The sequence below is a fragment of the Vigna unguiculata genome, chromosome 2 (genome assembly GCF_004118075.2).
Source record: "Vigna unguiculata cultivar IT97K-499-35 chromosome 2, ASM411807v1, whole genome shotgun sequence".
Taxonomy (NCBI): Eukaryota; Viridiplantae; Streptophyta; class Magnoliopsida; order Fabales; family Fabaceae; genus Vigna; species Vigna unguiculata.
In genome coordinates, this window is record NC_040280.1 from 20,194,675 (window position 1) to 20,255,622 (window position 60,948).

At 32.3% G+C, this 60,948-nt stretch overlaps 3 protein-coding genes across 4 annotated transcripts; 1 reads left to right on the plus strand and 2 right to left on the minus strand.

The window, feature by feature from the left end:
• The first annotated feature begins 22,679 nt into the window (after window positions 1–22,679).
• On the plus strand, window positions 22,680–23,819 carry LOC114174564 (transcription factor MYB106-like). The gene is made up of 3 exons (XM_028059399.1): window positions 22,680–22,812; window positions 22,936–23,065; window positions 23,171–23,819. Exons 1-3 carry the CDS (start codon window positions 22,680–22,682, stop codon window positions 23,817–23,819), a joined length of 912 nt encoding a protein of 303 aa, XP_027915200.1.
• A 9,455-nt stretch (window positions 23,820–33,274) lies between these two features.
• On the minus strand, window positions 33,275–34,747 carry LOC114174565 (transcription factor MYB106-like). Its single transcript, XM_028059400.1, has 4 exons — window positions 34,731–34,747; window positions 34,283–34,428; window positions 34,029–34,158; window positions 33,275–33,923 (listed from the first exon to the last, which is right to left on the minus strand). The coding sequence occupies exons 1-4, from the start codon at window positions 34,745–34,747 to the stop codon at window positions 33,275–33,277; spliced, it is 942 nt and encodes a 313-aa protein (XP_027915201.1).
• An 11,938-nt stretch (window positions 34,748–46,685) lies between these two features.
• LOC114173976 (protein SHORT ROOT IN SALT MEDIUM 1) lies at window positions 46,686–56,315 on the minus strand. Of its 2 annotated transcripts, none has more exons than XM_028058689.1 (21): window positions 56,072–56,315; window positions 55,879–55,972; window positions 55,400–55,600; window positions 54,729–55,022; window positions 54,480–54,580; window positions 53,563–54,237; window positions 53,403–53,448; window positions 52,640–52,732; window positions 52,378–52,433; window positions 51,849–51,966; window positions 50,483–50,694; window positions 50,341–50,404; window positions 49,876–50,049; window positions 49,730–49,760; window positions 48,348–49,612; window positions 48,183–48,257; window positions 47,983–48,057; window positions 47,352–47,891; window positions 47,197–47,238; window positions 47,058–47,120; window positions 46,686–46,954 (listed from the first exon to the last, which is right to left on the minus strand). In XM_028058689.1, exons 2-21 carry the CDS (start codon window positions 55,945–55,947, stop codon window positions 46,865–46,867), a joined length of 4,284 nt encoding a protein of 1,427 aa, XP_027914490.1. In that variant the 5' UTR covers window positions 55,948–55,972; window positions 56,072–56,315; the 3' UTR covers window positions 46,686–46,864. The 2 variants fall into 2 exon arrangements, with proteins under 2 accessions (XP_027914490.1, XP_027914489.1); XM_028058688.1 differs by having other exon boundaries at window positions 54,480–54,583.
• Between the last annotated feature and the right edge of the window lie 4,633 nt (window positions 56,316–60,948).

Genomic DNA, 60,948 nt, shown 5'->3' on the forward strand with positions numbered 1-60,948 from the left:
TATTATAATTATTATTTTGTACGGGATTTGTAAGACACAATATATCTACATTATCCTATTATTCAGTGTTATAATTATTTTTATTATTACTATTACTATTATTCTATTATTATTATTATTATTATTATTATTATTATTATTATAATAATAATAAGTGTTTCGTACAGGATCCCTCAGTCATAATATGTCTACATCTTATTTTGGGAATAATGCATATGTATGTATTTCATCTTATTATAACTTTCTAAATTCTAAATGGGTATTACATGTCAAACTATCTTATATGATATATATTGTTAGTGTATAACCAGGTACATCCCGGCCTAGTAAGGGGAAAATGGCCGGGATCATCCCGGCCCAGGTAACAGAACCCTCATACCCTGGCCCAATCGCGGGGGGCTTCGATCCAGCGTGACGCTGACAGCCCAATAAGTGTGATGGCCGGGCACATCCCAACCCTCTTGGCCGAGTACATCCCGGCCCAAGGGAGTGGCAGATGGAACATATGATTATGGCGCAGAGGTACAGAGGAGTAGCGCTCAATCTCAGTCAAAAAGAAGGAGTTGATATTTGGCGAAGTACAGACGGGCAAACCCCAAAAAAAGAAGGAGTTGATATTTGGGAAGTACAGACGGCCAAACCCCAAAAAGGAAGGAGTTGATATTTGGGAAGTACAGGCGGTCAAACCCTAAAAAGGAAGGAGTTTATCTTTAACAAAGACACAGACGAGCAATCTCAGCCAATAAGGAAAGAACCGATGCGTGCAACCTTAGTTAGAAAGGAAAAGAATTGATCCTCGAATACAAACGGCCCACAAATAATAATAATAGGTCCATTCAGAAGTTAGTATAAATTAAGGCCTAGTGAACACGTAAAGGTACACTTTTCTCATTAACCAATTACACCTCATATCGATCACTTTCTGACTTGAGCGTCGGAGTGCCTGTAGGTACCTCCACCCCCGGAGTGCAGACGGTAGGGAGATCCAGGAGGAGCCCAGGGAGGAATAGGAGGAGGTTCGACACAGAGGGTTCTTGAGATCGTCTGGTTCCGTACCGAAATAGTATCGATCAGGTACATATATATATATATATATATATATAGGCTTAAATATGTTTTTGGTTCCTCAAGTTTCAATGAATTTTGAAATTAGTCCCTCTTTGAAACTTGATACCAATTTTGTCCTTCATCTTTAGAAATGTGTGGATTTAGTCCTTATTACCAATTTTTATTAAGTTTATCTGACGTCTCAAGTGCATTTGTATTTTAATTGTTTACATCGTTTGACACACTTTCGTTCCAATGTTAACTTAAATATTATCATAAAATGCATTTAAAATGTCAAATTAACTTAACAAAATTTGGTAAGAAGGACTAAATCCATAAATTTCAAAAGATGAAGGACTAAATTCATTTTCATGTAATATATAACTCAAAAGTTTAATTATAAATTTAAATCATATAAAAATATTGTTTCACTACACAATATTAATAATATATTACTATTATTAGTATTAATATGATCAATATTAATAAATATTTTTTATTAATATTAAAATAATATTATTTATTATTTATTATTTTATTAATAAAATAATTATAATTGTTTTTTAAAATTATCAATTTTTTAAAACATTAAATTTATAATTATACATAATTATAATAATTAAATATAATTATATAATTAAACTATTTATTTAAATATGATAATGATTACATTAATATTTTTAATACAAATTAAAAAGAAAAAAAGAAACTAAGCACACGATAATAACTAATTAAAAATATTATAAAAAACTCATATATCTTAATTAACATTTCGACCTCTACCATTTCATCAATTAATGTTATCTTTTACATCAACCACAACAACTAAATCAAGAAAATATTATAAATAATTATTAAGATCAATTGAAAATATACAATCCACTACATTTATTACATTAATTTTAAAAAATCAATATTAAAATACTACTTAGGTTAAATTATTATTGTTGTAAAATTATACACAAAAATAAACATTGTAACTAATGAATGGGATTTCCCATAAATAAATCCGTATCTAACGTATATTTATAATTTTTTTATATTCTTGTAACTCAATAACAATAAAATTAAAATGAATAAAATTTTACTAACACAAATTCAAATGAAGTTAATATACATAACAATTTAATAAAATTTTAATATCACGTTCAAAATCAAGTCATAACAAATAATCAAAATGAAGATCTAAGAACTTATATTTAAAACAAAGTCCTGACATAACAAAAATTCCTACCCACAAATAGGTTCAATTCCTCCAAATCTATTTCAGAGCCGTTTAGAATGCCCACATAAACATTTCCCAGGTTCTAGAAAAACAAGACACATGAATACATCCATTACTTGGGATAACAACAAAGAGGTTGAGAAAAATAGAAAATATTTGATTAGTTAGAGTGAAGAACTCACTAATATAATAAGATAAGCTTCAGCAGTGATCTCAAATTGAGCTTTAACTCAGGCACCACTGTTGAAACTAACTGCCATAGGCTTGAAGTATTTTCGAACTTCATGTATGTTTCTGAAAGGCCTTATATCGTTCCAGCAGAGAGGTAAAGTCTGATCATAATGTGCTGCTTTCAAGGGCTTTCCAGTTAAGTTAATGACCATGTTAAGTAACCTGTCTTTATTTTCTGGCACAAGAATATAAATATGTGAACCTAAATTTTGATGAACAATGAATGAACTTAATTAGTTATTACCTTTTACAAAACTTACATGGTCATTTAGAAGAAATGCTTCATGCCTATTGGAAACACTTCAAATTGGGGAATATGGTGAAAATCATTTAACTGACCCAAGAAAGTAATGCTTGGTAAGCATGAGCGTTGAAGTAACTATGAGAAATCCTAATGTCAAAAACAACAGTCAGACAACCAACCCCAGTTTTCTTTCCTCTGAAAACAAGTTCAACTCGCCTTGTAAAGTAATGTTTGTTGAGACAAAGCACACAAGATTTAAATCAGGACACACAATCATGAATTATTAAGAACATGTGGAAAATGTTAAACAAGGATTTGACTTCTTAAGGTGTACTAATGAATCAACAGATGAAATTGGAGTCCCCACGTTATTTCTATAAAAAAAAGAAAACAAATAACAAACTGATTTAGATTTGAAAGGAAGGAGAAATAAAAATTGCCAACCAAAGGAGGTAAACCAAACAACTAAGATATTGGCAAAGTTTTGAAGCTTAATGCTACCACCACGGGGATATGCGTGAACATGCCAAAATAGCTGCCTGTCAAATGCCAATGCCAGTTGTACGTTTATTCCAAGGGTAAATACTGCAAACTATGGTATGCCTGTTCCAAGGGTAAATAAATAAATTGGGAACTTTTGGAATAGAGATGGGGAACTAGGGATACCCAAGAATCCATCCATGATCCATCTATACCATACAAAATAAATCTTTAAGATGACAAACTTTTCATTTAATACTGTTATATTTTATAATAATATGTTCACAGTACCAAGAACAAACATTCACATTATATATTTTATACTTCTTTGAAAAAATACATTCACTTCACCATTTCTACAATAATATATTAATGTATATTAAAACTTTAAGTTAAAAAAAAACAAATACAATTAAAATATTATTATTATCTTTAAGTTGTAATATGTCATAGATTGGATTTTTAAGGATGCCATCCACATCTATTTTAGATCCAAATAATTGAATTAGATTTTCGGTTCAAATTCTTTTTTTCAGCAAAACTAGTTTTGATTTTTTTAAAATTCAGATTCAAAATTTGGATCAAAATTTAAATCCAGTCTAAATATTTGGATCAAGATCAAAATCCAGAATCCATTTTTTAAAAAAGAAATTTAAATTGAATTTTATAAAACTTGTGTCCTTAAGGGCGACACGATACAATTTGGCAAAAGATGTTAATTTGGCCCAACCCCTAGGTATAGGGCCTAGCCCACGTGGGGTAGGGCCAAAAAAGTCCACAAGGCAAAAAAGCCCCGTCCAGGTCTAGGACCCATCCAGGTCGTCAGACCAGGCCAAGCTGACCCATTTAGGTCGTTGGGCCGACCTAGTCTGTCTCACTCATCGTACCAGCCCGACCTCACACGGTTGGGTCGTCGGGCTCGCATGGCACCTTAAGGTCATTGGGCCCGCCCAGTCCGTACAGGTAGTCTAGAACGACCCATCCGAGTTGTTGGGCCGACTCAGCATGCCTTAGTCATCGGGCCGACTCAGCCTATCCAAGTCATCGCGCTCGCTCAGATCGTCAGGCCCGCTCGGTCCATCAGGGTCGTCGAGATTACCCAATCCGTACAAGTCGTCAAGCACGACCCGTCCCAATCGTTGGGCCAACCCAGTCCATTCAGATCTTTAGGCCCGCCTGGCTGTTCAGGTCATCGGGCTGACACAACTTTTTTAGGTCGTCGAGCCCGATCGTCTTGTTCGGTTCGTCAAGCCCGCCGAGCCCGTTCGTGTGTTTGGGCTCGCTTGACCCATTCAGGTTGTCGGCCCCGATGACTCGTTCGAATCGTCAGGCCGCCCAATACTTCAGGATCGTTGGACCTGCCCGGTCCGTACAGGTCATCGAGCAAGGCCCGGGCGAGTCTTAATTTAGCCTTGTCCATCTCAATCTTTAGCCTAACACAACTTTAAATTTAAATTAAAAATTTGGATTGAATTTTTTGTATTATCCATATTTGAGAATCTTGATTTAGGGAATGGATATCCAATCCATAAAATATATAAAATGTAGATTAGATTGAAATTCAGATCCATAAAGGGATTTTAAATGAATTGGATTTTTAATAAAATGAATTTTAAATGGATTGGATCAGAGCAAAAGTCGATCGGATCAAGAAAATTAGATTTTTTGTCCACCCTTAATAATATGAGTGTTTCTTTTACTAGTTAGTGTCAAACTTATTACTACTTTGTCATCATTCTATTTATAATTATTTTGATCTATCTCCTTAGAAGGTGTCAACTATAGTAATTTTTTATATTAGCATGAGCCAACCAATATAATAGTATGCATTTGATTATTTATATTGAATCACAACTATTGTAGACTTAACAAAATAAGGCAAGGAGAAATCAAAATCATGTGATGGGCCAACCAAGGAAGTGGGTGTTAGTGACTATATAATGGACTTTAATTCCATGATGTTTCTTGCCCCGAGTCAAAGAACTTCAAGCTTATATTTGACCATTATTTCTTATACTCTTATAATAAGAGTGTTGTGTGAGGTTTGGATTAAATTATTACTTTAGAGAGAGTGGGTGTACTCGGGATCAAAGGGCATGGTAGAGTTGTCTATGTGTTTCCTTGTGTTTATTTTATTTCTCTATTAATAAAGTGATTCTCGGGGTTTTTCCCAACAGTTGTATCAAGAGTTATGGTTCGGTAAGGATTTTTTCTTAGTATGCTTTATGGTTGCAGCATTATCTGATCTTCCAGATCAGAAAAGATTAATTCCAGATTTGGTAGGATTTTTTCTTAGTATCCTTTGTGGTTGCAGCTTAGTCTGATCTTCCACATCAAAAAAGATTAATTCTTTGTTGTTGGAGAATCATCCTTGGTTGCTTAGCTTGCAATGGCTTTTGCAAGTGCGATCAAATGTGACATAGAGAAATTTGATGGAAGGATAAATTTTGGCTTGTGGCAAACTCAAGCCAAAGATGTGTTGATTCAATATGGATTACACAAGGTGTTAAAAGGAAGAACTTCTAACATGAAGGAAGAAGAATGGGAGGAGTTAGATTTGAGAGTTGCTAGTGCAATCCGTTTGTGTTTGGCTAAGAATGTTCTTGCAAATGTGTAAAATATGTCGATGGCAAAGGAACTTTGGGAGAGACTCGAAGGCTTATATCAAGCAAAGGGCATATCAAATCGGTTGTTATTGAAGGAAAAGTTTCATAACCTATGCATGGGTGATGATATGAAAGTCTATGATCATCTTAGTAATCTTAATGAAATTGTTTGTGAATTAGAGACAATTGGAGTTAAGGTCGAGGAAGAAGATATATCTCTAAGACTCATTTGGTCTCTTCCGTCATCCTATGAGCTTATCAAACCTGTCTTGATGTATGGCAAGGAAACATTGAATTTTGATGAAATTGCTAATAAGATCCTTTTTGAAGAGAGGGGGATGAAAAGTAATGAAAACATGACAACAAACTCAATGATGGTTGTTAGAAGTGGGACACATGGGAACAAAAACCATAAGATGAATGTGGTATGTTGGCAATGTGGAAAGCTTGGGCATGTGAGGAGAAATTGTCAAGGTGGAGATACATCACAGAAAAATGATTTAGATTCGGCTAAGAGTGTCTCTCTCATTATAGGAGACAATGATCTTTTATGAAAAAAATGCGATAAATATCCTCATGCCATAACCGCGTTGCCATGGAAAATGATGAGGTTTTGTAGCTGTAGATCTGATTTTGGGATTTGCGCTTGCTTTGCGTTTTGCTGGCGTTTGATGCAGGGTGCATGAAAATTCTTTGGATGACTATTCGGAGTGGAAATTCTTGGGATGGTTTGATTCCAAGTGGAAATTCTTGGATGATTTGATTCCAAGTGGAAATTCTTGGGATGGTTTGATGCCAAGTGAAAATTCTTCGAATGGTTTAGTTCTAAGTGGAAATTCTTGGGATGGTCTGATTCTGAGTAGAAATTCTTGGGATAGTTGGATTCCAAGTGGAAATTCTTGGGATGGTTTGATTCCAAGTGAAAATTCATTGGATAGTTTGATTCCAAGTGAAAATTCTTGGAACGACTTGATTTCAAGTGATACTCCTTATGATGGAGTATGATCGCTAGTATAGGAAATGAATATATGTTTATTTTAATCATGGTGGAGAATGTTGGACTGATAAAAATAATATGTTTTGAAAAGTCCCACCTCGTCTAGAATACCAAGGAAGTGGGTGTTAGTGACTATATAATAGGCTCTAAGTTCATGATATTTCTTGTCTCGAGTCAAAGAAACTTCAAGCTTATATTTGACTCTTATTTCTTATACTCTTATAATAAGAGTGTTGTGTGAGGTTTTAGTTAAATTATTGATTTAGAGAGAGTGGATGTACTCGAGATAAAAAGACATGAGAGAGTTGTCTATGTGTTTTCTTGTATTTATTTTATTTCTCTATTAATAAAGTGATTCTCGGAAAGTTTTTTTCAACCATATATATATATATATATAAAAGAAAAAAAAAGGAACGTTTTTAAGTAAGTAGGTAACTTTAAACTAGTTAGCTAGGAGGCAGCATTTACTACTTTTAAAATCATCGTTGTCAATTCAATCATCATGACCAATATTACATTGGCGAGCATTAAAACAAGGAGAGGAAATAGGCTGGTTTTTATTTTATTTTTGAATTAATATATATATATATATATATATATATATATATATATATATATATATATATAATTGTATTGATACTTAACTGGTGGTAAAAATGTCTAATAACAGTGGCCTGCATTGCATGTAGCACTGGATTAATATCAACAAATATTTATATTTACAAATTTAGATGAACTCCATTTAAAGTTATATTCACATAACCAATAAACTCCAATTAAAGTTATAACCCCCGTAGATTCCAAGAATCTAATTTTAACTACTTACTATTATTAATTTTAAATTTGTTATTGATTTTAAATTAAAAAATAATTTAAACTTTAATTAACAAATTAATTATAATTTTTAGTTTATAAAATGATTTCTAATCTAATCGTTATACTAATTAATTATTTTAATCTTCAAAATTGGTTACTACTTAATAATTTTCTTCTATACGGTCTAGTCAAGTAAAAAGATTATCCTACAAATCATATTTATACAATATATATCAAAACTCTTTTGTGTATCAAACTCCTGAGAATACTTATAATTTTCTATTTTAGCTGAAAAAAAAAAAGCAAAAATCATACACTAGTGCAGAATTGCGTTTTTAACTCGCCTTATAGGCCTCGGTAATTTCGGAACTGAAGCCTATAAGGACGCGGTGGCATTTTTGAAAATTTTCAAATTTTTTTGCCTCGGGTCCCTTTCCAACCGAAGCCTATAAGGGTTTATATGCTTCGGTTATCATTCAACCGAGGCCTATAACTCATCAGTGTTCCCCAAAATTTCAAAATTACCACTGACGACAGAGGCTTTGGCCTCAGGTGGAATAGGACCGAGGCCTATATGAGTTTATGCCTCGGTTATTAATGGAACCGAGGCTATAGACCTTATTTAGGATTCCGAATTCGCGAACCCTGCACTGTTCATCTTCTCTGAGCGAACCCAAATCGCGAACTGGTTTTTTCTCCTCTGCACAACTCCCCCAAAACACAACCAGACCGGGAGCCAGCGTGACGTCAGACCACCATGCCACAGAGACGCGAAACCAAGCTGCTGCTACGCGTTCAAAGCCATACTTCAATGACAGAGATCGACACTGTTGTGAGCGAAGACGCAAACCGCCTCTGTTGCGACGCCATCAACCTCACTACTGTTGCTTTGTCTTGCGAACCAAATCTGCCTCGCGCCTCCGGCAACCACCACGAGTCGCGCCGCTGAAGGAACATCACCTCTGACGTTTCAAGCACATTTCATGATAGTATTTAAGTTAACACTGAAGCAAAAATGTGTCAAACAGTGTAAATAATTTAAATACTATCATAAAATGCACTTGAAACGTCAGATAAACTTAACAAAATTTGGTTAAAAGGACTAAATTCATGCATTTTGAAAGATTAAAGACTAAATTGGTCAAAATTTTTGATGAAGGACTAATTCCAAATTTCGCTGAAACTTGAGGGACCAAAAACATATTTAACCCTAGAAAATATAAAAAAGAAAACAAATATTCAAATTAAAATATATTTTAAATGTTTGTTTACTTCAATCTTTTACATTCTAATGAATTTTTTTATACACTAATAAAAGTTATAATACATCATCTGAATCAAAATGATAACAAATAATAATCATAATAAAAGTTTAAAATAATTTATAATTATTTAAATTTTAGATTATAATACCAAATAAAATTTCATGAGAACCAAAACATTTATTAAATTTGCAAACATTAATGAAACCTAGTTGATAAAATTTTAAAATAATTTTTAAAAAATATAAAAGGAAAATAAATATTCAAATTAAAATATATTTTAAATGTTTGTTTACTTAAATCTTTTAAATTCTAGGAAAATAAATATTCAAATTAAAATATATTTTAAATGTTTATTTACTTAAATCTTTTAAATTCTAATGAATCACTTTTTTATACACTAATAAAAGTTATCATAAATCACTTAATCAAAATGATACAAAGAATAAATAATAATCATAATAATAAAATTTTAACATAGATATTGTATCTTTTGAACTTCAATTATATTGGATGGTGATAAAAAAATATTCATGACAATTACATTAAATTTTTATATTGCAAATTTTTATATTCATGAACTTCAATTTTTATATATATAGTAACTTAATTAATTGTGAATATTTTAATAATTTAAACGGGGACGGGTATTATGACGGGGATATGTACATCCCTATACCCATCCCCATACCCAATTGAAAAAGACGGGGATTCCCCATACCCAGTCAATGCGGGAATTCTCCATCAAAACGGGGACGAGTTCGGGCAATACCCACAGGAAGTTTATTTGCCATCTCTAGATGAGAACTGAGAGCGAAGAGAATGAATTTATGTCTAACTTTCTATTTCTTTTTTAAAATAAAAAATAAAAGAAGAGATGCAAGAATAATAAATTAATACAATCCGTGAGAAACATACAATGAAAGAGAACAAAAAGAATATGTTAATAAATTTTATTATTCTTTATTATGTTTAATTTTTTATTTTATTATTTATTAATATTAAATATTATATTTTATAAAACTAGTCTGTCACAACCTTGGATCGGGAACGATATATCTAAACTATCTACTCGAGCTTACCTATCATGACCTTAACTCTTGAATGACCTTTAGGTTGGGCCTACCAGTTTCAACCTTAGGCTCGGGACAACTCGTCTCGACCTTTGGCCAACGCCGACCTGTCATGACCTTTAACCTAATTTGACTTTCAGCTTGTCTCAACCTTTGGCCAGGGATGATCCGTCTCGAGCTTCGGTCTCATATGGCCAACCTCAACCTTCAACTCGAAACAACTTGTCTTGAACTTTAGCCAAGCCCAAATCGTTACAATTTTCAACCTAAATAGACCTCGTTTAGACCTTCAACTCGGGCAGATTTGTCTCTACCCACGATCGAGAACAACTTATCTCGACCATTTGCTCGATCGAGCTGATCCATCACGACCTTAAGTTTGGGATGAACTTTGGCCTAGGACGACCAAATTTGACCATTGTACCAAATGAGTCGTCTTAACCTTCAGCTCGCTCCAACTCATGTCGACCTTTGGTTTGTCTTGACCTTCATCTCGTCTTAACCTTCAGCTCGCTCCAACTCAAGTCGACTTTTGGTTTGTCTCAACCTTCTGCCCATCTTCACCTTTGACCTAGGATGACCTATCTCGACATTCGACACAGGACGACATGTTTTGACATTCGTCCCAAGATGACCTTATAGACCTTCGGCCTAGGCATGTCTGTCTCGGCCATCAACTTCAGCCACTCGTATTGATCTTCGTCCTCAAACAACTTGTCTTAACCTTTAGACTTATTGCTCTTTCGACTAGGTCAACCCGTCATGACCTTTGGCATATGTTGGCCCATCTCAACCTTTGAGCTAGGCTAGCCCGCCTTATCTATTGGCTTGTATTGATCTATCTCAACCTTCGGTCTAAGCCGATCCGTCTCAACCTTTGGACTTTTTCGTTCTGTCTTAACCTTCAATCTAGCTCGACGAGTCTGTACCTACCGCCTAAGATGCCCTCTCTTGACTTTTGGCAAGGGCTCACCCAACTAGACAGTCTGTGTTTGTCAGTTCGTCTCAAACTTTAGCTCGAACCAACTTGTTTCGACTTTCTACCTAAGACAACCTCATTCTTTGACATGGCCACACGACTTTTGGTCCCACAACGACCCATCTAGACCTTTGGCCCGACTATGCGTGTCTCAGCTTTTGCCTTGAACCGTTCCATCTCTACTTTCATCCTATGCCATTCTGTTTCAACCTTTAGCACGAGACAACTCGTTTTGACCTTCAGGTTAGGCTGATCTCTTTTGGCCTTTGGTGGCCTATCTCGATCTACAATGTGAGGTAGGTTGTGTTGATCCTCGACCTGAGTTTGTCTCTCTCAACCTTTTGCACAAGTTGATACCTCTTGACCTTCGATAAGGATCGACATGTCTTAATATTCAACCTAAGTTACCTCATTTCAGACTCCATCCAATGATGATTCTTCTTGACCTTTGGCCTACATCGGCCTATCTTAACCTTCAGTTTGGCCAATCAATTTTGACCTACTGGCCAAGATAGTTCATCTCAAACTTCATCCTCTAATAATCAATCCTAAATTTTTGTCTGTTACGACTCACGTTGGCCTTTATCTTCAACTAGGACAACTTGTCAAGACCTATGCCCCATGACAACCATTATTGGCGTTATGCATGAGACGACCAGTCTTAATCTTTGATGTGGAACAAATCTCGACCTTCACCTTGTCTCGACCTTCGACTTTGGCTAGGCAGAGTTGACAATAGGTCCGAAATCACTAATACAAAAAGGCTTTTAACATCCGATATTTTTGATCTTTGACGTCTGCCCAAACACCGATGTCGTATTGGGTGACGTCAAAATTGACATCGGAAAGTAGACCAGACGTTAATTAACGTCGGGGCCAGGAGAGTCAGACATTAATTAACGTCGGGGCCAGGAGAGTTAGACGTTAATTAACGTCTGTCAAGGTTCTACCAGACGTCAAACAGTGCTATTTTCTTTTGAAGTTTTGTTGTTTTTACAACATTCTCACACCTAAACATCAGAAAAATTCCATAATAGTTTCTAAAAGTTTTTCTTAAAAGTATTAACTTCCATATTCCAGAACTACTAGTTAATCAATAACTAGAAAAAGCCATTGAATCAAATGCCTTGTAGTTTAAAAAAATGAGTACAACAATATTGCATAACTATGATAGGTTATACTACATAAATCTATTAGGTATTTGTTATCCTCATGCCATCACCTTAATCTTATGTCGAGAGAACAAAATAACTCTAGCAGATTACAAGAGATGTCTCATATCAAAATCAGACCAAAGAGAAACAAAAGACATGAAAAAGAACATTACCTCAATTACTTGCTAGTTTTGAGGTCCTTGATTTAACCTTACCTCACTCACCCCTCTTAATGGAGAATTAAAGATCAAGGAGTGACCACCTAAATATTACTCCAAGGCAACTTAGAGGTCAGTTTAAAGAAATGTAATCACTTCAACATCATTCGTAAAAAAGAAAAATACTAAGAACTCTCATGTAATGAAAACATAAACTTTATAATTCATGGAATGAGTCATCCTTCATTATTCACTCCACCCAAAATTCATTATGACTCATTTTCGTATGGAGTTCACAACATTGATCACCACATCATGCTCATTTACCCTCCAAATTAGATACGTAGGTTATCAATTCAATTTCAATTTCAATTTCAATTTCAAACGGTATGCATAATTAAAAGTCTAAAAGGAGGCAATCCGCATGAGAGTGTCTGGTACACTCCTTATAATTATACACATATGAAAAGAATTACCTGCAGTATGCATCATGCCATTGTAATCACAATTAACGCTCAATTTAGTAATAACCCTAAATTTAGAAATGGAAAAGTAACCCCTTCTAGCAAAATGAAAGACGAACTTGGAAAGGGTGGCTTTAAGGTCTCCGCACTCTGTTAGCCAAATGGGGATGAAGAGTAAGTGGAACGAATCTCAAAACGCTGCAAATGGGGATGAAAACGCAAAATATTCTGTTCAAAATGCCTAAAATCAATTCATAATCAAATCCCAACAAGTTTGGTGGTGAAAAACGTTCGAAACTCACTTAGATGAGGTTGGAATGGTGGTCGTCGATGGAAAACGCTCGCGGAAACAGTGCAACAGCGTAGGGTTTTTGCGTTTCATGTAAAGATAAGTAAAACTTAACGTCGGTGGTGAAGGAGTCTGACGTTAAGTGACATCGGGGGAACAACTGTCCGACGTCCTTTTTTAAATGACATCGGGGTTTTTTAGGCAGACGTTAAATTACGTCTGATTTGGAACGGGCGGATGTTAAATTACGTCTGATATGGAACGGACAGACGTTAAAACAGTTTGATAATTTACAAAAATGTCACCGGTCATTTTTAACATTGGACTTTTTTTAGGCAAACGTTATAGGGGTGACTATATAACGCTTTTGTGTTAGTGAATGATCGATCTTGACTTTTAGCCTGGGATGGACCATCTTAAACATCTGTCAGGAAAGACCAATCTCGACCTTCAGTTTGGGCCAACCCGTCACAACGTTCAACGTAAGCTAATTCGTTTCAACCTTATGTCTGCGTAAACTTCTGTTGCACTTAGGTTTATATCAATCTATCTCAACCTTGGACGAGCCACCACGCCATTCGACAAGCAGTAGCTCGTCTTAAAACATTCCCATTTAGACCTTTGGCTCGGCCACACGCATCTCAATAATCGACTTGAGTTGGTCGGTCCCGACCTTTGGGCCTCGACGATTGGTCTCATAGTTCGGTCTAGAATGACCCGTTTTACTATCATTTAAGCAATCTATCATGAACTTCAGCCTCAAGATAGCTTGTGTTGACCTTTGAGTTAGGCCAACCCTTCTTTATCTTTAAATTAGGTTGACTCTTCTCGACCTGCGACGCAAGTTAGCATGTCTCAAAATTCAAACTTCGTCTAGGTCAAATTGTATCGACCTTTGGACTGCATAGGCCTATCTCAACCATCAATATGGGCCAACTCATTTCGACCTCTTGGGCCAACGCATATTAGCCTTCATCCTAGGCAACTCGTCTCGGCCTACAGACTAAAACAACTTGTCATGACCTTCGTACCATGATGGTCCATCTTTGACTTCTATATGAAAATGCATGTTGCAACTTTCTACCTGATATGACTCTTCTCGAACTTGGGCATAACTGACAAATTTTGACCTTTCACTTGGACAGGCATAAAACATGCTTTGGCACATCACATGCTTTGACTCGGATTTGCCCATCTCGACCTTCAACTTGGGAAGACCCATCTCGACTTTTAAATCGCATAACACATCTCGAACTTCGGCCTGAGAAGATCCCTTTCTACCTTTAGTGTGATCTAGCCCATCTCGACCTTCGGTTCGAGATGGTCAGAGTTGTCCTTTATGGTGGATCGACATGTCTTGACCTTCGGAATCAGCTGCTCGCTCTCGACCTTCAACTAGAGTTGGCCTTTCTCAACCTGAACCGGTTCGACTTGACCTTTGCTCAAGCTGGCCTCTCTTGACCTTCGATCCAAGTTGACTCGTCTCGAACTTTAACTATTGTTAGCTTATTTTGACCTTTACTTAAGACAGTTCGTTTAGACCTTCTACTTGAGATGACCCCTATCCACCTTCATTCATGGTTGGAACCACCTTGACCTTTGTCTAGGATAAATCGTCTTAGTCTTCATGCCAAGATGGCTCGTCTCAACCTTCAGCCTGTGACAACTCGTCTTGCCAATCGGTCTGGTAATGCCCGTGTCGTCCTTTGGCTTGACACAACTCGTCTCACCTTTTGGATTGAGATGACCTATCTCAACGTTTTGACCTATTGTGGCCCGACTCAACTTTTGGTCTGATGTGGTAAAAAGAGTACTTTATCTCACTACAAGAAAAACTGCTATTACTGACGGTCAAATTCGTCGGTAATGATCAAAATCCGTCGCTAAATCAACATTATCGACGGTAAAAAAATATGTCGGTAAAATCAGATTTTACCGACAGATTTTGAGTTATGTAAGTACCGACAAATTTTGATGTAGGAAAAATCCGTCGGTAATTCAAATTTGGGTGAAAAATTTCTCTTCTTTTACCAACTGAAAAATCCGTCAATAAATTCATCGATAAAAAAATTAAATTATTTACGGATTTTATCGACGAATTTTGAGTTATGTAAGTACCGATAAATTTACCGACGGAAAAATTTGTTGGTAATTCAAATTTGGGTGGGAAATTTCCCGTTTTTTATACCGATAGAAAAATCTGTCGTAAATTTGTCGGGTAAAAAAAATTTGAATTATTGACGTATTTTACCGACATATTTTTCTGTCGATAAATGAAATCTGTGTTACCGACAGATTTTTTGGTCGGTAATTAAAATTTGAGAATCTATCGATAATATTCGTTAATAATTCAAATTACCGACAAAAATATATCCGTGGGTAAAATTTGATCAGTAATTTCAAATTTTTTTTAGTATATGAATTTCTTTCTCCTTTTTTTTTTTCAAAATATATGGCAGCCTTTTAATGTTTTAACTATTTGTTTGCTGAAATAATTCTATCTATAGTTAAGAATAACCAATATGTTATTATTCACATTAAACAGAAATACAAAATTAGGAGAGTGACATTTTTTATATTGATTGGCACCAAATGTCTCAAACCACATAAGACCGAGACTTTCCAAATGTCTGAATCCCCATAGAAGCAAAAGGTTTGGCACCATACTACATTGTTGCCACTGCATCAAACTTATGATAACACCTCTAAATCAATTTACATCCTTTAAAACAACTTCGTAACATATCACATGTTCATCCCTGCTATGTTTCTAGTGTCTTTAAACGTCTGCCATGCAGAAACCCGAGGTTAGATTGTAGATACAGTCAACCAATTTTTTATTAGAATTTTCTTAGGAACAGGAAGAAGGGTTCTATTACTCCCAAGTAGGGTTTTCTTTTAAAAATTGAAGTAATGATGTGCATAAGAAAAAAGATACAAATAATAACAGTGCTATATTAAGACTCTAGACACGAAAAAACAGAAATATATGAATTCGGAGAAATGAAAATTTCGAATATCAAATTTATTACAGCTAAACACATCACCGGAGAAGGAAAACAAATTCCATTAATTAATTTTTTTTCTGTGAATCAAAGAAAAGTTTGCAATTATGAGTACACAGGAATTACCTTTCCTAAGAATATGTGAAGAAATAAAAATCATGTCACTATTTTCCCCTCTAACCCTATGTCCATTACCAGAGGTAGATACGTATAATTAAAATCATTTTCTCGCCAAAAGTGCAATCCTAACTTCACGTTTATTTCATCTAAACTTATCACCTATCAAAGAAAGACAACATTTCCATAAAATAATTTTTGTCTATTAATCCTCCTCCCATTTTTGTACTTATTTTTTTGGGCAACACGTTAAAAGATGAAAAAAAAAAAGAGCACTGTTTGCAATTATATGTGCACAGGAATTTCCAGTTCTAAGAATATGTGAAGAATAAAAAACCATGTTACTATTTTCTCCATATGTGAGTAGGGAACAATATCTTCATTACCAAAGGTAGATGGGTACAAGTGATTTTCTCGCCAAAAGTGCTTCGATCCCAACTTCAAGCTTTAGTTAAGGGGGGTAGGCATTGAAATTAACATTACAACCATGCTTTCTAACACAAGTTTATTGTTGTAGTTTTTACTAAAAGACCATGTTTAAACCTTTAAGACCATTATATTTACTAGAATACAAATTTAGACTAAAAATTTTAATATTTCATAAACTAAAAGTATGAAATTCAATATCAACAAAAATATCACTCCATTTTAAATTATATATGGTATTTTGATACACCACTTGATCAACACAAATACTATTTCATCTAATTTCGTATTTCTTTTTAATGTGAGTAATAACATACTGATTAATACTCTTGCCTGTAGATCGAAATATTGTTGAAAAGTAGTTAAAAAATAAATAGAAAACGAGATAGACTACTCATGTTTTATAATGGAATAAGAATAATATGAAATAACTAGAAATAGTAACTTTCCATTTTTCTAGGAGAATTCAAACTGCATCACATAGGAAAGCAGTTGAAGTTATTGATCGAAGCTACTTATTGTGCAGCAGCAGTTTGAATACACATGAAGGTGGAAACATAGCACACTGGAAGGACAGAGACAGGACAGTATAGTTAATTGCACTGACGATGGTGCAGGAGACTGGTTCAGATTAAGGTTTTCTATAAATTGCAACATTCATACAATCTGTTTTATGCATTCAATTAATTCAAATGTTGTGCACGCACCATTGGTTCAAAATATCGTATGCTGCTTACATGGGTCCCAATTATGTTGGAAGCATGCATGTCTTCTTTATCATATATAGGACGGTGCAAACTGATGCATCTATTGATTAGCCGTATAGTATTAGTTGGGAACACGTACTGGAAAGAACACATTTTTTGTTTATTCTAGACTATCACTTAACAGGAAAACATAAATTATTATAAATTAATCATTTTGAAATTGCTTGATCTTTTGGTTGTAAAACCGATCAGATTGGCTTCTTAAATATGTTTTCAATTTCTGAATTTTAATGTGAAATTAAAATTCGTTCGTAGCATCTAAATTGTTTATGGTGTTTGACACGTTCCTGTTTTAACATATGCTGAAAAACATATTTGAAATATAAAATAATTAATTTAATTGGGTTAAAAGTACTATATCTATTCATTTAAAATTTGAGGACTAAAATGTATCAAAATTTCAGATAGTAACGAAATCTAATTTTGCATCAAAGTTCATAGACTAAAAATATATTGGTTTAATTAGTCGAATGATACACACTTTCATTTGGATGTGTCAGTTTGATATACACTTTTAAAAGTGTGTCAATTGAATTAGAACTCAATTAACACTTTTTTAAAAGCTGGTCAACAAAAATGGATACCATTCAACTAATTAAATCAAACATATTTAATATTTTATTTTAACACCTCCAAAATTTTGTCTTAACATCCGTTACTCGATAAGAAGTTGATCGTGGAGAAAAGCAAGGCTACACAGTGCATTTTCTTTGAGTAATGGATGAATTCGGCATGTTGTTATTACTATCTTTGAAGAGTTAGGCTTTACTATAACTAAGTTAGGAAAGTCTGATGTGCTTTGATTGTACTATTGATCAGCTTTTTTAGAATCGGGTTTCAATTGTAATAAGATGTCATTTAGTTGGAAATATTTACATGGAAACATGTTTCATATTATGAATGAGATGTGTTCTTACTGTACTCTGACTTGAATATCGAAGGTGAGTCAACATTTCTGGAGATCGGGTTGTTCATGTAATATCCTATAAAATTATAATAATTAGGAAAAGTAAATATAAGAAGTGATAATTCATTATTTTAGAAGAATTTATTTAAAAGGATTTTATAAAATATAATGATTTATTATTATTTATTTAAAATTTTTTTTTAAGACATAAAAATTAATATAAAAATAGGAATATGTGTGTGTACCGTAGCCAAGTAGCCTTGTGAGGAGGATGTTTTTCCTTTATTTTAATAATTACAATAAAATAACAAGAGTACCAAAAAGAGAATTGGACAAAGTATTTGATATTAGTTCAGATAAAAAAAATTATATTTAATTGTTAATTTTTCTAAGAAGGGATTAACTAATCATTAAAATTAAACTGAGATTACAAATAAGAGTAATAACAGTTTAGAAAATAAAATACTTTTTTGAAGTTACAAGATATGAAAGACATCATTTTTGAAATTCATAAAACATGAACACCTCATTTGAGTCTTACAAAAAATGTAATCACCTTTTTTGAATCACTCAAAAGATAAATAAACACGTTATTTGAATCCATAAAGAATGAATCCATAAAAAATGAACACTTTATTTAAATAACAATCACACTGAAATCCACTTATTGAAAGTTATTGACTTAAGGGATGTTATACCTGAAATAGATATCCATAATAAATAAAGCCTTATTTATTTATTTATTTATATTTATTTAAGTAAGTAGCAATTAAACAAACGTTAACAATAAAAAATTAAAATAAATATTAAAAATAAAAATGTTTAGCATTAATTTAACGAAACACTAATTTGATATTTTATTTATTTAAATTATGATCGATTAAGAGAACGTAAATATAAAATAAATAAAAAAGCTAAAATAATTGAGGTCGGTTTGTTTAGAGGTTACTAACCTTATTTCCTTTTAATATTTTATATATTTAAATTAGTGTTGGCTTAGCTTCCGCTAAATATCGAAAAAAATTTGAAAATAAATAAGGTTAGTGATAGTTAAGTTTTATATTCTGAATTTGTGTGTATTTTTTATATTAAATTGTAAATAATTTTAATCTAAAGGTTCAAATTTAAGATGACAAATCTTTTCATTTATAATTTTCTTCCTTCACTTTTAATATAAATCTCATCATCAGTTTTTTTTTTCATACAATGTTATTACTAAAAAAATTTTAAAAATTAAATAGTTTTAATATATTTTATATATTTGATATTTTAAAAGTAAAGTATACATCTATATCTATATATAAAGACCTTTTTGTAGTTCATATTTAATTTTTAATTTTATCTTTTAAATGTTTTTTAAATAAAAATAATTATTTTATTAATATTATTTTTTAAGTGATCATTTTCTTAATTTAACCATTTTTTATTTGACTATTTTTTAAAATTAATCATTATAAACGAAAATTAATTATTATTAGACTATAAAAATAATTTATATGTAATTTTATAATAATAATAATAACAATAATTATAATTTTATTTTTTTATTATCATAAAAAAAGTTAGTACAATGCTTTTACTAGTTTATATAAAAATCACTTTGAAAAAATTGTCATATCAACAAAGTCTACAACTTTAAACCCCAATTGTTGGATAGTCCACCTGTAACAGGTGGTCTTCGACGGCTTATCTTTAAATTGTCTGGCCAAAGGACTAGCTGAGATGTTGATAGGTCATCCGGTACAGTCTCAAATATTTGTTGGAAGCATGCATATGTCTCTTTTCTCATGTGTAGGATGGATTCTAAGCATGGATTCGGGTGGAGTTCGTGCAAACTGATGCTTCGATTTATTAGCTGCATAGTATTAGCCGGCGGACACACAATGGAATAAACACATTTTTGGCACGAAGGAAAACATAAATTATTATAAACTCATTTGAATTTCCATGATCTTTTGGTTGTAAAACAGTAAGATTCGCTTCTTAAATACGGAAGTGAGTGCAAAGGAAGCAGTAAGACAGGCATTTCAAATCTATATTGTTTTAATAAGTCCATTTAAATAGATTTATCTCAAATTTAAATTCATATTTTCATATCTTATATCCAGTTTACTTGGATTTGGATTCCATTAATTTTTGGATTTGGAAAATCTCATTGTCAATCTACTTAATTGGATTTTGAATGGATTTAGATTAAATATAATTTTTTTTTTAAATTTTGAAAATCCATAATTAAGATGCATCTAAGTCAAGCCATGATGACTAATCACCAAGTCGAAGGTAAGCACGAGTTGGCTTCAAATGGAGGTTAGTCAAGTAAGTTCCGATTGATTGTCGAGCAGAGTCAGTCTCGAGTGAAGATCAACTCGAATCGATCACAACCAAAGATTAACCCTCGTCGGTCCCAATCAAACATCAACCTGAGCCAGCCTAAGCCAAACATCAATTTGAGTCAGTCCCAACCAAATGTTTCCCTACATCGGCCTTCGTCATACATCAACTTGAGTCAACTTCGGTCAACTTAGTCAAGATTGAAGGTCGACCAAGTCAACCCAACCAAAGATCAACCATCGTTATCAATGGTTAAAGGTTACTCTGACTCATCATCAATCGAAGGTCAACCCGAGTGACTAGAAATATAATTCTCTGTTTCTTGATAATAGAACCATCTTGCCACCTATCATATAAGAAGATGTGCATAACATGAGTGAGACACATACTGTGACACCCAACCTATGAAATTGAAGATCCCTCCAAACTGAAGAAGTTACAAATCACCCCACCTATATATTAAGGCACAATGCCAGTATTACCTCATTGTCTCCTTATATGTCGATGATCTTATCTACACAGGAAACAATGTGGAGATGATGAAAGAATTTAAGGAAGACATTATGAAGAGATTTGAGATGACCGACTTTGGGTTGATGAATTATTTTCTCAGTATAAAGGTGAAATAACAAGAAGATGGTATATTTATCTCTCAAAAGAAATATATTGAATTCCTATTGAAGAAGTTCAATATATATATGATTGTAAACCTGTCAATACTCCATTGGTGATAAACGAGAAGCTACAAAGAAATGATGGAGCACAAGAAGCATAAGCATCACTCTACAAGTGTTTGATTGAAAGTCTCTTATATCTCACAACCACACGACCAGACATTATTTATGCTACGAGTCTTCTATCAAGATTCATGCAAAAGCCAAGTCAGAATCATTATGGAGTAGGAAAAAGAATTTTAACATATCTACAAGACACAAAGGAGTTTGGAATATGGTACAAAACCATGACTAACTCAAGGATGATCGACTACACTAATAATGATTGGCAGGGTCAATAGATGACATGAAGAACACCTCAGGCTATGCTTTCTCTCTTGGATCAAGGATATTCTCTTAGGCATCAAAGAAGCAAGCAACCGTGACACAATCAACAATTGAAGCAGAATACGTGGCTGCTACTAAAACAATAGTCCAGTTGTATGGCTTCGAAAGATATTCAAAGATATGGGAGAAAAATAAAGTGGACCTACTGCAATCAACTGTGACAATAAATAAACTATTGCAATGACAAAGAACCTAGTGCATAACACATAGCAAATAAATATCATTTCATTAGAGAAGTAGAGACAAGTATGAAGGTCCGACCCGAGTATTGCACAACAAAATACCAAATTGCAGATAGTTTTACAAAACTGTTACCAGAACCAGGGTTTGAACTACTACGCGTTATGCTTAGAGTTACCGAATTTGCATTAAAGAGGAGTATTAAGGAGTAATGCAAATTCTAGAAGAATCTAGAAAATGTTAAGATATAGTTATTAAAATGTAATGAAAGTTCTAGAGGAAAGTAGAAAAGCCTAAGATAAGAAGAAAATATCAAGAACATTATACAAGCAAAAATCTAGAACATTCTACACAAGTTGTGACTAATACTTTCTAGAATAGTCTATAAGTCTATAAATACCCATGTACTCAACCATTTGAATGATGACAACAAGTAAGACAACATCTAAAACACCACTCACAACTACATAACATACTACTACTTCTAGATTCTACTATTTCCACAAATTTCTCTATCCTATCAACTATTCCTTTGACAACCTCAAAATATCATAGGGAATACTATATATGAACATTTTAAAATAAAAAAAGAACAAGAGCTGAAAAGGAAATGGGTATAGGGAGTTAAGGGACCTACCACTTTGATCCTGACCCATCTTCTAAAGATGACAGATAAATATTTAACATAAAGGTTTTCATAGAGGGTACGGTATTTATACGTATTATAGTAACGATCACCTAATTGCTGTACCCTTCCGATATATCCTTCTATGTCTCTATATGTTAACTCTTGGCCTGCACTGCGTAAAAACCTAAACAAGGACCGATTCGGGTTACCTTACAACAGTTTGCCATTAAAAATGGGAAGGGTGCCATGCTGTGAGAAGGTAGGATTGAAGAAAGGACCATGGACACCAGAAGAAGACAAGAAGCTCCTCGACTACGTTCGAAAGCATGGCCACGGTAACTGGCGTTCAGTGCCTGCCATAGCGGGTAATCAAACAACTTCTGTATACCTTTTTTCTCGATCAATGAGTGCGCATGTTCTTGATATTGAGGAATCGAAGTTCTAATCTCCCATTTTATGTGTTACATACATGTATGATTTATATGTAGGTCTTCAAAGATGTGGAAAGAGTTGCAGATTGAGGTGGATTAACTATCTCAAACCTGACATCAAACGAGGAAACTTCAGCGCCGAGGAAGACTACACCATTATTCAACTTCATGCTCTTCTTGGAAACAAGTGACCTTTAGTTTCTTTTGGTTTTGGTACTTTAGTATTGGAAAAATCAAATGGTTAATCATATATTTCTCAGAAGCTAATCATGTTTCTCTATTACACACACAGATGGTCAATCATAGCAGCTCACCTGCCCCAAAGAACAGACAATGAGATAAAGAACTATTGGAATACCAACATCAAGAAAAGACTCATCAGAATGGGGTTAGATCCCCTAACCCACAAAACAATAAAACCCAACAAGTTTGAAGCCTCTGGCGGTGGCCATGACCAGTTCAAAGACACCATCAACATCTGCCACGTGGCTCAATGGGAGGGTGCTCGACTTGAAGCTGAAGCCAGAGGATCTATGGTGCAAGTTGGATCGGGATCCTCGCGTTCCTCTGGGCTAATTTTAAGCAGGATTCCAACTCAACCTTGTCTTTCATCACATTCAGTGTCAACCGAAAACAACAAAACGTATAACATGTATGCCCTCGTGCTTGCCACAAATCATGATTTTCAGTCATCAGTATCCACTTTGAGCATTCCCATGCTTCCTGCAGTTTCTAATATTCCACAAATCACGAACATAGAAAGTTCAGTTTCATATAAGTGTCATAATAATGTCATGGGAGCTAGTAGCCACGTTCAAAAGGAAATGGAAGGTTGTGTATCAAATTTTGAAGATGATGACATTATGGTGGCTGTGGAAGCATTTAGAGCAGCAAGGTCTGAGAGTATCGAAGATCTGTTTAATGAACCCACTTCCATTTAGAAGGTCCAATATGACGATTTCTTTTAAGATATGTGTGATTCGTAGCTTCTTCTCTTTGGAGGGTTTTTAGTTTCATGTCAGGTTGGGTGTCGGATGTTTCGCATCCACCTTATGCTTTCTGGTATCATGAAATAGATTATTTATTATATTTTTGTTTTCTCATGTTCTGATGCTGTATTCTTGAGCATTGTGCTTAAGATTTAGTTTTCTTTTTTGTTTTAATGAAATATTCCTTATAAAAAAAAACAACAACTTACCCGTGAGTGCCAAGGTTGTAATGTTGCATGTTACTATCATCTCTATACTTCATGGAAAACCATAAGATGAAAAGGGGTATATGTATCCATTATTTTTGGGAAATAATTAAAAGAGTTAACATAGTCTTCTCATTTAGTCAATGTTACTTTAGTTTCGGTCTCATTGGCAGTACCTTCAATACGACATGTTAGTGATGGAAGACGTCATTTTGCGTTTATTGTTGTAGTAATTTATGTATTTTTCTTGTTTTTCATTTGAGACGACAAAAAAAAATTAACTATATTAAGATATCATTCTCATTTTAGATATGATTTATAACTTTCTAATAGAACTACATCCATTTCTACCAAAATTAAGACAAAAATTTTGTAAAATATAGCATACATTTTCCATTGGCACAACTTAGAAAGCACTAGAGTTGATCCATAATGTTATCTATTCTTTTTCTTGCGGAAAACAAATGTCTCCTTTTCTTGTTATGTACACTAGTCTTATTTTAATCATTAAATTAATATAATATATTTAATAGTTTGATCGTGTAGGAAGAGGGGTTTCAATGGTAACTTTCTCTCTCATAGCGAAGACCCTCAATATAACTGAAATGGTTTGCAAATTGTAGTGTTGACAAAAAGGATCAACCAAGGCTTCTAATTAAAGGACAGTAGTTATGCGGCAGAAATGGAAACAAAAAGTCTTTTTACAAAAGACTACACTTGACTTTCTACACTCAAAATGTGCAACACAAATTTATGTTGGTTCATCCAAACCTAAGAGCAACGTCTAATTCTACATCAAGGCAATTACTTATGAGATTTCAATAAGAAAATAAATTATTACAAGAGTACACAATTCACTTTTGATAACAACGAGTCACAAAACCACTACTAATTAATTATACCATTAGTTTTGACGACATTATTTGAAATTAAAAACATTGATATTACGAATACTTGACATTAATATCATGTATATTCTTATACCTGCCTTTTCCTTTTCTAAATTATATTGTTTTATAGAGATAGTAAGAAATAAAAAATGCAGCTATAAGAATATAGCTCATAGTACTGTAAATTTTCATGTCATGAAAACGAAATAAGTATATTTTCTGAGTATTTCTTGTGGTAAATTATTTAGTATATTCATAAAAAAATTGTGATATTCTGAAAATTTTTATAAATATGAAAAATAGTGAAATTACAAAGTAAACTGGTCTCTTATATTACTGCAAAACTAACTTTTAACGGAAAAAATATATACATGATGTCAATAATAGACGGGAAATATTACACTCAAACTCTTGTTACAGTGACTAGGACATTTCATATACGTTTTCCTTTTTTGTATATTATATAAATAAGAACTAAAGAAATTATATATATATATATATATATATATATATATATATAAAGTTTTGTTTTTATTTTTGTTTTAAAGATTTTATTAAATAACCTGAAACGCTAATTAAGTCATATACTTCAATCAATTTGTAATTTAGTACCACATATTAGAGTTTTTAGAACTTAATAATTTTGACTTAGCTAGAATTGTACGAGTTTTGGAAAGGGCATTTACCATTTTTTGTGTTAATGGATTTTTTGGCTTGTAAAAAAATCCTAAACAAAAAATGAGAGGGTTCTAGCCAAAAACTGTGCCACTACAAAGAGCAGCAGGTTTATTAATGTCATGGACTTAGAAACAAACAACCCTAATCAAACCCAGAACTGCCTCAAATTAGGTGACAGACAAATAAACTATGCAAGTTCTTTAATATTTCATTTATAGTTTAAGTTTCTCATTATTACTATTTTGGAACATTTAATTAACAATGGTATATGACGTACAAGGGTTAAATCTATTTTTAATTTCTAAATTTTGATATAAATTAAAATTTTTGTTATTGTTCAAATTTTCATACAGTTTAGTCCACAAATTTTAAAAATAATAAATATACTAATATTCATAACCTAATTGTATTAAATATTTTATGTGTCAAATATTTTAAAATGATTTTTAAGTTGTTTATATCATTTTTATAAATTTTAACTTAAATGTCAGTCTAGAATATTATTTAACAAGTTCAAAAATATTATTATTATTAAATTAAATAGATTATATATTTTTTATTTTTAAAACTTAGATACTAAAATATATAAAAATTGAGGACAAGTACGAATTTCATTTGGAACAAAAATATATTTATCTCATTTATAAATTACTTTATGGACTTGTATGAAAGAAAGCTTTTTAAGGAGAGGCAATCTTTTAGCATTAACTTCTTGATGGCATGTGTTGGATATCGATAACAACTTGAGACTTCTAACTTCCAAATTTTCTGTTGCATGGTATTTTGATCTTTTGACAAAGAATTATAGAAACTTTACCAATATTTTTTATTTGTCTAATAAGAGGCCTATATATATATATATATATATATATATATATATATATATATATATATATATATATATATATATATATATATATATATTATGAGTAATAACAAGCACAATGTCTTATTAGGTTTCCTTATAACAGTTTGACATTCAAACCTGGAAGGATCCATGCTGTGAAGGTAGGGTTGAAGATCTACATTGCATGTTGAAGCTAACTCATATTGCCATAACCATTGGCCTAATACCGCGTTTTTTTAGGTGAATGTACTATTCATAAAAAATGGAAAGAGATGATTAGGAAGTAAGTAGTATGCTTTTTTGAAGGTGATACAAGGTGATGAGAGGAGATGATTATGGGAATTCATTGAAAATTCAATCTCACAATTCATAGTGAGATTAGAGGGTGACTAAGATGGATTTAACAAATTACCCTTCATTATTTAATTTTTGTTGCAGGTGATTTAGCTGCTGTTAAAATCAGTACACGTGGTTTCAGTTCACTTTTTTAATTTTGTGGTTATAATAAAAATTTATTACTTCTAAAATTATTATTAAAAAGAAAAAAAAAAGTTTCCATGTAAATAAATTATTCTCCACCTTATATATTAAATTTATTTTCATACAAAATATATTGTATTATTCATCTTTTTATAAATAATTTTTTATATTTTCAATCATTCAATAAAAATTTATAAAATAATTTTAAACTATTTATATATAATTTTATATTACCTATAATAATAAAGACATTTTGGTAATCTAACTTTTTTTCTATTAAATTTTTTTTAAATATATTACATCAGTCAATTCAATCACAAATTTTTACGAACTTCATTTTGTAATCCACTCTAAAATTACCTCTGAATATCACCTTCTAATTCTTGTGATCTCTTCCTCTCTCTCTTTCTCTAATCCTTCCTCTTAAAAGAATACAATCTAAATTTTAAGCAAAACCCAAACTCAACTTTCTCCTTCATCACATTTACTATCAATCCCAACATAATAATACAATGTACACTACAAGAAAAATCTTAATAATTAAATTTACTAATCAAAATTAATTAGTCACTGTAGTGACTAATTTAAATATTAATTTATAAATTAAAATTTTTGATAATTAAATTAATTTTAAAAAATTATGATTAATTTCTAAATTAGTAATTAAAATAATTTTTATTATCGATCGATCATTATTTAAATTTTTTTTAGTAGTATAATGTGTATGACGACATTCCAGTCACACAGCATCACCTGAGTAGAAAGCTTTATTTCTGCCTTATCTACCAATTTTAAAAAGAACATCTATTGATATTGCGTTGCCACTTACCAACCGCTGCATAAATTAGGACTGTTTTGACTGTACATTAATTTATTTTTTCTTTGAACAATTTACCTAAAGCTAAATCTTTTTAAGGGTAATGGTAATGGCATATATAATATCAAACTCTAAAGATAAATGATTGCGATGATTACTCAAACTAGAAAAAGAGGAAGTCATAGATATTTAATGATAGATACTGTTACATCAGATTGGAAGGTCTGATACCTGATACTAAATATGCAGAAGAGTTTGGAAGCAATAATGACATTTAGTGTCTTTACTGTCCAAACGTCTGTCACCCAGTAACTCCAATGGCAGTTCTGCTATTCAGATTCCAAGGTTAGATTGTATATGCAGTCAAACAATCTCGTAGTAGAATTGTCTTAGGAACAGGAACTAGAGTTCTATTATTGCCAAGTAGGGTTTTCTTTTTAACACTCACGAAGAGCAACAGAATATGAATGAATTAAGAAAAATGAAATTTTTGAATATCAAATTTATTACGGCTAAACTCATCACCAGTGAAAGAATGAAAATAAATTCCAACAACTAATTTTTTGTCAATGAATCAAAGCAAAAGTTTTCAACTATGAGCGCACAGGAATTTCCTTTCCTAAGAATTTGTGAAGAATTAAAAGTCAAGTTACTATTTTCTCCGTCTAGTCTGTGTCTGTAAGGAACAATATCTTCATTACCAGAGGTAGTTAGGTACCCTTAACGTTTATTTCAGCTAAACTCATCACCTATCAAAAAGAAGGAAACATTTCCATCAAATAAATTTTTGTTTATTAATCCTCCTCCCATGTGGTTAGGCATAGCAATTTACATTACAGCCACACTTTCTAACACAAGTTCATTGTTGTAGTTTTTACTAGAAATACAGATTTAGACTAAAATTTTAATATTTCATGATAACTAAAAGTATTAGTCAATATCAACATAATTCATGTCACTCCATTTTAAATTAGGATATTTTGATACAATACTTAATCGATACAAATACTATTTCAAATAATTTCGTATTTTTCTTTTTATGCGAGTAATAACATACTCTTACCTATAGAAAAAAAAATATCGTTGAAAAAATAGTTTAAAAAATTAAAATAACTATTATTTGTCGACTAATTTTTTCATTAAGAACTATGTTATTCATGATTTTTCATTATCAATGAAAATACATAGGAGTAAGAAGTAAGGTCAATTATTGTTGGGTTCACTAAATAAAATTCAATTTTTTTCTAAAATAAGTTTGTCATAAAAGACTATGTAATCATGTAATCGTGATTCTTTATTGTGGATAAAGATATACGTAGGAGTGATGATTAATCCTTGTCGGACCCAAAAAACTAAAAAAAATATTTTTGTTTCTTTGCACATTCTTTTATTATTATTTTTGGGAAAAAGAAGTATTTTGAAAAACCACATCTTTTTGTTTCCGTCTTATCTTAGGACGAACGTTGTGAGATGCTAATACATTTTCTACACTTAATTAACTATTGGATTCAAAATCTGGTTTTTTGCATACCTTGTCTTATATCATTTTTGTTTTTTCGTAGTTTTCCAGAATAAACTATAGTGGTGATCCAAACTATGATTTTTTTTTTCAAGTTTTATTTTTTGTCTGTCATTTCGTCGCGATTTCGATTATGACAGATAATAACTCCACTAGAAATATTAGGGAGTCATGCCATTTAATTAGATATGCAAAATTGTTGTGCTTTTTCTTTATCCTTTTTCTTTCCCTTTTTTATTTGGCTATATGTCGGTTCTTGTTTATTTTATTATATTTGGAACTATTGTATCTATTATTCTTGTCTTCTTTTTCTTATTATTGGAATAATTGTAGTGCTGAATATTAAACCCTAGGTAGGAGACATTTTATATTTGCTTGGAAATATTTTAGTTGTGTTTGCAGGTGAAGGTTTGAGTATGGATTGCATTCTCCCTTCACACATACATATCATGGGTGGGACCTTATACTCAGGTCCGAACGAAATATCAAACTTAAAAGATAAAGGATTACAGTAAGTTAGACTAGCAACATATAAGATTACATAGATATTTAGGGTGTGTTGTATATTTTAGAAGATGGATTTGGAGGAGAGTGAGTTGTGGTGAATTAGAGAATTAGAGGATGAATTGTGTGTTTTTGTTTTAAAGGATTTGAGGGTAAAAGTGAGTGAATTTAGAAGCAAAATTTATGAAGATTTTTGAGTGATTTGAATAATATAATAGATAAATAAAATAAAATTTTAATAGATTAATTGTAAGATTATAGTTTTGTCCCTATAATTAAAATAATAATAATATATTATTATTATTATTATTATTATTATTATTATTATTATAAATTATTACAATTTTAAAAGAAAATTTTTTGTGTAAACTTTTATATGAAAAATAAAATAAAATAAATAAAATAATGTTAAAAATATAGGTTAAGTTCTTCCTCTCCCTCCAAAACCCTTCAAAATGGTATCTGTAACATCCCTGGCTACCCCTCCTCGGGCCCCAGAGGCTGTCAGGTTACTACAGCCCAATGCACCCCAACCCCTCACCCTTCTCCGTCCATTCATACTGGGTGGGTTGTTGCCAGTGGGAATCGAACCCCCAACCTGACCTTTAACACCTCTGGCTCACCAGAAGATGCTACCAGTTGTGAACTGGTAGCATCTGCTGGTGTGCCAGAGGTGTTAAAGGTCAGGTTGGGGGTTCGATTCCCACTGGCAGCGCAACTGGTAGCATCTGCTGGTGAGCCAGAGGTGTTAAAGGTCAGGTTGGGGGTTCACTTTCCGTTAAGTTTTCGTACCCAAATTTGTAATATGCATCAATGTAGTACTTTCCGTTAAGTTTTCGCAAACACCGTTAAGTACCTTGTCACGTGTCAGCTTCTGGTTTTTTTAATTTTTTTAAATTTAAAAAAAAATTGAATTTTTTTTTAAAATTGTCACGTGTCAAATGCTTGATGTAACACGTGACAAGGTATTGTCACGTGACAAGGTACCTCCCAAGTGATTTCAACTTAGTCTCTATATATGTCTATTTGTTTCAATTTAGTATCCATATATGTTTATTTGTTTCAATTTAGTACCGGCTCTATTTGTTTCAATTTTGTCCGAATATTTTTTTACAAAATTGAGAAATATTGTGTCTTCCTTAAGATCAAATTTATTATTTATATAAATGTTATATTTATATTTGTTATTAAAAATGATTTATAAAATTAAGTTAAAATTTATATTAAAATTAATAGTAAAAGGAATTCCCAGCTCCAACTTTTTACTTTTAAATTAAAGAATAAACAAAATAGTGGAACACTTAGATAAATAAGATGGTAAAGATAAATAGTTTACTTTTATTTACCAATAAAAATGCATTTTGACTGAACAAGGCCATACCAAATTAATAATAGTTCCAGAAAAAGGACTTCTAATATTCATCACACTTTACCGTGTACAGTATAACAGTGTACGGCCAAACATCATGCTTGCAGTAGATTAGCATGGTTGGTTCTCGAAACGGAAATGAAAATTTTGAAGTCAAAAGTTAATCCAACTAACATATTTATGTTTTTTCACTATTTTACAATTTGTTTATGTGTAAAATATTTTTAATAAAAATTAATTTTTATATTTTTAGAAGAAAGAAAAAATAAATAATAGTGAGGGATGTAATAAAAGAAAAGAGTGGTGTTAAAATATCAATAATATATATTTAAATATATTTTCATATTTCAAAAATGTATATGATTTGATTTAAAATGGGATTTTAAATTTGTTTTTCAACTTTCATCTCTAAATCTTTTTAAAATCTCACGTTGACCGGTTAGCGTGAGATAAAACCAATTTATCATTTAACAGTATTTCAAGAAGGTTTCACAACAGTTTATAAAAGATAGTCAAAAGTTTATTCTTTTTATTGAGCTTTGTTTTGATAAATCTCTCAAAAAATTTGGGTGAGTACGTGGTTCAATTTTAACCAAAAGGTTTTATTAGACTTCCAACGTTATGATGATTATATGTATAGGGTGCTTAGTTTATTCTGTAAATATGATTGAGTATCTAATTCAGAAGCAGAGAAAAAAACTTCAAGAAAAATTAAAAGAAACGTGATAAAAGAAAGAATAAAGAAGAACATTTCATGAAAGATTTTGAGGGAGAATCACAAGCCCGTGGCTGAAAGAAGTAAAGAAGCTCTTAATTTTTGTATTTTGCTTTCCAAATATTTCTAAGCACTTGTGTTTTTCTATTCAAAACTATATCATGCTCCTTATAAAAGAAATTCAACCCATCTTGTAAAATCCCTTTAAAAGATTAAATATAAATTCTCCTTGTGAATTCACTTTGAAAATCTTATGAGTTCTCTACTCTTATCGTAGTTCTTATCTTCATAATCTTTTCTCAATTTGTGAATCTTTACTCTTATCTTTTGGTTAGTCGTCATCCATTTTCTAATTTATTTTTCAAAATGTTCTTTTTTTCATGTTTTTTTGTGTTTTGTGACTAAGGATTTTGAATCACCATGGACATGTTTCTACAAGTTTTCCTTCTGCGATGAAGATCCTTCCAACCTCCTATAGTTCACATCATTGTCATGCTTCGTAGATGAACTAAAGAAGGTCAAGTAACGTTGTGAAGTAATGGACTCGCAAGAAAGATTGAAGAACTGTGTCTAAAGAGCTTCAGTGAATAAACAACTTTGCCTGATGAGCTTCGACAAACCAGAGAACTTCATTTAATGATTTTCAACAAATCGAATATCAACTAGAAAATAAAAAACTAGTTTATAATATATAAATAATACAAATTTTATTTTATACATCAATTTTGTGAGATTAATTAAACTTTTAGTCTAATCCTTCTTAAAAAAAGAACTTTATCTGATCATCTTAATATTACGAAAACTAAAGAAAAAACAAACTACTTGTAAAAAAAAAATATTATAACTTTTTATGGGTTTTTCTTTAATCTAATTTTTTTAGTATAAAATCTGAAACCAATATCCAAATTACTGAAATAATATATAATGTAAAAAAATCATCGTATTAATTTACATACAATATATTATAATACATATACTGACCATAATAATATATTAATGTATATACCTGTATAATAATAATTTTAAATGTCATATACTATCCATCAAATACAAACTGTGTTAACAAAAATATATTTTTTTCTATTGCAAGATTAAAAATCATATCTAAAGGGTGAAACAATAGAGAGATGAACTTAGAATTAGAGATTACATACATCTCCTTAAAACTGAAGGGAACTAAATCTATAGCACAAGGAATGCTCAAGAATACAGCATCAGAACATGAGAAAACAAAAATATAATTATCTGTTTCATGATAGCAGAAAGCATAACGTGGGTGAGACACATACTGACACCCAACCTGACATGAAACTGAAAACCCATCCAAACAGAAGAAGCTACGAATCACACATATTTTAAAAGAAATCGTCATATGAGACCTTCTAAACGGAAGTGGGTTCTTTAAACAGCTCTTCGATACTGTCAGACCTTGCTGTTCTAAATGCTTCCACAGCCACCATAATGTCATCATCTTGTAAGTTTGATACCCAACTTTCCATTACCTTTTTTCTTTGGCCACTAGCTCCCATGAAACTATTATCACTCTTATATGAAAGTGAACTTTCTTTATTCGTGATTTGTGGAGTATTAGAAACTGCAGGAAACCTGGGAAAGCTCAAAGTGGATACAGATGACCGAAAATCATGATTTGGGGCAAGCACCAGGGCATACATGTTATACACTGTATTGGGTTCGGTTGACACTGAATGTGATGAAAGACAAGGTTGGATTGGAATTTTGCTTAAAATTAGCCCAGAGGAACGCGAGGATCCCGATCCAACTTGCACCATAGATCCTCTGGCTTCAGCTTCAAGTCGAGCACTTTCCCATTGAGCCATGTGGTAGATGTTGATGGTGTCTTTGGACTGGTCATGGCCATCACCGCAGGCTTCAAACGTGTTGGGTTTTATTGTTTTGTGGGAAATGGGATCTAAGCCCATTGTGATGAGTCTTTTCTTGATGTTGGTATTCCAATAGTTCTTTATCTCATTGTCTGTTCTTTGGGGCAGGTGAGCTGCTATGATTGACCATCTGTGTGTGCAATACAGAAACATGTTTAGCTTATGAGAAATATATGATTAACCATTTGATTTTTCCAATACTAAAGAACCAAAACCAAAAGAAACAAAAGGTCACTTGTTTCCAAGGAGAGCATGAAGTTGAATAATGGTGCGGTCTTCCTCGGCGCTGAAGTTTCCTCGTTTGATGTCAGGTTTGAGATAGTTAATCCACCTCAATCTGCAACTCTTTCCACATCTTTGAAGACCTACATATAAATCATACATGTATGTAACACATAAAATTGGGATTAGAACTTTGATTCCCCGATATCAAGAACATGCACACTCATTGTTTGAGAAAAAAAGGGTACACAGAAGTGGTATTATTACCCGCTTTGGCAGGCACTGAACGCCATTTTCCATGACCATGGTTCCGAACGTAGTCGAGGAGCTTGTTGTCTTCTTCTGGAGTCCATGGTCCTTTCTTCAACCCTACATTCTCACAGCATCGCATCCTTCCCAGTGTTAATGGAAAACTGTTGTAAGGTAATCCGAATCAGTCCTTTTTTATTGTTACGCGGTGCAGGCCAAGAGTTAACATATATATACATAGAAGAATATATTGAAAGGGTGCAACAGTAGGTGATTGTTACTGTAATAAGTATAAATAGTGTACCTTATATGATAACCTTTAGCTTAAATATTTATCTGTCATCTTTAAGAAGATGGGTTCATGAGGATCAAAGTGGTAATAGGTCCCTTTCCTTTTCAGCTGTTGATTTTCTTATTTCAAAGTCTTCATACATATACTATTTACCTGTTTATCATGTTTTCTTACTTTCTGCTATCCTCCATCGGTATTTGCTCGTTTATTTTTAGGAATACCAATGTTACAGATAACAAATCTATCAGCTATTTTTTTGTTGAATTAAATTAAGGAAAATGATATTTTTACTATTAAATTTTGACAATTTTTAACAACTTTTTTTTAAAACATGTGTCATATTTTAAATGATTTTAAAATATTAAAAATAAAAAATACTGAACTATTTAAAAAATATCAAAAATGTTAAAATTTAATAGTAAAAAATATTTTCCTTAAATTAAATCGGCCATTGTGTCGTGACGCAGTGCAACCCAAAAGTTATCATATATAGAAAGATATATTAAAGGGTACAGTTTTAAGTGATTATTACTATAATAAGTACAAACACTGTACCCTATACGGAAACCTGTAGCTTAAATATATTTATCTGTCATCTTTAAGAAGATGGGGTCAGGATCAAAGTGCCACTTCCCTTTCTGCTCGTTTTTCTTATTTCAAAGTGTTTACTTGGTTATCATGTTTTCTTATTTTCTGTTGTTATCGAATAAGTGTGAGTGAAAGTCAAATGCTAGCTACGTAAAAATAAAGGTTGATATCATCTTTAACATTTTGTGTTAAAAATAGTATCAAATTCTTTATATATATAAAAATTATATCATATATGTAAAACTATAATCTCTCAAATAACACTATGACTATAATCGTACATGTGACACACTCGTGAAATATACCATATGAAAATTTTACGAAATACGAGTAGAAGGTAGAGAAGTACTTCTCCAAATGACTATTGCACTATACGCGTGCTTCTCACCTGTGTCCCCCAACATTACATCCGTTCAAAACTATCATTGTTACTTAGCTTTACCCTAATGAGAATCAAAATATATATATATATATATATATATATATATATATATATATATATATATATGAGATTGTTGCATGAATTATATTAGAATGAAGTGTGGTGGATGAATATATAGGGCTTGCCTCCTATGAATCTTGTAAGGTATGTGAGTGTGATTTTAGAATATACCCACCTGACACGTATACAATAAAAATATGTTTTTAGTAGGTAGGTAGCATTTAACTAACTTCTTAGCCACAAGGCAGCATTTATTATTTTAAAAGCATCGTCCTCATTATCTTAGAAATACGCAAACAATAATATACTGGCGAGAATAAAACAAGGCTTTTTTTTGTTTTTTCACGAATTAATATATATAATTTGTGGGTAGATTACCAATTTAACTTTCTCCCGGCAACACTTCCGAGCTCTAGGCAAAAGGGAAAGCAAGATGGTTATATAAAACTAGCGTAAACATGTTGTCGCGCTTGTGTGTATGAATTTTTTAAATATACATGATATTATATTAGTAGGTGATAATATTGTAATGTTATTAAATTAATATATAAACTAGAATTATATTTATTAGAAATAAAGTGAAATATATCATATAGAATAACCATTGATAAATGAAGAAGAAGAAAATAAGCAGAGATAGCTGGTTGTATAAAAAGCTTGTAAAAGTAACAGTCAATTATTAAAAATTTAATAAATTATTATATTTAAAGGATAAACTTGATATTTTAAAATCTGAACACAAAAAAAGAAATCCCCTTTATATATGGTTATAGATGAGATTGTTCAAAAATTGAAGTCTTTTGGTTTGTGCACGGGGTTTTGACATTTATTGATTCAACAATTAATGTATCACACTTATGGATTTTTCTTTGAACCTACCGTCTTGCTTTTTACCACTTAATTTCTTTAGTGATCGGTAAAGAACTTTAGTAACTTAAAAAAAATAATAATAATAAACAATGTGAAAAATGTTAGGAATCTAGAACTTGACTCAAAAGGTTAAAAAAACACAAAATTTTAGACAAAATTTTCTCAAAATTTGAAAGACACAAAATAATAAAAAAGACTACCAAAGAGTTAATTATAACAACGCGAAGACTAGGTTGTGATTGGGATAACAATTTAACAAATAACAAATATTAGAGCATATAACTATGTTGGACTCTTTTAACTTTTTTCTTTTTCTTTCAATATATTTTTTTTTCTCTTTTAATTTTGCAGTCCTAATAGAAGAATTAAAATAACTAACCACTACAGAAACGGACGTCTTGCTAGGCGAGCAAATATTAGCTCGTTGTGGTAGCAGTCTCTCTTAGAATTCTCTCACTGAGCGAGATTTGAGATTTTTGCCTCGCTAGGCGAGAGTGCACTATCAACAAACCCAATTTTATTAATAGAATGCCCTTCAAAACCCAAAATAATTAATTGGAACAAAAACAAATAATTTCTACAAATCAAATCCAGAATTACTCAATTTTTAAAATGAAGAACACACGAACATAAATAGTAAAAGATTTTTAGATTTTTAGATTTTTATTTTTATAACAGAAAAATAAGATAATAAAAGAAATTCAAACCAAAATCAGGCTTTGATACCAAATGATACGATCCTCTTCTACTCATACAACAGGTATCTATCAATCTTAATAAACTTAACAAACAATACAAACACTAGAGGCCTAGAATTGAACCTACAACCACAAAACTTGATCTCGTTTTACCAGACATATGGATCCATATTCTACTTCTGATGATCCATTATGAACATCAAAAGTTACTTTGGGAAGTGATTAGGTAGTTGAGTATTTCTCATAAAACATTGGTACAATCATAATTATTTCTTTCTCGAAAATATTAGCCATTTATAGGCACATAAAAGAGATATATACTCACTACCTGACCTTGGTGATGCTGAGCATGTATCGGATAGTCCCAAGTTTGGCCTATGAATATCCTAGTCCAGTGCGCTATTCTGAACTATCCAGATATTCACTTACTTGGTAAAACTTCCTTAGACCCCACCATGGTCCCTGCCTTTCATCCCGCAGTGTACTAAACTGTGACTTTCCAAATACAAATACTCTGACACTGGTTTAATCTCAACTTATTGAAACCAGACTTAACTCTTACTTAACTGACATACTCTTGGATATTTTCAAATGTAATAAAATGTGATGACTATCAAATCATGTCATTGTATAAACTATACACAAAGAATATAAAACAATGATAAAATGTACATGTAATTTTCTTCTATCTAAGCTCACTGAATAAAACAATATTTATTTTTACTTTATTTTTTATATAAAATAGTGCTAAAATAAGAATCAAAGTAAGAACTTCAAATCAATAACTAGATAAGGATTAGAATGTTATAAATAAATATAATAACAAAAATATAAATTAAACAGGACCGGTGCGTAAATGGAGATATATCAAATAAACAGGACCAGTGCGTAACTAGAGATAAAATAAATAAACAGAAGATAAATAAAATAAAATAAATAAACAGGACTAGTGCATAACTGAAAATAAATTAAATAAAATAAATAAACAAAACTATTGCATAACTAGAGAAAATTAACTAAAATAAATAAACAAGTTCAGTACATAACTGGAGAAAAATTAAATCAATTAAATAAACAGGACTAGTATGTAACTGGAGATTAAATACAATAAATAAACAGGATCGGTGCATAAGATAAATTAAATAAAATAAAGAAACAGGATCAATGCGTAACTAGAGATAAATTAATTAAAATAAATAAACACGACCACTGGATAACTGAAGATAAATTAAATAGACAAGATTAGAGCATAATTGTGAAGATAAATTAAATAAAATAAAGGAACATGATCAGTACGTAACTAGAGATAAATTAATTAATAAACAGGAGCACTGGATAACTGAAGATAGATTAAATATACAAAATTAGAGCATAACTGAAGATAAATTAAATAAAATAAAGGAACATAACCTGTGCATAACTGGAGATAAAATAAATAAAATAAAGCTGGAAACAAATTAAATAAATATAATAGGATAATAAATGAAAAAAAATTAAATGAAAGTAAATAAATAATATATGATTCAAAATAAATAAAAGATTAATATAACTCTCATGAGTTTATGAAGATTAATATGAGAAGAGCTTAACCTCATTCCCCTTACCTTATTGATTGAAGGGTACACTAATAATCACTACAGGATTTATTAGATTTAGTAACATTTTTCTATTACATTTATCCTAAATGTTACCTTATAAATAGCTAAAGTAATACTTTTTTAAAAAATGTTGTAATAAGTAATTGAAAATGTTACTATAAATATTGTTACTATGATATTGTAATATTTTTAAATAAATTATACTATAAATAAGTAATTAATTTTCATTTTTTACCTTAATTGTAAAATTTAACAATAATTTTATTATAACATTGAAATAGTTAATATTAATTTAAAATTTATTATTTTAAAGTAATATTTTAATTTATTTAAAAGTAAATTTAAAGTAATATTATAATTTATTTAATAATAAATTTAAATTAACAAAAAATCTTAAACATTGTTTTCGATTATTTAAATTTTGCGTCATTATAAATTAATTTTAAATTAATATTTTAATTTATTTAAAATAAATTTAAAGTAATATTATAATTTATTTAAAAACAAATATTAAAAATTAATTTCAGATTTAGGATATACATCCCAATCGAACTTGCATGTTTCTGTTTCTCAACTTAAATTTAAAGTAATATTATAATTGATTTAAAAACAAACACTAAAAATTGATTTCAGATTTAGGGTAGGGATGGCAATATGGGCCTGATCCGTCGGGCCGACCCGCAGGCCGCGAAAAAAATACGGGACGGGCCAGCATAGTGAGCCTACAGACCTGTAGTGGCCAACCTACATAAGGCCGCAGCGCACGGCCCGCGCGGGCTGCCCTGCAAGCCCGCAATAAAAAAAGATAAAAAAAAACTCGCACTTGTGTATATTAATTACTTTTCTATGGACTCTTGCATTAAAGTTTCAAATTCTTGTATAACTAAAAAAGACAAGTATTATGTATTTTTTTAATGTGCTAAAATTTAAAGAATACATTGTGTATGTCAAAGTATGAATATGATGAAAATGTTGAATTATCAATTTATCATCCAACTCCCCAAAGTTTTTACTTAATTTTGTGAATTTCTTAAAGTTTCCCAATTTTTAAACATTGAAAGTTTTATCATAAAAATTAAAAAAAAAAAGGTCAGCACGTGGCTCGCGGGCCAAGGGCAAGGCAGGGCGGGCCAGTGTATAGGCCTTATGCAGGTCGGGCCTAAACGAGTCGGCCCGGCCCGCATTGCCATCCTTAATTTAGGGTATACATCCCAATCAAACCTCGCAAACTTCGCGTGTTCTGTTTCTCAACTTCTCCAACATCATTTTTTACTTCAAACTCCTGAATCTTACTATGTCAATGTTTTCCTTCTTCCTCCAAAGCCTACGAGGTGTGATTTTGTCTCTGTTGATTCATCTTGCAGCCATTGTCATCTTCAGGTTTATGTGTAAAAATCTTCTTTCGACACGTCTCTTTTAGTTTCAAAGATTCTTATGTTTCTTCGCAAGTTTCTCTCAGATTTCTTCCTTTTAATTTTAATATATCTCTTTATTATTTATAAATTATTGATTCATTGGTTTTAATTTCACATTAGGGCAAATCAGGCCTTATGATTCATTGGTTAAAAAAAATGAGTCAGCCCGCGGGCCTGTGGGCTAAGTGCGGGGCGGGGTGGACTGGTGATTGCAGCTCGCATAAATTATGCAGGGCGGGCCAGCCCACGATGTACGACCTTATGCGGGTCAGGCCTAAATGGGTCGGCCCGGCCCGCATTGCCATCCCTAATTTAGGGTATACATCCCAATCAAACCTCGCAAACTTCGCGTGTTCTGTTTCTCAACTTCTCCAACATCCTTTTTTACTTCAAACTCTTGAATCTTACTCTGTCAACGTTTTCCTTCTTCCTCTAAGGTCTATGAGGTGTGATTTTGTCTCCGTTGACTCATCTTGCAGCCATTACCATCTTCAGGTCTGTGTGTCAAAATCTTCTTTCGACACGTCTCTTTTAGTTTCAAAGATTCTAATGTTTCTTCGCAAGTTTCTCTCATATTTCTTCCTTTTAATTTTAATATATCTCTTTATTATTAATAAATTATTGATTAATTGGTTTTAATTTTACATTAGGGCAAATCGGGCCTTATGATTCATAGGTTAAAAAAATAAAAAAAAGTGGGCCAGCTCGCGGGCCCGCGTGTCAAGTGTGGGGCGGGCCAGCCTGCGATGTATGGGCCTTATGTGGGCCGGGGCCAAACGGTCAGCCTGGCCTACATTGCCATCCCTAATTTAGGGTATACATCCCAATCAAATCCTGCAAACCTCATGTGTTCTGTTTCGCAACTTCTACAACATCCTTTTTTACTTCAGTTTGAATGGAATGTTAAATCAATTATTGTTATATAGTTGTACTTCAATAAAAAACTTTGTATAATTTTGTTTTTGTTTTGTGGTTGATCTGTATAAGTAACAATAATCATTTGAGGGACTGAATAAGAGACTGATAATGTAACCACATGTTACAGACATTAATGTATAGGGACGAAGTTCTGGGTATTATGATGCATTTGGTCACAGCTTACCCGTCTCACTTCCACCAGTTATATTTACTAGACAATTTATGATTATCTTTTATGTACATTAAAATTAGTATAACAAATATCTTTTAAATTATCCTTAATCATATTTCTCGTTAGATGATTCTCAGAATTAAATATAGGATATCTTCTAAAAAGCTTAAGAAGTTTAAACTGCCTAATATTTAAATTTAAATATAATAAAAATTATTAGTAATTTCATTACAAATCTTGTTCATTTGTTTAAGGGCAATTTCTACATCAAACTGTGAATTGATATTTTCAATGAATGTAACTTTAGAAGCATGCAATTATATTTTTTTTATTGATTATAAAAAAGAAAGTGCCCAACACACAAAAGTACAAAATCATTCTAAAGAACAAATCTAGTAGGGCTGATTTAACAAGGGATATGGAAGAATACATAAAAAGTTTGTCTGAAAGATGGATTGGATATATCATTTGGACTCAATAGGCTTCATAAACCATTAGTAAAGAAGATTAATCAATTCAATTGTTAAAAATTTTCTTTTCATTTTGAGTGTTATACTTTTATTACTGTTAGTTTTTCCTAACCTTTCTGATCTTCAATCATATCAATATATATAGGCTGAAATGTAGGAATGGGATCTCTCTTGATGTTTAGAAATTTACAAAAAAATATAGTGTTTACCTTTTAGTTTCACCCCATTAGAGTTGCGGTTTTGTTTATACATAATCTTCTCTTCATAGACTCATAAGCATTTCATGGGTATCATCCTTTTTCTCATTCTCTTTCTCTTGTTTTCCTTGTTGATGTTCTATGGCATTGACAGGAAAACTTTCTGCATAAACGTGGTTTGCCTTGAATATTTTTTAAGAGGATCAATCTTTCATCAAGTTGATAAGAATCTTTATTTGGTTCTTCAATCTTTATGATGTTGTGACTAGTAACGTGTATGATTTAAGTAGTTACTTTTTGTCAAAATTTATTGTTCATACTTCAAGACATGATTCATATATATTTAATCATTTTCCCTTCTTGTATTGTTCAGTTTTTAGTGGATTTTCCTGTTGAGATTGAGATTGAATATATTGCTTGATGTGTGTATTGAATATATTGCTTGATGTGTGTTAGGGGTTAAGTCATGAATATTTAAACAAACAAATTTTGTGTTGATTTTAGTTTATGTGTTGAATTCATAAGGTAATCCTTTAAAAGGTATTCACAAATTAGTGGATCCAAGCCTTGAAGAAAATTATCCAATTGAATCAGTTTTGAAGGTTAAAGCATTGTTTTTCTTTCAATAATAATTTAATACAGTACATTCAATTTGATTTTCAAGATGATATAAGCCTATTTATTCTTAGTCATGTTTTTTTTTTTTACAGACATTGAATGAGTTGAAAGCAAAGACACCACAAAAACTTAGTGGTGCTAAGCTTAAGAAAAGTGGAAAGAGATAAGGACTTTCTCATGGTTGTATACATTGCCTGATTTGCAATTGGTTGAGAACATATTTTCTTATTGTCGCAGACTTTTTTTCTTATTGTCGTAGACTTTATTGTTGATGCCTAGCAAGTCATGATGCTAGTGCAATTAGACACTTGTTTGTAGCATTTTATGGAACATTTTATGGGACAATAAAATTGTATGGAGCATTTTATGGTACACTAAAATTGAATTTTACCTAAATATTGTCGTAGGATTGTTTCAATTTTACCAAAAGTGTATTATCCTTATTTCTAGATAAATAAATTAGTAACAATTTTAAAATGTTCCAAAAAGACAATTCATACCTTTCTTAATTGTTGTAAAACAAGATAATTGGTAACATTCATTTAAATGTTATAAAATATATAGGTAACATTTTCATTAAATGTTAGAGAATGTATTGGTAACATTTTTCAAATGTTGCAAAAAAATTAAATTCGCAACATTTTTCAAATTTTAATAAAGATGCTCATTGGTAACATTTTTAGAAATGATACTAATAATACATACAAATGTTACTAAAACATTTTAGTAACATGCACTATAGATAACATGTGTATAATTTACCTTTGCAACTAGTAACATTTTTTTAGACTTTAACAACATTTTTTAAATGTTATTGAAAGTAATATATGTAGTAGTGAATATTAGAAGATGACTAGGATCTCTTCGAATCTTTTGTTCTGATCTTTCTTTCTCTCTCTCCTTTCTTTCTTTCTCCCCTTTCTTCTTCACGTTACTCTTCTCTCATTATATATATATATATATATATATATATATATATATATATATATATATATATAAGCCAAGTCATGCACGTGGTCATTTTTTATCCAAATCATCATTGTTTTCATTAATGAAGAGATAATGTTTATCTCTTTAGGTTATCTTCTTCTTCTTTTTTCCTTCTTATCATTTCTCCTTATCTTGTTATCTCTTTAGAAGGTTCTTCATTTTTTTTATACACACACTTACTTAATAATAATATTTTAACTAATATATTTTACCTAATATATTTTTTAATATATATATATATATATATATATACATATTTTATTTGTTTTGTTTTCTTCTTATTGTTATTTTCAATAAATAAAAACTACATCATGATAAAAATATATTTTTCATGTTTAAACTACATATAAAATATGAAACATTAGTAAAAATAAAAGATTTTCTAACTCTTTTATTTAAAATAAATAATACAATTTATTAAAAGTGTCGATGTGACAATCTTTCAAGTTTGGTCATTGGATGAAAGGATCGTTTACTGCATCGATCTTACGTCAATCCTCCATGGTGTTGTGAAATTGTGATGTTAGGGTTCAGAGGAGTTGTGATGGGGTTAGGGTCTGATGGCTCTCCCATGTGTTATTAAAAATTGACTCACTCCATGTGTTATTAAAAAAATGACTCGACCCAACCCAAAACCCAACATTGCTCGCTCCCCCCCCCCCCCCCCCTCCCTTCCTTGATAGGTTAACTTTCAAGCTACAGTTTCACATTATAGCTTTTCTTGTTATAGTTTGCACGAATTTTCGTTGCCCTCATCATCGGCACTCGTCGCCACACTTGTCGTCATTGTCGTCGCCGTCCTCACCACGTCTTCTCCACCCTTCCATGCATCCTTTTTCTTCTTCTTTATTCTTATACTCATCGATGTATGCTCCTTTTAGTTTTCTCCTCACATTGCCTCTTTTTATTTTTAATTTAAAGAAAAAATTGCCTTAAGTGGAATGAGGAAGTACAGTTAGTGTAAGGATAGATCCTACATGGAGGCATTGTGTTTCTATTGGTGGGAAAGCAATAAATCTGAAATGTAAATATTGTGAAAAAGTATTGACGGGTGAAATTGATCAACTCAAGCATTATTTAGCAAGAACTTCAAAAGATGTTGGAGCATGTATTGTAGTTTCGGAAGATGTAAAAAAATCAATGTTAGGTGTGGTTCTGTGTTGCAACAAAATTTGATTAAAATCAATATTCATAGTCACAACATTTATTCAAGAACAAGTCTTATTTTTGTGTTGAACAAATTTATTAGAGGGACAGATTTGATAAGACCCGCAACTACTCATTTTGTGACTTCTTTTTTGAATTTGGAATGCTTGAATTAAAATAAAGGGTCATTGATTAGGATGTTCACATCAAAGGAGTGGCAATCTAGTCAATTAGTAAAAACTAGAGATTGAGGGTTTGTGGAACATTTATATTGGATAAGAAATATTGGAAAAATATTTTGAATTAGTTGTTCTTCCCCTGATTAAGGTGTTGCGTATGGTGGATTCAGATGAGAAACCATCCATGGCATTTATCTATAAAGAAATGGATATTGTTAAAGATAAGATTCAAAATCTTTCTAATGGAGTAAGTAAGAGGTAATCATAACTAACTCCTTTACACTTATATTGAATTTTGTAATTTATTTGGAGATTATAGGCTTTACTTTTGGAGATTAATTTATTTATTTTTATCTTGCATATTATACTCCTCTTTGTTAAATCATCGATCATAAATGGTGCAACTAGTTGCATTGGTCATTGCATGTTGCATGTTATTATTTGAATCTCATATTGCACTATGATGCTGAGTTTAAAGTTGGTTAAGATGTGAAACGTGGAATGTTTGATTGTTTGGATAGGTTGGTGGAAGATATTGGTGACATCACTAAGATTGACTTTTAAATTGAGAGTTTCAAGAATAAATATGGATTTGTTGGTAGTTTGATAACTCAAAGTGCACTTAAAACCAAAACTTCATCATAATGGTGAAAATCATATGATGATGAACATCCGAAATTACAAATATTTACTATTAAAGTATTAAGTTTGAGTTGTAATTCATTAAGATGTGAGCGTAATGGAGTGCTTTTAAAAGGATAAGAATTTCTATTTGTGAAATTAATTTTATAATTATTTTTTAGACTAGTATAAGGTGTTAATTGACTTTGTAATTGTTTAGGTTCATACCAAGAAAAGAAATTGTTTACAAGAAAAGACCATGAATGATGTGATCTTTATAATGACTAATTCAATATTAAAGTATTGAATTTGTATTGTAGTTCATCCGGATGTGAGCATAATTGAAGTACTTTTGAAAGGATAAAATTTCTATTTACAAAATTGATTTTATAATTATTTTTTAGACTGGTATAAGATGTTAATTGACTTTATAATTGTTTAAATCCACAACGTGTTTACAACAAAAGACCAAAAGACCAGGAATGACTAATCCAATATTAAAAAAAGGATATTAAGAAAACAAAGGACTATAACATAAACGATGTTGTAATAAATAGATTGTGGAGGAAAGAAGCAAGTTCTTTGAATGCATATGAAAACATCTTAATTGAAATAGAAGAGAATGCTAGTAAAAGTGATGTTACTATGGATGATTTGAAAATTCCTTCAATTGTTCCATTAATGAAAATAAATATAATAGGGAGAAGAAAGATGATTATCCTTCTTTTTTATATGAAATATTTTTAAATGTTGAACAATTTAATAAATATTTTGTGCTTGTCCAAACTTATAAAACTGTTTTAATTGTTATGAACTAATTTTATGAATTATTTATGAATTACTTTTATCATTTACATTATTTTAATTTTTAAATAATGTACTTAATTATAAATATAACTTTTTATCTACTAATTCTAACGAATAGAGTTACAATCGAGTTTTCGTTTCCTAAACGAACTCCTTCCTACCCTAAGGTTTGACAACCTTATTAGCAACATCATCCCCATTTCTATTGCTTACTTTCATCCAAAGATCTTCCAATGAAGAACATGTAACGAGATGTTATGCAAATGCATTGTGCTACGGATTTGATAGGTGCGCACGTACACAGGACGTTTCTCTACCAAACCCATCCACCACATTTTATCCCCTTTACTACTCATTCGTCGGTATTCACTAATACTTCGGCTTCAAATACCAAGCCATCAATACGAACGTAGCATACCATGAAAAAATAAAGAAAAATGTTACATTAACAGCTACTTCAACAATCACAAAACAAAATACAAAACTAGTCCAACTGTAATTACAAAATAATCTTTAATTTATCCAAAAACAGCCAATTCCAGTGTTTCTCATTGACAATAGTAGACACATAGGGGTATATCAAATATCACTCATCCGCACCAGCTTATTATAAAGAATTCGGTCGTCCCTCCCAGTGTTGCTCTCCAACAATGCACTTTGTACAAGTTCCTGTTTTTATAGAATAACAGAATAGAATGCAGGGTTATTGAAAAACCACGAGGCAGAAGACAAATATGCTGAACAAACTAAGAACCTTCAGAAATTTTCTCACCTTGACATCCCTGTGTGAAAGGAACATCCCCATATTATGTATGATTATTCTCATATCTTCAACCTGTAAAGAAACAACATTTCTCATCATTATTGAAGAAGGCTGAAAACCCACCTAAAATAAAGAACACAGTGCTTACCCTGATGTACCCAACCCGGTTACGATCAAAAAACCGGAAAGCCTGTCATAAATGATAAAGAATAATTACTTAATCTAAAATCAAAATTTGGACAGATTATTCATAAACGATCAAATAGAATAAATATATCAGTGTTGCAGTATACAACAAAATACCTGCAACAATTCTCTGTCCACAACAACCTCCTTAACAGCAGGAGTTTCTTTCTTTGTGTCATCCTTTTCTTCTTTCAACTGAGTATCGGCCTTGGATTCTTGCACCTCGTCTTTAACCTTGATCTCTCCTTTAGAAGTTTCATCAGTTGCTTTATCATTAGTGATATTTTCAGGTTTAATATCTGCAATCGCTTCTTGCTCAACATTTTTGTCATCGGATGCATCATGTTTGGGACTACCATCTTCCATTTCCTCATATTCTTCCGGATCCTCCTCAGGATCTTCTTCCTCATCTGATTCCTCTTCCATCTTCACAACATCCTCCTTATCATTATTAGAGTTATCATTCTCAGAAACAGCTTTCTCATCATCTAAATGGGTTGGGTTAGTGTCCATATTCGTCCGCTCAATCTTCACAGAAGAATCATCTCCCTTTTGACGCTTAACCGGGGAGGACTTGTTCACGTCATCCTTCTCATGCTCGTCTTCCCGCTGCCTCTTCCTCTGATTTCTTTTGATAACAAAATTCATACGCAGTTTCTGGAGAAAAATGGTAAACAAAATTGTAGACAAGGCTGCCTTCAAAGAATCAAGTCAAAGAAAAAAACCTAATAAAAAGGGAGTAAATAACCTGAAGAAATGTTAAAATTCTACTGCCCATTTGAAACTGGAGCATTTCATAAAATGATTCAGCAAACAATGAAAGCTGCAAAACCAATAATCCGGAAACAAGCAATATAAACTTGGAATCAGAAACAGTTCAATTAAAACATAATTCAGCGAAGGAAAATACTAATATAATGGATAGCAAATAAAACCATATAAACATACCTCAAGAGTTGATTCTTCGACATCTTTGTCTGTATAATCCAGCAATGAATCCAGTGACAATGACAGAGAACGCATCTGTACCAAAATTCACAAAATTAGACTAAGTACATAATACAGCAACGTACCAAGGGCACACTTTTCATACTCAAGTTGAAGATACCATACTTTAGAATCTTTAGTCGTTTTTGTTTGAAGAATAAATCCAGCGTGTCTGGGAGGTTCATCAGACTTCCTCTTTTCCTTCACTTCCTTACTAGGTTTGCTTTTAGATTCATCTTTTCCATTCCGCTCATGTGACTTGTCCCCTTCTTTCACTTTCCCCTTTACATTATTAACATCTTTATCAGAGGCTTTCTGCTTGTCTGTCTTTGTGCCACCTTTTTCACCAGTTCCTCTTTCTTCCTTGTTGTCATCATGATCAGACTTCGTTTCTGTTTTACTGGAATCAGCTGCATTGTCTCGCTTTTCGGATGCAGCAGACTTTGATTGAATTTTAGGGACAACCTTCCCAGTTTTCTTCACCTCTGTCACCACTGTGGTATCAGCATTGGCAGTCTGCTTGCCAGTGCTCTGCGTGTCATTCTGTGCTTGAACAGGGACCACATTCCCCTCTTCCTTTTTGTCTGATACTGTTTCTGTTGTATTGGAATCGGCAGTTAGATCTTGCTTCTTAGAGGCAGGTGTTTTTATCTTTTTCTTAGGAACTACCTTCACTATTTTCTTCACCTCAGTCCCTCCTGTAGTTGCATCTGCAATCTGCTTGCCAGAGCTCTGGGTACCATCTTCTCCTAGATTCCCCTCTTCCTTTTTAGGATCAGAAACTAGAGATTTAGAAGCCTCACCCACCACCTTCTTTTTAGGTACCCGCTTAATAATTTTCCTCTTCTTTGTTGTTTTAACAGCAGGATCACCAGCAACTACATTTACAGATGGATCCAAATTGTTTTGAGCTTTAGATTCAATACTATTCATTTGCTTATCTTTTCCCTCCTCACCATCAGTTTTCTGTACAGACACATCCTCAGCAACTAAGGTTTTTACCCCAGTGGGATCCACCGAGGATTTGTCATCCTGATCAGTAACATTGGATGTAGTCACTTGGTCAGTAACATCCTTTTCACCTGATTTGTTTATTTGTTTGGAGGTAGTTGAATTTGCCTTAGTACCAACTTTCTGTTTCACAATCCTCTTTATAATCTTCTTTTTCACAGACTTCACGCCACTTGTGGTCTGACCAGCAGCAGTTTCCCCTGACTTTTTCTCAGCACTTTTGCCTTCGTCACCAATGTCAGAACCTTCCTTTTTGGCGATTTTATTGTTATCCACTCCAGTTTTTTCAATTTCCTCCTTAACAGTATTACCATCTTTCTCTTTCTTCTTTACATCTGACTGTCCTGATGGAGCAGAATCCTTCCTTTTCTCTGTTTTATCTAATTAGTATAATTAAAAAAGGAAAACCAACCATACCCAATTAATATATATAAAATCGCGGTGACATGAAAAGATATGATGTCATGCAAAGAAAAGTGAAGAAACTAGCCACTCACCTTTAGGTACATCCTTGTTATCTCTTAGTTTCTGAAAAAATAACCGAGAAAATATAATATAAGAGACAATATGGAAAACATTCACCACTACAATTCTGTCCAACTAATAAATCCGGAAATTTTAACCTCAACCAATAAACACAGACCTCTTTTTTCAAAGAAAGTTGATGTTCTCTTTCAGCCACAGCTTTCTTGTGGGCAAGCCATTTGTCACGCCATTCATCCAACGAAGGGAGGCAGTCCGACAAATCGGGAACATAAAGAACAGTGATCTCCTTGTGGCTAAAGAAACCATCTTTGCCAATTCTATCATAATGTATCTGGGAATTTTAAAACTTTCAATAACTAAAGTTTCACAGTGGAAAATAAGCTTTATAAAAATAACAAAGGCATAACCATAATCTTATAATGGAAATATTACAATAAAGAAACGGTCATACAACTAGGCATAAAAAAGCAGATTAAATCAAAAGAATGTAAAAATCTTGTTCCTCTTGAAAGACAAAAATATAACAAACACAAACTTAAAAAATGTGACACGCTTTGACCATGTTTCAGTTTCAATTAGACAAACTGAAAACTGAAGAATGTTATAAAGAAAAAACGTGTACCTCTAGAAAAGGATTCCACCGTTGACAATTCTGCAAGTCAAGTTGAAGTACTTCCTTTGCATATCTGCAAAACATGAAAAATGTTCAGTCTTGCAGTAGAGAACACACACTGAACACTAATAATCATATCATAGGCACGAACCTTAGAGCAGTTTTGATTAAGGAGTTATTGTCAATAGATGGATCAACCCCATCCACAGCTTTCCAAGGACCGCCAACTGCCATGAATGAATGGTCCTTCTTAAGAACCGCAAATCTAAGGAAATTGCACATATGAGGAATGCGATCATCAACAATTTTATCAGAGGATAACTCTTCCAATGCAGACCTACTAAGTCCATTCATCAAGATTATCTGAAATAGTGACAACAAAAGATAATTTAACAAACCACTTTGTACATAAAAAGACTGACCCATTCATCATATGGTGAACCAAATACATGACACCAATAAACCAGTACAAAGGTCACTACAGGCACCCGTGAGGAAAGTAGACTCCATAGTGTTTCATCTTTTGAAAATAAGGACAGACAAAGACATTGTAGAAAAGTGTTTAGAGGGATCCCGTGGTTAATAATATTTTTGAAGATTTGGTCTTTAACTAATAAAAGTTGTGATGCATGTAGCCAATCCCAACTATGGTGGTGGTAGACCCTTTCAGCCAAACTTTTTGTAAGCATATCAAGCAAACTGAAATTTTAAAAACAGGAGCCTCATGCAACTATCTGTTCTAACAATATAAAACAGAACTACTTTTACATCAGAATAATTTATTAAACTTTAAAACAGTGGTAATGTTCTATATTTTCGCCAGTGAAGATTTCGATGCTATCATGGATAACAAGTCCAAAAGACAACCTGCTTTGATATTTGAAGACATATTCAAAACCACATTACCCAATTACAGTTACCACAGATCCAGATGTTTCAAAACCTCAATTCATAAGTACTAATTAATAGGGCTGATGGGGAAAACAGCAGGTTTTGTATAAGAGTGTTCGAAAAACAGCACATATAAATTAATCCCATAAAAGAGAAAATCAAATGAAGTCTATAAAATCATTTTACAGCAATTTTAACAAAATAAATGAATAAATTGAATTTTATCCAATCATCTAGCATCTCTCTGTATGCCAATTTGGTTTGCGATGTACAATTGACTTCCTCTAATTTAATGTAATAAAAATCAACCACCTTATACTGTATTCCAAATCCAACAAAAAATTAAGAGCTTTAGTATCACAAAGTATTAGGGTATGATTCTTAACACCCAACAAGTGCTATCACAACATATTCATGTTTAAACATAAAATCATATGGCCTTCATATCAATACACAACCTACCGCTGTTATCAAACAAGTGTTCCAAAATGAAGTACTTATACATACAATAACATATACATACAATAACACAACCATAATGACTACCATTCAACAGAACTTAGTGCAACACAAGATATAAATAGGGAGAAAATATAGTCTACAAACTTTAATTGTGAACAACGTACTTTGGCATTCCAAACTGTATTTCCTTGTTCTGAATTTGGAGATTGTCCCAGCAAAAGCTTGCTGGTGGAGTCCCTAGGCTCAGTTGCACTGTCTTCTTCAATATAGTCATGCTCAAAACTGCTCAAAAATCATTGTTGGTTTCCTTTTAATTTCTCAAAGGAATTAAGTAACCAAATACACCCATATGCCAGAAATGCAGAAATGGCCATAAACATGAATCAAAAAAAGAGAAAATAGTTTTAAAAGATGGGATTATTTTGAAATTGTCGAATACATTCAATATTTTCTAAAGCCAAATACAATGCAAAGGTAACCACAATAGTCCCACTCGAATAGGTTTTCCTCTCAAAAATAAAAATGGTAACAGCCAACTAACTAGTTTTGACAGTAAGTAGTCAAGATACACAGGCCACACAGAAAAGGTAAACATAAAGAAAATGAAAATTCTCCAGATATAATACACCTTAGAAGCACAATATAATATTTTGTAATCATGCAACTGTGTGACAAAGATGAAGATACGGGCACCTGACAGGAGTGTGAATAGACAATTTAAGGTTTTCCTTTGGCCAATTCACAATAGCCTGAAAAAAAAATCAAAATAACTTCAAATCAATATCAAAGCCATGCCATCAAAGAAGAAAAATATATAGCAAGTTCAGGTAGCTGACTCTACTGAAAAAGCTTTTTACTCGTGCTTCTCAGAGTGATTTTTGAGGAACAAAAGGTAAAACAATTATTGCCCCCAAAATATAATTATTTAACAAATATGGCAAGATTATCAATATACCTTGGAGAATTCAGGAGAGACAAACAGTCGGGGATATCGCTTATCTATCAAGAGGTAATCCCTCTCAACATCTACCAAACGGGCTGGGTATACCTGTTAATGCAGTTAAGAAAATGAAAACTCAATCTGATTCCAAATCATGCTGCAATAAATAATATGAAACCATGAACCAGGTATCAATTGCAATAAATCATTTCATTTTCATTGCAGAAGAAGTGGAGCATAATTGAAATGCAGCACCGATAAGATATTCTAAAAACCTATTGTTCCCCCTCTATCTGATTGATCTCCAGGTCCGCTATTACAAAAGCTTCCCGAAATATAGCACAGGGATAAGTGGGTGAGTAATAATAGAAGGAACAAAGGGAAGTCACGAACTTCCAGGTGGAATAACCGAGAAGAAACCATAAAGATGGGACAAAAAGTAACAGGATAGAATAAATTATGGCCCAAAAGAAACAAGTACCCTGAGGATTCAAACCCAAAGAGGATTGACATTAAAGATAACAGGAACGAAGGCAACAGAAATGTACCCATCATCATTGAATTCAATCATGTGAACAGGTTGAGAACAGAAGTGGTTCAAGATAAAACAAAACCAACAAAAGGATAAAGTGTAAAACATTATAGGAAATACCAAGTCTAATCAATCAAACCCTATCCCAGATCTCCAGGGGAAAAACAGCAGCACAACTAGCTCCTTGATGAGGAACATTCTTATAATGATGGAGCAACTAATACTAAGTTCTTATTTCCTTTTTACCTTGCAGACATATTCTCTCCGTTTTTCTTTAACAGGTGAATGGTGCCTTCAGCATAACAGAACATTTAGTTAGTTACAAAAGGCTGCAAGATATACAAGCAGCTAGATATTCAGAACCAGAGCAGGACACAGAAATAGAAAAATCATTATTTAGATCCACCTATGTAAAGCACCATGATGTGGGGAGTCCCGTCGAGAAGATCTCCCTTCCTTTGTCAAAGATGACCCACGGAGATCTTTTGAAGTAACACGGGGATCCTTGGAGGATCTCGCTGGAGTTCGTTCATGCTTAGTTTCAACTGCACGTTTGCGCTCACGCTCCCTCTCCTTCTCACGCCGCTCCATAATGCGATCCCTTTCGCGTTCCCTTTCTCGTTCCCGTTCTCGCAATCGTTCACGTTCTTTCTCCTTTTCTCTGTCCCTCTCTCTCTCACGCAAGCGCTCCCGGCGTCGCTCTTCTTCCCTTAGCTCAAATTCTCGTAGATAGCTGGCTCGGTCATCCTTGCGATCAGTATGCCCACCATGTGGCAGCACATTTCCTGGGTAGTCTATCTCCATGGCATTCCCATGAAGACCTTTACCACTGGCATAGTCCCTACCAGGAGGTAGGCTCACTCCATAACCAGGGTTTGAAGCATTTTGAGAATACAAGAGATCATCCACATTTCTCCTTGGAGCTGCTCCTAATATTGATGGTGCATGTTGTCCACCATAAGAAGTAGCACTTAGCATGGACGAACCACGGGGATCAGAATCCATTCTTCCTCCATAGGACACAAGATCTTGAGTGGGGTGACGACTAGCAGCAGCCCTAGCTGCAAGATAATCAGCTTGTCTGCCAGAAACGTGTTGCTACTTAGTGTAGGGAGAAATATTATTACCATTCAATATAGTTAGGCACTGTTGATCAACTTCTATCAAGTTTCGTCAGAAATTCAAAAGGCAACTCAGTGTCTTACATTTTACAACCACAGTGGATAGATGTACTCTATTAGTTAAAGAAGTTCGTTAGGATTGAAAAAAGAAAGCAATACACTAACATCTATTTCACATTCATTCAGAATCAATATAAAATACCTAGTACCCCCATCAAGTGATGCAGCTTGCAGAGACTGAGCTTTAAGCAACTGCTCTTGTCGAAGCAAAGCTGCCTGATCAATGCGGTCATATATTTCTGACTGCTGAGCATAAGAAAGGCAACATGATTACATTATAATAAAAAATAAAAACCAAACAACAAAAGAGAGGTAATTTTCTTCATTTTAATTTGCAAATAGATACTCAAACCAAGAAATCTAACACAATATTTTCAGAGCAAGTAACCACCTGACGTTGATGACTAAACCCAACAGGATCAGCAGCATATCTTCCAGCTGGATCACTTGTCAAGTCCCTACCAATGTAACCACTCTGTCGTTCACCATATTGCCTCCTATCTATTCCAGAATACTCCAAACCTTTTTCACCATACAATTGTTCAGTTTTGTGACCATATGCATGGCTTGAGGAGGAGACATAATCTCCGGAAGCAAACTTAGGTGAATCAGAGACACCCAAAGCATAACCTCCACGACCATCTAAAGCTGATGATGCAGAACCCTTAGTACTCAATGAAGGGACCTGTATAAAAGTTCAAAAAAGTCAGTTTCCAGCATATTTCATTACAGAGAGAAGATATTATGGGGCATCAAGATCAAGAAGACAGGTTAAAGAACAAGCAGTTCCAGCAGAAACAGATACAGTGTGAAGTGAAGCAATGCAGACACAGAACTTTACATTAAATCCCTTGAATAAATATTAACACATAGGCATCAGGTTCATTAACAAGGTCCCAAGTTTCCCCGTTGCTGGAATAGTTCATTAACAAGATAAACGATTGTCTCGAGGCTAATCCAAGAACCCAGGTACTTAATCACAATAACTTTCACACCAAACTATTAGCAAACTTCCTGTTCACCAATAACACCCTTCAACCAAATAATACATAACACACTGACCTGCTGTGCACTGCTTAAAGCAGCCGAGCCATAAACAGAACTATACTGTCCCCCATACTGTGCAGCAGTGGAAGTATGAGCCCTATACCCACTAACATCAACTTCCTGAGAACCACCTAACATTGTTGAATGCCTAGAAGCCACGGAATGCTGACCCACATCATGTCCCCCAACGGAACTCCCAGAGTAATTAGCTCCCAGCTGCAAACACAAAATTCAAATCAACCGCATACTCCACCAATCTATTAAATTCCAATGCTAAAAGATCAAACTATTCAAGATAGGGGTTTCAAATATTGAAAGATGACAAATTCCAATACCACCAGAAATTGCGTATAAATCCCATGGTTGAAAATTAAAAATAGAAGGGAAAGAAAAGCGTTTATCTTTAGGGAATGCAAATCTTGACGAAAGAAAAACTGAAAATCAATCAGAAAGGCGTTGAACTTGGTCAAAACAGAAAAAATGAACCCACTCACGTTCTGGGCATATGCGGATTGACTCGTGTAGGATTGGCCGTAACCGCCACTCCCTCGTGAAGAATACATATTCCTCCTTCACATGCGACCAATCCTAAAACAAATAGCAATTGAACAATTCATTCACCAGAAGAACAACAGCAGCAACAAAAAAAAATATCAACTTTATTTTCTTGGTCCACTTTTAACGCACCCTTTCAGAGAAGGAAATTGGGACTGCCAGCTCGCAGAGAAGGAAATCCGGACTGAAAAATTCGCGCGGCGATTTGATAGATGAGAAATTGGATGACAAAAGAAGTGAAGCTTTCGAATTGAGGAAAATGGTAGGAAACCCTAGACAGAGTGGAGAATGGAGTGAAACGCTGTGTTATCTGGATTCTGGAGACATGAAAATAACCCAAGTTTTCACAACCAAAGACAAAAGGAGGGGGTTTTTTCTTTTATGCTTTTCTTTTCCAGAGGTTAATAGGCTCTCTGGGCCTATGAGATTATGGATCAAAACTCGCACAATTTCTTACAGGGTGCCTCTTTATGCACCCCTAGTTGTACTTTCCAAACTATCCCTCCTTAAAAATATAATAAAAATTTCTACAACTCTTTATTTTTAATATTCTTTTATCGAATATTTCGAAAGGTATTCCTAGATTTGCAAAATGTTTTCCACAAAATTAAAAAAAAAAATCTAAAATGAGTATTCTGTAATGCATTTCAAGATTTCAAAATATTTTTCGGAATATTTGTTCTGAAATTTCTTTTTATATGTCGAAACACCCAAATCGGAATATTAAAAAAATTCTAGAATAATTTTTCTCAAAGATAATTACATCTTTGGAAATACATTTTGGAATATGAATTTCCCGATTCTTTTTTATATTACGGATTGATTATTTTGAGATGCATTTTCAGATTCGGAAATATATTTCGAAACATTTAATTCAAAATATTCATTTTTACTTTCTAGATCAGATGTTTTGGAAATATATTCTGGAGGTATTCTAGAATGTAACTGAAAACTCATACCCATTTTTCTCTCTTTTTGTGACTCTTTTATCACCTAGTCTTTCTTTTTTACTTGAAATCATTTTAACTCTTTTATTTCAATCAATATATGCTTTTAATCTCCTATTTTGTCCATACCCAAAATACTTGTTAAAAAATTGATTTTAAGTCTAATATCATGTTAAAAAATAGACTTTAAATCTAACTCGACTTTACAAAATTGAGATTTATACTTACTCATGTACTATAAGATTGTTGATAAGGATGGTTAAAATGCTATTTTCGAGTAAGAGCAAACTCCATAAAAAATAAGGAAATTCAAATTTTTAATTCTCGTGTCATTTGCATTCACCGTTTCAATACAAATAACACTAAAATTGATGTCGTGGTACATGGATCACATGACACATATAAAATTGAATTCAAAACATAATGAAAAATAACGAAAACAAATTAGAGTTAATATCCTCTGAGTCACGTTGGTTTCATTTTTTCACAGCCTATCCATTTGGGTTTTCTTATGATGATTGGACTCATTCTCTTTACTTGTCTCCTAATCCAATTTTAAATTTGTATCAATTATCTCATTTCTAATCGAAGTAGAATCTCTAACAAAACTCAAACAATCAAGTAGGAGGACAATGGTACATCGTGGATGCACGAGGTGCGATCTTAGTGACTACGTGGGTACAAAACTCAAACAATTAAGTTGTTATAAATTAAAGTTTAATTAAATTTTATAAAATTAATTTAGTGTCCATTTATATACCATAATTCTGTTAAACTTTTTTTTTTAATTGTTCAGAAAGCATTACTCCATGGAAGAGAATTGTAGAATTTGTATTTAAATTGTTTGACGTGTTTGATGAGGAAAAGTGTTTGTGGAGTATGTGGAAGAGAAGGAATGAAAGCTCTGGAACAACAGTGATCAGAATATGCGATAGGAGTGTAATGCATAAAAGGGTGAATCATTGGAAACAAATAAGGAATCCATAATATGAAGTGTTGGAGAATAGACTTGGTGGAAGTGGGGTACTTATTAGTAAATTTATCAAGCATATTATTAGTAAATTAAAATTATTAATAATGAATTTACCGTAACAATTAGAAGTTGATTAACTAAAAGATGTATTATTAGTTTTTATACATATTTATTATTTTAAAATTAAATTGCGACTGCTAGTTTTATAATAAAAATTGTCAAAGTAAAAGAAATGTTAATATCATAAATTTTATATATTTAACTCGATAAAAAAATAATGTCCTATTCCGATGCATTTATCATACTTAGATCTATTGTTAAAAGATACTTATATGTGGGTGTTTTAAAATTTTACTATATTTATTAAATTTTAAGAATTCGCATAGAAGTGTGCATCCACTTCAATTTACTAATATACTTTATTATCCATGTTATTTTCACTTTATAATTATTTCAGCAATTTTAATATTTTAATTAAAATAAAGACTTTAATGTAACAAGTAATTACAACATGCATCCTTTAGTCTTAAAAAAATAAAAAACAACGTCGCATGTTTCATTTTATATTTTAAATCTCATTTTATGTTTTCAAATTTGAGACATGAAACTTAATTATAATTTTCATGATAATATATTATAATGTTAATACAAAATTTAATTAATTTTATAAAAACATATTTACGATATCAAGTTGATCCAATTTATTAAAATTGATGATTATAAGCATTACAAATGGACCGTAAATATATTACAAAGTATTTATTTCTATTTCATTATATCATAATTTTAGCACCATTACTTATTAGAAATTTAATTTTGAATAGAAAAATCACAGTGATAAAAACTTACTTACGCTGTAACCTTCCATATACCATTATACCCTGCCATTGAAAGGAAGAACGGAAGAAAAAGTATGTTTGCACGAGATGACATTAGGCCATTTCTTTCTGTACCTTCATTTTTTTTCCTGCAGCCCCAGAAAACCCAATTTTACCCCTCACTCAAATTATATACCTAAACCCTAATTATTTTTAGAGGTGTCAATTTGACCTAGCCTACAGGACTTCGTCCTGATCCATGTGGGCTAAGGCCAAAAAAGCCCACATATAAAAAAGGGTTAAATGTGTTTTTGGACTCTCAAGTTTTAGTGAATTTTGAAATTAGTTTCTCTTCGAAATTTTATATCAATTTAGTCCTTCATCTTTAGAAATGCGTGGATTTAGTCATTCTTACCAAATTTTGTTAAGTTTATTTGACATTTTAAACGTATTTTATGACAATATTAGAGTTAACATTGAAACGAAAATGTGTCAAACGGAGTAAACAGTTCAAATACTATCATGAAATGCGTTGAAACGCTATATAAACTTAACAAAATTTGGTTAAAAGGATTAAATTCATGCATGTTTAAAGATGAAGGACTAAATTGGTCAAAATTTTTGAAGAAGAACTAATTCAAAATTTCATTGAAACTTGAGGGACCAAAAACATATTTAACCCTAAAAAAGCCCCCATCAAAAAAGCTCACAGGACCAAAAATCCCACAAACGTCCTGTGGGTCAGGACCAGCCCATACGCTTTCCGACAACCTATATGTGCTCGACGACCCAGATTGGCCGAGCGGGCCCAACAACCTAGACGTGCCCAACAAGCCAACATTTACCATATTTACTAGTTTAATTCTTCTCATCATACTAAGCAACTTCCTTTTTCAAAAAGCAAACTTATTACGAATCTTAACCAATGAAAAAAATTGTTCTTTAAGAGCCCCCACAAAAATTGACACACTTAAATATGTAAAAGGAAGAGATTATTGATTACAAGAGAGAAGTCTCTTGAGATGTCTAACAAAAGAAGCATCAACTATAAGACCCGGGAAAAATTAAACTAAAGGAAAACTCATAAAAAAATTGATGGCTTATTTGAAATTGTGGATTTATTTAAATCCAGTATTTTATTTAATTTTGATATATGATGGAATAATTAATTGATTGATTTAAGTTAAGTGTTGTTTATTTATTTTAATTATTTACTTAATTGTGAGATATGGAATAATTATTTGGAAGATTTAAGTTATCGTTTTATGTATTTAATTATTTAATTAAGTATAGAATGTGATAAGATGTGTTTGTATAGGATTGTGGTGCATCATATATATATATATATATATATTGAGAAAGCTCGTAGTTTGGTGGTTTTTTATTTGCGTTTCATATGAAAGTGTATGAGTTTGAACCATGCGCAACCTACAATTTTTTATTTTTCTCACTTCTCTTTTAGTAGGGCCCACGAAAAAAAAAAAAAAACCTTTATATTTCTCTCTCCCTTCTACGATTGCTCCAGTATGCAATCTTAGGTTCTTCTTTACCAACCTCTGTTGCTACACACATAAAATAAGATATTGTGATTTTGATTTTCTATTTTTGGTTTAATTTCTTGTAACAAAAAATAAATAAATTAGTAACAGCCAGATTTTGGGATTGTTTTATTTTTAGAATCTTCATGGACTGATTTAACTCTAGAATATTAACAGAAAATATTAGGATGAATGAATTAATTATAGATTAAAAGGTAATGTTTTAGGGGAGGGGATATAATAGTTTTAGGGTTTCTAAAATGTGCGGAAAAGAAGAGAGGAGTATACGAGAGAGGAACCATGGAAGAGACTATGGGAGAAAGAGAACATAGGTTGGAGATTGCTAACAAGGTAGGGGAAGCTACATCTTATTTTCGTTTTCCTTGTTTTCTAGTTGCTTGATGCATGAAGCTTGATCTTTTCTCTTTTCTTTCTCTATACTTTGGTTGTCTGGTGAATGGGTCCTTGGAGAATTTGCATAGTTTTATAGAATGTGATGTGGTGGTGTGTATTTTGTTGGCAATATGTGAGTTCCATGTGGTGCATGATTGGAAGTGTTTGTGAACATGAGGTTTTTCGTACCTAGAGACCCAGTTATGACTCTTTCGCCTGTGTGAAGCAGTGGAAAGGGGTCCTCTTCGCCTGTGTGAAGCAGTGGTAGGGGAATGATTCGAGTGTTGTACTTTATCGCCTGTGTGAAGCAGTGAGGAAGGGAAAGATGTTTCACCTTATT

Coding starts and splice junctions, on each gene's coding strand:
- LOC114173976 (XM_028058688.1), bottom strand. CDS start 55,947: ATGTATTCTTCACGAGGGAGTGGCGGTTACGGCCAATCCTACACGAGT. Junction 49,613..49,729: donor TAACAAGGATGTACCTAAAG/GTGAGTGGCTAG, acceptor TATACTAATTAG/ATAAAACAGAGAAAAGGAAG. Junction 48,258..48,347: donor AAACGACTAAAGATTCTAAA/GTATGGTATCTT, acceptor ATTTTGGTACAG/ATGCGTTCTCTGTCATTGTC.
- LOC114174564 (XM_028059399.1), top strand. CDS start 22,680: ATGGGAAGGGTGCCATGCTGTGAGAAGGTAGGATTGAAGAAAGGACCA. Junction 22,813..22,935: donor TTCAGTGCCTGCCATAGCGG/GTAATCAAACAA, acceptor ATTTATATGTAG/GTCTTCAAAGATGTGGAAAG. Junction 23,066..23,170: donor CATGCTCTTCTTGGAAACAA/GTGACCTTTAGT, acceptor TTACACACACAG/ATGGTCAATCATAGCAGCTC.
- LOC114174565 (XM_028059400.1), bottom strand. Junction 34,159..34,282: donor TTCAGTGCCTGCCAAAGCGG/GTAATAATACCA, acceptor ATTTATATGTAG/GTCTTCAAAGATGTGGAAAG. Junction 33,924..34,028: donor CATGCTCTCCTTGGAAACAA/GTGACCTTTTGT, acceptor TTGCACACACAG/ATGGTCAATCATAGCAGCTC.